The 55647-nt window shown below is 35.0% G+C and overlaps 1 protein-coding gene across 4 annotated transcripts; it reads left to right on the forward strand.

Annotated features, from left to right (window-relative positions):
- The first annotated feature begins 405 nt into the window (after nt 1-405).
- On the forward strand, nt 406-55072 carry sbm (L-type amino acid transporter sobremesa). 4 transcript variants are annotated; one of them, XM_076465246.1, is made up of 14 exons: nt 408-601; nt 4681-4768; nt 20380-20553; nt 21478-21579; nt 21673-21915; nt 25948-26073; nt 26805-26904; nt 38748-38792; nt 44429-44552; nt 45188-45291; nt 46376-46472; nt 47268-47417; nt 51599-51767; nt 54714-55072. In XM_076465246.1, exons 2-14 carry the CDS (start codon nt 4735-4737, stop codon nt 54776-54778), a joined length of 1533 nt encoding a protein of 510 aa, XP_076321361.1. In that variant the 5' UTR covers nt 408-601; nt 4681-4734; the 3' UTR covers nt 54779-55072. The 4 variants fall into 4 exon arrangements, 3 of the variants coding, with proteins under 3 accessions (XP_076321363.1, XP_076321362.1, XP_076321361.1); XM_076465248.1 differs by lacking the exon at nt 20380-20553 and having other exon boundaries at nt 406-601; XM_076465247.1 differs by lacking the exon at nt 4681-4768 and having other exon boundaries at nt 407-601.
- The last annotated feature ends 575 nt before the right edge of the window (nt 55073-55647 follow it).

Here is a 55647-nt window from a genome sequence, read left to right on the forward strand (position 1 = left end):
GAGCATGTTTGGTGTGACGGGGATTCGATCTCGCGACCCTAAGATTACGACTCGAGTGTCTTAACCACCTGGCCATGCCGGGACCCGTCAAATTAGTTTCAGGTGCTTAATGAAAAACATTTTATAACCATTTGAACCTATTTTAAAAATGTCTTCAATATTCTTCCTCTCCTTTCATGAATTATGTTGTGTGTCAAATGTTGAACCCCTTTTGTGCTCCAATTAATAAGCGCCTAACACAAAGGGTAAAAGTGACAGTTACACCCTAAATATTCCAGGTAATGGACATGCATTATTATTAAGAACTTAGATCGGTCGACTTAGCTACACCCACTTTCCAACAAAGTTAGGCAGTCATGCTCAATTGAATAAAAAACATTACGTCAAATTGCGCAGATAGTGAGCGAGTCACGTGATTGGGACAGTAAGTTATCGATACGTTATCTTTCAGACAAAGTAGCTGTGTAGGGGGTAAGGTTTGTTCCTTGACGGAAATTGTGTTTGTGTGGTTACTTGGATCCGCCGTACGTGATTTAGTCTTACCAAGATCAAACAAGAGTAGTAAAAGTTATAATATTTTAAAAAGAAGGCGAGTATTGACGTGAGTACTACTTAATGTACTTTGTTTTTTAATATTTTGAAATCATGTACCGTACATTTCTACTCTGTTGTTAGAAATGTGACACACAATAGTTATCTATCTCTTTAGCAATACCATACAATATCGATGTGTGTAAGGCGAAACATAGGGGTGACCTATTGCATATGATACTTTTTGATTAATATAATAGATACAGTACAGTGAAAAACATACCGAGAAAGAAAGTATTAGCTCACTTTTTGAATAAGGAGGTAATATTAGTCACAATAAGATAAAATGTAGAATAAGACGTGGGTATGAACGATTATATGAAGTATTTCATTGTTCCTAGGTTTGTCTCTTTGTTTTACTTTAAGTAGGTACAACTTAGCATCTGTATGTTAAACGTTTTATTTCTCCCACTAAACTGTTATAAAGATTGTTTAAAATTCACTGTTTAATTTTAAAACGTTTAAATGTTGAAATACTCGATATATTTAGTTTTAGATCCTATTATCTTAACCGTTTTTATTTTTAACCGTATACACTTTTTAACCCTAATGTTCGAGGGTGAACTTTGGTTTAGCGAGAGTTTCTCATTTACTACCTATTGGTGTAGACGTGCTGTAAAAGTGACTCTTGAAGGTTCCTATTTAGTTATACAAGAGTAGACAAAGAGTTGACGGTGAGAATTGTCGACAAGTTGTCTTCCCTTCAGTCCGTCATATCGGAATGAGGGATAGTTATGTGCAAATGACTTGTCATGTATCTTTGCATGAAAATACTAAAACAAACGATAGTCCAAACACCTAATATAATGTTGCAAGTTTCAAGGGTTCCTAAAAGTTGATCAAACTACGGGACAGTTATTCAACTTTAAGGTGTGAAAATATTTGCTAGTTTATTCATATCATTCGAAAGTCTACAATTAATTATTGTATTAAAAACTGACTATAATTTAACGGGATATATTTTACACTGAAGGTACACTTAATTTTGAAATCGTAAGGTTAACAGACGAAACGAATGACCCTTACACATATTTGAGGTACCTGTGGAAGTAAGACCTAAAACTGTTGTGGGTGCTCTGTCTGTTCAGTTTAACCTCAACTTCTCCAGCCTCGCATGATTAATTAAAAACAACAACTGCGTTGGTTGTTCTAGCCCACAATACCCCACATATTTACCATCTTTCGCTGTGCGCAGCCAGATGTGGGAAGGTGGGTTGCTCACAAGATAAAAAAATCAGCAACAAGTAGTGTCATACATTATATCAATGTGGGAGACAGCAGTACCCTTCATTAAGCTAGCATTCCAGCTCCCAATATGGTGTTTGGGCGACGTAAATAAAATAATAAGGTATTAATACACGAAACGCAAACCACTATCCCACAACATTTACCCCCTATTTTATCATGTGATGTTGGCGAAGTTGAGGTTAAACTGGATAGACGCTTCTTAATGTTTGTTTCAGTTTAGTATGTAATTAGAAATGCATGTAACTTGTATTGTTAAATGTGTATTGTAGAATTCCCGCCAACTTTTTAAATTTGTAGAAGATTATAGATTTCAAACATTACAAATCGTTTAGTTTCGGTGAATTAACTTCAGGCGTTAATACTTGCACGAGGACATTGAAGGAACGTCAGCATGTAAAGACGAGAGGCAAGCCCTATTCTTTACTATATATACTTGTAATAATCGTTATTATAAATTATGTTGTTGTTTTGTATACCAAAATATATTTGTGACAAGAAAAAAAATCGTGTGCATCAATCTCGTTGGCAAATATCAATTTAATACATACAGACTATTAATTAACTTCTAAATTAAAATTAAAGTTTCCAACTATTTGAAGTCGTAACACGTGACATTAATAAATTGGGGGATCGTTCGGGGTAAATTTTAATACGTGGCACGGTGCACCAACTACGTAATTAGGGACTTACTTCCACCACTGCCTCTAAAAAGCAGGCCGCATTGGATAATCCACTTCATGATTTGTGCCATGTTGTTTAACGTTTGTATTGTGGCTGATTTTTATTTCCTGTCTCGTGAACTGACGTTTATTTTTCTAAAGTTCGGATTTGCTGCGTAAGATTCATTCTGTCCTCCATCTTGTTGTATTCTCTTTTTAGTATTTTTAGCTCTTCTAAATATAAATATATAGACTTACGAAATATTTTACCAAGGAATACGAATTTGCAGTGTTTAAAAATGACGTTCGTCTTATGTAAATAGTTAATTAGCGCACGTAGCATGTCGTCTGTAAAACAGTGTTTTCCTTTATGCTACCAAATATACCAAGGAAAGAAACTTCTTCTGTCACTAGCACAATGCTTTTTTTGATATGTTAAGCTCACGAAAATAACTCGTTCGTCATGATTTATTTTACAGTATACAGTTTTTTACTGTCACAGAATCCCAATGGTAATAATAATTCGTTTAATAGCTCTTTGTGGGACATTTTAGTGTGTTAGCTTAAACGTAGTATGTTATTTTTCTTTTCGTTGCGAAAGGACGATTGAGATTTAATACACGTTTGTAATTACTTTATTTTGATTTTTATAAGAAATTACAAGGCATTCTGTTAGTAATATAAACTTAATATACTCCATTTGTTATTTCAAAATGAAAATTTTAACACAAGGATAACACACGGTGTTAATTAATTGCATCTTTTATGTTTAAGCCCCGGCATGGCCAGATAGTTAGGGTGCTTGATTAGTAATGTCACAGATTCGAATCCCCCTCACACCAAACATTCTCGCCCTTTCAGCTATGGGGGCGTTATAATGTGACGGTCAATCCCAGTATTCGTTGGTAAAAGAGTAGCCCAAGAGTTGGCGGTGGGTGGTAATGACTGCCTTCCCTCTAGTTTTGCACTGCTAAATTAGGGATGGCTAGCACAGATAGCTCTTTTAGCTTTGCACGAAATTCAAAACGTACAAACTTCTTGTGTGTAATATAAGAAAATTCGCTTAGGTGAACTACAATTTCTTTTGTTTAGGTTATTTCAAAGAATAAATGTTTCACGTTTTGGGAAGAGAACGGGAAGTTTGTCGTGAAAGTTAATGTAATTTTGTGCACTGAATACTGTAACTCGAACTCTTACAATTTTCATAATTTAAATTATATTTTAGTGCTGTTTAAATGGATTTGTGAGTGGAAAACTAGCATATCTGTTTCGTATTTCTGGGGTAATCAATTATTAGATTGAGACGAAAATAAAAAAAAGTGGTTACATATACAAATAGTATTAAAATTTCTCTTATTTTCCAGTGCTCACTTAAATAATAATCATATAAATTACTCCAGAATATGTAAATAATAAAGTATGATGTTAATTGGAAACAGTCAATGGAATACGAACAAATTAGTTTCAAATAAGTTCATACAAGTTTTAAATACTGTAGTGAATGGGCGTTAATGTTTTTCCATGAACTCTATGAAACCAGTAGAAACAATATATTGGAAATATTGGGGAAGACCTTAACTGAGTACTCTAATAAAACAATGGGTTACGATAATCATTCTTGAGTGGATGTAATTATTAGGTATTTGAATCTTTTACCCTGATAATTCAACATCAGTACATTAACCAGGAGCATTTATTAACTAAGCTAAGGTTATTCCAACATAAACTATGAGGTGAGTTAGAAGTTATATAATTCTTTTACTGAAGTGTTTGTTTTAAGAAAATTGTTTACTTCTTTTGGGTTAAATGTTTCAGTTATGGGAAGTTATAGTTCCCAAATAGAAACGGAGTAGATTATATGCGCTTCATAAATTAAATCTTGGAAAATGTCCTTTCTCCGAATGACATACTATGTAATATTAGAACCTAAATATAACTATTTAAACGTTTTTATTTCCATTCTGAAATTTTTATGTACAGCCTACTTTATTCAAAAATGTTTGTTATAATTACAATTAAGTGTATTTCGTATAATGATTAAGAGTTTAAGCGCGTTATGATTGATTTGATTGGTCTATCATGTTATTTTGAGTTATCGAATATTATGGAACACAAGTTTGCCAGATTTAGTGCGTAGATTTGTAATCCTCTTCTCAAGTTTGTGAATTTTTATTTTTCTTAGGTTTTTTAAAGAAGAATTCAAACTTTAAATGCGATTGTCTTTCGACCAATCACCATGGCCGATGGAAGAACTGGTTATTTAAGTGAAGGTAGGAGGAAGAATTTAAAATACAGTTGAAATTAGCAGTCGGGTTAGAACTGTACAGCATGTGTAAATACGGGGTTAATGTGTATAAACAGGGATAAATAACCATCAGTATTAATATTGTGAAAGGTTTTGAAAAGGATATCTTGTCGTGACACAAAATACACGAGAAATAACTTAACCTTTGGTACACTTATAATCGTAAAACATTCCGTAATATCCTGCATATAAGTATTAATAAGCGTTTAATACTACGAATACAAAATTATTAGTAACGTACAATAATCAGAGGTTTGTAATCAAATTTCTCCCAAGTATAAAAACACTTTTGGATACGTACTAAATTCTATGAATACGTACTAAACTTCAAAACAATTAACTATTTATTTGCTTTGTTGTATTCGGTATTTTCTTTCTATTCTACTGTCATACAGTATAGCTCTGATTTAACGTCAATATAAAGATCTTTGATAAAGATATGTACAAAACGAAAGCAGCAAAAACAATTTGTACTCAAACCATAGTGTTTATCCTGTAAAATGTAATAGTAATTAAGGATAAGTTTGTCTAACAAACTGTTTTCACTACTCATCAAGCGCTTCCCTTCAGAACCAATGACAATAACTTTCTATGTTCCAACCGTATTCATCATGCTACAGTTGCATAAATACTAAAAATTATTTAAAAAAAATCGAAAGTTTTACCGCGGAAATGTATATAGAAAACTCAAATTACGTACACGCTGAAGTAAACACCCTAAGGTTTAGTAAACTCGCATTACTAAGTTACCATTTTCAGGCTAGTTAAAAGTTGTTACCTGCAGATTAGAAGTTAGCACCATGAAACGCCTGTCTACTGACATTAATTAATTTTGAAAAGTAAATTGTGTTAAATATATTAATGGAAAACGTTCGTAGACAAGTGTAAATGGACTATAATATAAACACTAGGTAGGTCGTATTATAGTATTATAACACGAAACCATATATTGCATTCATATTTAATTTTGGAGATTTTGTAAAGCGTTAAATAATGGGGTTAAATGTTAAAATCCGTAACGGAAAGTATAGAGCCAAATCCTGTGGCACACGATGCGGTCATTCGATAAAAAGAAAACACTGCAGCAATTACTAACTTCTTTAGGTCGACTTTTATGGTTCAGCATCGTCTTTTATATGAAGAAGCGTCAATAAAAGTCAATTATTAACTCATGTCTGATCAATTGAAAGAAGTAAATTATAGATTATATGGAAATTTGGTTACAGTGAAAGTCCTGGGAAGAGTCCAAAGATACTTGGCAGTTTGCCAAGATGCGGTTTTGTGAGTTATTAAAAAAAATTGTGATCTGAAAAATCAATACGTTTTGTGTAACATGGCTAGTTTCTCAGGGAATTGATAGTTTATTTTCACTGTTTATTTTCCTTAAATCACGTTTTAAGTTTTTTCTTTAGTAAAGCTGTTAAAATTAACATTCCAAATTATTTTTTTTCAGATTTTAAAATAATCCTTCTGCAAAGTTGTTTAGCCAGTAATACGATATGATTTACATGTTAACTACAGAAATGCAAGTTTAACACTTAATGAATCATACGAAGAAAAAATGTGAGGATTATGCAAACAAGTTAGATCAAGGCTCTGGTCACCATCAGAATATTCTAGCAGGTTCCAAGGGGGCGAAGACCCCTGAAGTCTGCAGGTTTTCATTGTTTAGAAAGTAAAGGATTTTTCTTTTACTAGTGTACAAAAATATTGTGTGAAACAGACGAGAACTAAATTGCATTTTGCTGTTATTATGACTTAAGTTATTTTTATGTTGCTAATAATTTATTTTAATATAACTTTCAACAATCAGTGTTATGAGTGACAACAACAAAAGAAAATTAAATACTGAAACTTAGCATGAAACATTTCCCTTCAGATAAAGCCAGTACTAACGATACTAGAAAATCAGTTTCAATTTTAAAAGAAACATTTCCCTACACATTTCAACTTCTCTATCACTTTTTCTTCAGTGAGTTTATGATAGTCATTAGTAATTTGGAAGTTATCTTTCATTTTTAATCTCTCCGAGCATCTTAACAAATATGTCTATTTCCACACCTTTTCGTACTTCTACTCGATTGTCGTCTGCCAGCAAATCAAGGATAATTAACGCTAAGAATAAAAACTAAATAAAAGCCCAATATCACAGGTTAGTACCAAAACGAAAACATCGGACAGATTTGTTTCGAACGTTTAACAAGTTTGTGTATTTTTGTGTTCTAACTTTGCACTTCTAACTTAAATGCCAAAAACGCAAAAACACTTCAAGCATATATTAAAATTAAGAAATTCTGCGATTGCATTGTGCTTAAACGAACGCTAAAAATAAATAACTCGGTGTCTGAAATAAACGTTTGTAATGAAATTGCATAAACTTCAGCATTAATGATTCTACTTCATAATTTAATTGCGACGCTAGGCCTACATTTAACTCATCATAATAAATCTTTGAAAGGAAATAGTCACAGAAAAAAGTCAATTTTTGAGTAGGAAAAAGTCGCATTTTATTTATATATCATAAAGTAATCAAATAAATATTTTAAATCTGTTATTAACTGAAAATACATGACTTCTACAAATTGGCAACGCAAATTGTGTGATGGTATCACACACACATTACTCTGCAAAGAAATGGAACATTTAAAAAAACGTATGTGTAATAATAAATAACGGTTTCTTTGAATAATATTAAAATTATTTTATCACAATTACATCAGACCCGACCTAGCCAGGTTGTTAAAGCAATCGATTCGTAATCTGAGGGTCGCGGGTTCGAATCCCCGTCGCACCAAACATGCTCTCCCTTTCATCCGTGGGAGCATTATAATGTTGCGATCAATCCCACTATTCGTTGGTAAGAGTAGCCCAAGAGTTGACGGTGGGTGTTAATGATTAGCTACTTTCCCTCTAGTCTTACACTGCTGAATCAGGGACGACTAGCGCAGGTAACCCTCGTTTAGCTGCGCGAAATTCAAAACAAACCGCACCATAACTTCAACATTGTTCGTTTTTAATACATCATTAGTTAGCAATCATTGTAGATCTAATTTATAAATTCTAGGTTTGCAAAAAATAGGAACAAAAATTAATTATAATCATGTCTCCACGAAATTTCCCGCCGTTTTTAAAAATATACCAGTGATTTTATTTTTTGTGACTTTTACTGGATTCAACTCCTCAACGACCGAGGTGAAATAAACCAGCTGAATTGTATCCAATCAACTTTATAATTGAACAATAACTGTTAAAACACTGGACTTTATTACTATATCTGCATAATTCGACTTTAATGTTTTTCATTATTGAAAAATAGCTTCTGAGCAATTTTGTTTTTTGATCCGAAGAAGTGGTTATTAGATAAATTAGTTTACGGAAATACTACCTCAACTAATTAGTTTTTATGTTCGTTTATTTCTACAAAATTTAAAATGTTTTGATAAATGTACTCCAGAATTAGTGTACATGCTTATTGTGAATCAGTAACTAAATTAACTGAAAATTACAATAATGTGGGTTAGTCGATTTCGTTAAAATTATGAATTTTAAAAGAACGAACGCCAAACTGGGAAACTGTATTTTAAAACTGTTTAGTTGTCTTGGATAACAAATCCCAAAATATAACATTTAAAAAGGAACGGTCTGTGGTAGATAATAAATTTTAAATCTGATATGCATCAAATATATTAACTGAAAAAACACATGATAATAACGGAGCTTTCATGGAGGCCCTTATTTTAATAGTACAAGCGGCCTTATTTTCAAATATTTTATACACAAATTATAACACCACACACGCTTGTACAACACTTTTCGAAGTTCCCTACTTACTCATCGGTGTATGAATGTACATGTTCGCCATCTTTCACAACGACTCTAAGCTAGCTGGATAAAGTATTGTGTAACATGCCTTGCTAAAAGTACACATTAAACTTAATGAATAAATATTCAGAAACTAAAAATAACAAACGAATTCTGAAGACTAAAAATAAATCAGTGTTAAGGCCGCTATTAAAACCGACATTTGAGAGAACTTTGATACTAAAATTTTAAATTCGAAAAACACCAGAAAATATGATGTCTAACTGCCCAAAACTATCATGACAATGACTCCTATCGGCGGAAATTGATAATACAAAAACATTTAACTAATTTTATTCCAAAAAATTCATTATTTTAACATTGTTTCATCGAAATAACATAATTATAATTTGATATGCTGCACAACACGAAGCCTACCGGATCGGGCACAAGAAGTTTAAAGTAATTATTTGCTAACCTGTGTAGAAAACCAGAAGCGGAATATGTTAATACGCAGCAAAACGTTTCGACAATTCGAAGATAACGTCGTTTAGTTGACGAAACGTTCTGGAACGGTTTTTGTTCTGTTAAACAAAAAAATCTTAATTGATGAAGAGACTTGAATTTTGTCAACCATTATTTTGAAAGTCATTTTACAAATGCATTTGCTGTAATTAAGTTGAACACCCTATATCTCACTGATATAAAAATTGAGCATGTGACTTAAATTATTGAAATCGAAATTAACAGCAAATTTACCAGTAACATTGATAATAATTTTACAGCAAATATTTATTCATTACATAGCCAGGCTACGTTTGTTTAATTTGAGGAATGATGGATAAAACAAAATACGCAGCATGACTAACTAAAATATTCGCCATAAAAATTCTTATCAACGCTCTGAGTGTAGCTACCAGTTTGATCGCCAACTTTAAGTTCCCTCAAATTGCGCGTTCAATCCCTTTTCGGCCGCACTTTTTTTTTTTTTTACACTTAAGGTTTTTATTAGAAGTTATCACTTTGTCAATAAACACCAAGTAAAAGTGGCACTTTGCTGGTAACCAATATTAGCTTCAGGATTGCAACCCTATGATTCGAAACAAACTTGTACTTTACAGAAACAGCTATATTATTTAAGATATATACTGGTAGCCTTGCATGTTTAAAACAATGTTAATAATTTTATAGGAATTCTGTATAATCTATATTAACAGTTTATCATCATCATCCGCAGGCACTTAGTACAACGATATCAAGCATAATTATTTACGCAAATTGCTCAAGTTTCATGTGATGTTAAACGCTCTTTAAATAGGGGAATTTCATAAAATTTATTAAATTTATGCTTAATAAATGTTCAATGATTTTGCACATGTGGCTTGTTTTGAGCAAATTTGACACCTAATTGTAGGTTGTAAAGATATATCAGTGTACCATATTTGAAGAAAAATCCATGAAAGTTAAGTATGTTTTTCTATCACTAGATTTTCATATTTTCAGAACAAAAAAAGCAAACAGAATTTGAAAATTTGTCCTATGTTCCTTAAAGGGTTGCCTTGAAATTATGTGAAGTAAGGGTCTAGTATAACACATTCACTGAAACTATGGTACTGTAAATTAACAAAGTCTGCACTACAGAAGGTGGAAAATCGCTAAACTATTATTCCTGTTAACAACGCAGTGTGTCCTGCGAGTTGTTTTGGCTGCACGATTCACTGTCATGTCTATATTCTCTAAAGAACATTAAATATCACGTTTCTAGACCTTTGTTTTATGTATACGAATGACTGATATATGACATCATTATTGCAAATATAGAAATATATGGTATAACACTCATTAGATTTATAATAATTTTGAATTTCCTTGTTCTTCGAGTGATATTTCTAGAGCTTTCAACGGTTTTAAAAATCGTAACTTCACGCAAGCGTGAAATTTTCTATTAAACATGTCTCCCGTTGAAACAAGCTGAGCCAATGCAAGAAACAGGAAGTTATTATTCGATTAAGGTAAACGATTAATACTTGTTCTAAAGTTTTTAAAAATTAATAAATATTTTATTCGCTGCAGTAAAAAATACTGTCCTGATCTACAGATCCCTTGGTGGCTATTATTGCTGTTCATGATTTCACTTGATTGTTTTTAATTACTTATTTTTTGGTATGTTCTTTAGCACCATTTTCAAAGATTTGAATACAAGTGAACTGCTATCACTACTCTTTTGTACCCTGCTGGTACATCGGTAAGTCTACGGATTTACAACGCTAAAATCAGGGGTTCGATTCTCCTCGGGGGACACAGCAGATACACTGGTGTGACTTTGCTATAAAAAAAACAACATATACTTTGTTATAATTCGTTATCAGATTATTGTATCATCTTGGAAATTTAAATGTATTGGACATAGAACTATTTCTTGGTATGTTTTTATAGAAAGTAGTTTATTGGACGTTTTGACGTTCAGTTGGTCATTTAACGTTATGTAGGTTAGGGAATCTAAACTTAATATTGACAGTTAACACATTCATAGCGTTCCCATTTTTTTTTTCCCCGTGCGAGTTATAAATGGTTCTCATACTTGAACGTTTGCTCTTTAGCTCAATTCGGACTAATTCTAGAACTAGCCTTCACTTTTTATTTCTTTCATTGAACGAAGATAGAACAGTGTTACTCTTTTGTCCTTGTTTCTTATTTGAGTTCATGTGTGTTCGACTGTAAGGTCACATAAACTAGCAAAACAAAACCACCTAAAATTAATCAAGTATTACCGGCCATCCATTACTCAAACTCATTTACTTAGCTATCTTTTAACTTGCAGAAACTACAGGTCACATTGTTTCGTATAATAATAATAATAATAATAACTGTTAACAATTTTAAGTATGTTAGCAAAATACGCTCTCTATATAAACACTGATAATAGCTTTCTCTGGAAGAATGTCGTTACTTATTGCAAAGTAAATGGTGGCCAGATTTCCAAGGCGAAAAAGCGGGGCAGCACAATCCCTAATTTTGAAATGGATGTTACAAATTTGAAGTAACTTGTCGTTTATTTGTTTTAAATTATTTAACTATTTCACAATATTTCCAAATATATATTAACATTGGCAATGTTTTGAACTTTCATCTACTTTAATTATTCACTTTATCCAATTAGTCTTAAAATAGGTTACTTCATAACGGATTTATTTAAAAATTCAAAACATTTTCAAACTTACTAACTTTATCTTTTAACCTTACTTTGAAACTGTTTCGACGTATGTTTGCTAAGGATGAATGAGAGGTAAAAATTCTTTCATTTATAAAATTCCGTAATGATTGTGTAAAGTGTGTTCTGACCATTCGTACTACCTAGACTTTTTCCATATTCAGACCTATATTTCCCACCCAGCACGTACGGAGCTTTCGAGAGTTTGTCGGTAGGAGAGTACTTGTTAGAACACCAAGTAAGGCAATCAGACCTACTACATTCGTAACCCCCCCCCTCGGTGTGGATTCCTGTACGTAGTGAGGGGACCTCCCAGGAAAGGTTCTGTTCTTTCAGTTCACCTTTGGGATCTAAACATCCACCCACGTGTTTGCTATGCGTGGCGACCCGTAAAGGGGAGGAGAGGATCCTGGTGGTTTAGGGGTCCAACCCTAACACACCACTTTGGCATTGAATTCCTGTAGACGGGCGGCCTTTGGGTGGCCCCTTGGGTCAATCGGCTTGTCCACTTGGGCTCGGGTCAACCAAGTACTAGTGTTGGAAGTTCTCAACGGGTATTGTAGAAATTTTCTGCAGTTGTTTGGGTATAGTGCTCACGAAACCCTGGCGTTGCTGCAGTGTCCTTGCTTGACATTGTAGTGTGTCCCCTCGTAGGACTCCATGGGGGAGGGGTAAGTGGGCACCGAAATTTTCTTTTTTCTTATGGATCCTCCAAATACAAATTTAATTAAATAAGTAAAAAAAAAAGTCAATAGGTAAACGACCACTTCTTGAAGATTTTGATCAGCAATCTTCAACATCTGTACCACCAGCTGTACCACATTTTCTTATCCTACATTCTCTGTCAGAGAAACCTTTAGGGCACATGTCTCCCGTTTTTATTCAGAAGGGACTGGAGGGACTTGCTGGCTCTCCAAAGTCAGTAAAGAAGCTTTGATCTGGAGATATATTGGTGGAAACATCCCCATCTGAGCACAGTGAACTCCTATTGAAATCAAAGGCAATTGGGGATATACCTATTGAGGTTACACCTCATGCTACTTTGAATTCATCGCTAGGAGGTATTGTTGAGAGGGGATTTGAAGAACATCCCCGAGTCAGAGATTCTCACTGGTTTCTCCACTCAAGGAGTTTCTGCAGTGAGGCGTATTTCCACTCGCAAAGATGGAATTACATTGCCTACCGCATCCTCGTTTTGACATTTACATCACCACGTGCACCTGCCACCATCAAGGCAGGTTATCTTAATTGCAGGGTACGGCCGTACATTCCAAACCCTTTCCGATGTTTCCAGTGTCAGAGGTTTGGTCACTCAAAGACGTCATATCGTGGTTCCCTGACATGTGCTCGTTGTGGTGACAAGGACCACGATGCCTATGAGTGTGAAGCGGACCCACATTGTGTCAACTGCAATGGCTCTCACCCGTCCTACTTTCGTTCTTGCCCTCAATGGTTGGAGGAAAAAGAGATGCAACGTTTGAAAACGATTCACAATATTACTTATCCTGAGGCTCGAAAATTGCTGTCCACCACTTCATTTCGGACATATGCTGCTGCACTTCATTCCACAACCACAGTGGGAGTGTAGACAGATCTCTGTGCCTCCAAAAGAATCGTTCTCAAAACAAATAAAAAAGCCTTTTGACCTCCATGGTTAAAAACGTTGAATCAACTTCTCTGTCTCTTCCATACTTTCTCATAAACCCAAAGATCCACACCATTTGGTTTCAGGTACGGGCATTTCTTCGGATACATCTTCTCCTACTCTAAGATGCAAAACAATCATTCGTTCACGTCCTCAGTCACTGGATTTCCATTCTAACAACAAAGACCTGCCCAATCGACCCAGGGCAGGATCCACGGAGGTCGATAAACCTCCCCTGCATAAGGACAGTGAGGAAAAAAACGTGGTCGTAAACAGAAGGGTTTTCCAGCTAATTCGCCTACACGTCATTAAAAATGGCCACCTTGATACAATGGAACTGTCGAGGTTTACGTTCTAATCTGGATGACATCAAAACACTGATTGCTTCCTACCATCCTGTATGCCTTTTCTTACAGGAAACACTTCTGAAACCTTCCGATACAGTCACCTTTCGGCAGTTTTCTCTGTACAGAAATGACAGACTGTGTGATGGAGGGGTGGCACTGTTGGTTGATCAGCATGTGGCCACCCTGTCTTTGTCACTCAACACACCCTTGGAGGCTGTATCCATCCATGTTTCTTTGGGTCATAATATAACTGTTTGTTCTTTACCTGTCACCTGGAGAGACATGATCAATCAGACCTTGATGCTCTCATTGAACAGTTGCCATCTCCCTTTCTCCTGGGGGACTTTAATGGACATCACCTTTGGGGAAGTGTTGGTATTGATAGAAGGGGTCGCTCTGTAGAGCGTATGCTTTCTGATCGCAACCTTTCTCTTTTCAATACTGGTTTTTTTACTTATTTCCATGCACCTAGTCAGTCCTTTGCTGCTATTGATCTCTGTTTGCTCCCCATCATGATCCTTCCATTTTTCATGGAAGGTTGACAATAATCCACGAGGCAGTGATCATTTTCCTCTAATTTTGAGAGAGACTGGCCATGGTCGATGCCACCCAACTCGCATGTCCCGGTGGAAGATGGATCAGGCGGATTGGGCCACTTTCACTGCACTCGCAAAACTTGATCCTGCCGTCGTTTGTCAGCCATCAATAGACGACTGTGTGACAGCTGTAACTGACTGTCTTATTCAAGCAGCTGCTCAATGTATTCCTAAAACATCGACACGCTTTCTGCTATATCCTTGTTAATGGTGAAATTCTGCCTGCCACATGGCACGTAATGCTCAAAGACGGGCCTGGGATACTTTCCGTAGGTATCCCACACTTTCAAACCGCATCGCTTTCCCGCGGGCCCGTGCACATGCTCGATGGGTACGACGTCAAAACCAGAAGGAATCTTGGATTAGGTTCACAACTGTCATATCGCCGATACTCTACAGGGTGGCCCGTAAGCTCCTACCCATCTATATGCTATTATGTTATATTCAATTACGGATGTATTATAAATTTGTTGTTTTTTAAATATGGCCGATGTAAGCCCATTTACACTTGAAGAGCGTATTGTGACAATATGTGGGTACATGAGCGCAGCGAGAATGAGGGACAGCACACAGATACACTGGATACATAAGATATATGAATGGGTAGGGACTTACGGGCCACCCTGTAGGTGACAGCTTTTGGCGGGTATCAAGCACTTCTGCTTCTTCCTCCACTTTCTTAGCCATCGAGAGTCGGGCAGAGCGATCACCTTTTTCCTTTCGAGCTGATTGTCTCTATGACTATAACCGTTCCTTTACAGTGATGGAACTGAAACTGGCCCTTCATCAGTCTGGCAGTATATTGGTTGGACCAGATAATGTATACTATGACATGCTGCGCCATCTATTTCCTGATTTTCTTGATATTCCTCTAATTGTTTTTAACCGGATCTGACAGGAGAATGTTTTTCCTGATGCCTGGCGCCAGGCTATTATTTTACCTTTCCATAAGCCTGGGAAGGATCCCAAGATTCCTTCAAACTACCCTCCAATTGCTTTGACGGGGTGTCTCTATAAGAGTTGAGAGAGGATAGTTAATGCTTGTCTTGTTTGGTTCCTCGAATCAAACAACCTCCTCTCGCCCAGCAAGTGTGGGTTCCGACGACAGCACTCTACCATGGACCTCCTGGTTCGACTTGAAACGTCAATAAGAGAAGCCTTTCTCAAACGCCAACAACTTGTATCAATATTTTTTGACATTGAGAAGGCTTATGACACAACATGGAGGTATGGTATTTTGAGAGACCTCCATACATATGGGTTACGTGGCCATTTACCCATTTTTATTAAAACTTTTCTAATGGACAGGATATTCCAAGTGGTGTGGGTTCGATACTTTCCCGTTCTTTTCTACAAGAACTTGGAGTACCTCAGACTTGTGTTTTGAGTGTCACACTTTTCAGTATAAAGATAAATGCCATCACTGTCGCAAACGGGCTTTATATCTACGACTTTCACATCTCATGTCAGTCGTCGAACATAAGGTGTATTGAGCAGTAGCTACAAACTGCCCTCAATCGTGTACTGAAGTGGACCACGGAAAACGGCTTTACTTTTTCTCTCTCTCTCTAAAACCGTTTGCATGCACTTTTGCCGCCAACGGGGTATTCATCCTGATCCTGAACTTCGTATCGGGGAAGTTGTGCTGCCTGTGATTCCCGAGACCAAGTTCTTGGGACTTATCTTTTATCGTAAGCTGACCTTTATACCACACATTAAGCAACTACGGGTCAAATGTACAAGAGCACTAAGCATCCTCCGTGTCCTCTCTACCACCACTTGGGGAGCGGATCGATGTTCTATGCTAAAGATATATCGTGCTCTTATTCGATCAAAACTCGACTATGGATCACTGGTCTATGGCTCTGCCAGACCCTCGGCCTTAAAGATGCTGGACCCCATTCATTATCACGGACTTCGGCTCTGCACTGGGGCTTTCTGCAACTCCCCAGTTCAGAGCTTATATGTAGTCTCATGAATCTTCTTTGCACCTTCGCCGTTTGCAACTATCTTTACTGTATGCTTCGAAACTTTGTTTCTTACCAAAGCATCCCACCTGGGGTTGTTTTCCTTCCTCGGTGTGCCATACTTTTTCAGAACAGACTATCTGCCATTGCTCCTTTTGGCCTTCGTATCCAGACACAGTTGGATGAATTGGGTCTGTCCTTGGATGACATTGCTGTATCCACTTGTCGGCACATTCCACCATGGCTTATTACAGTCCTCAAATGTGACCTTTCTTTAAGTCGTCTGAAAAAAGAAGATACTCCCGATTGGAAGTATTGTCTTCTATTTACTGAACATTTTTGGAACAATCTTTCCATTCCTATTTATACGGATGGTTCTAAATCAGGTAACTATGTGGGCTCTGCTATGGTTTGTTGTAGTTCGGTGGCTGTGTGCAGAATCCCCTCTACAGCTTCTGTGTTTACTGCTTAACTGTACGCCATTTCTTTTGCCCTGGATCATATAGAAGCTAAGCAGTACTCTAACTGCACTATTTATACTGACTCGCTTAGTTCTTTACTGGCCCTGGAATTGCTTCACGTTGGTTCACACCCTGTTCTTGCAGATATTCAAAAGCGACTGACCCATTTCTCTTTAACATCTACTTCTATCCAGATTTTCTGAATACCAGGCCACGTTGGTATTCGCGGGAACGAGCTTTCAGACACGGGAGCTGAAACTATTTGTTCTGGCACTGTCACTGCTGTGCCTATTCAGTACATTGACTATGGTCCTGTATTCAAGGCTCGGCTCCGTGCCAGCTGACAGTCGACTTGGAGTGAGCAACGCAAAAACAAGCTTTTCCAAATAAAACCCTATATTGGACTTTGGTCGTCTTGCTTCCGTAAGGATCAGAAAGAGAAAGTGATTCTAACTAGACCACGCATTGGTCACAGTTTTTTAATTCATCATTTTCTTTTATCTGGAACTGATGCACCAGTGTGTTGTCTGTGCAACGCTCAGATCACAATAAGCCACATTTTACTTTCTTGCCGTCGTTACGACTCTCAACTACGGCACCATTTTAAAAATGTTCGGTCCCTAGGTTTGATCGTAACGTTATACAGTGTTAATGGTGACAGTGACACTGTCCACCTTGATAAAGTTTTTAGTTTTCTAAAGGCCATTAATCTTTTTAATGCCATTTAAGTTTCTTAATTTATACATTAAACCTTTTTAATGTGGTTCCCCTTTTAAGAATCAGTCTATCTAGTTCGCTTTGAAATTAGACATTGGCCGTAACATTAAATAACTCGACACCAGGACTGGAAAGACTAACTTTAGGTGACTGACGCTGCTGTTTGAACTATCCGTTTGAACAACCCATTAGTCCTCTTGACGAGTTATTAAAATTTTACTATACGTCTTTTAAAACTTTTACTTTACTTTTTGACAATGGCCATAATGACACATAACCTGGAACCAGGACTGGAAAGGCCAACTTCAGGTGACTGACGGTGGTTCTTGTACTTACCTGTTAGTCTTCCTGGCGGGTTATGATACTTACCATTTTGTTGTAGAAAGTCCTTTGCAACCCCTATAACTGTAGTTTCTTTCTTTAACATTGTAGACTAGATGTCAACATTAGTTTTATGCTATTTGTTTTCACATGATGTTTTGTTTTACCTTCATTTCCCTTTATGAATTTTTACTACATTTACTATACTTTTACCTTTTTACCAGATGTTTGGCGCAGATAGCCTAGCTGCTTTGTGCCATAAAAACTAAACCAACCAACCAACATTCGTAACTGGATATGGCTGATAGTTTGTTGTTTTATGCGCCTCCAAAACGACCAAGGAGTGAGATTTCACCGTAACTGTTATAGCTTACCAACCACACAAATAGTTCCAGCTTGATTTTGAGGTGAAAGGATAAAAAAAATGACAAATCCTTGAATTCATACCTCGTTCATACTGGCACACTTGGTCCACCTACTTGGGAATACTCGTAATTTTTTAAGTCTTACAGTAATTATTTTATTTGTTATATTTCAACCTTTTACGATGTGTGATGCATATAATAAACAGTTATGAGAAACTATTTTCGATCATAACTGGTTTAACAGTTTGAATATTAACAGATACAAGAAAAAAATAATTTTAGTAACATTTATTCAGCAATAAGCAGAACTGAGTAATGATTGCTATGCAGCAAAAATAAAAGATTAGAATACATAAAATGTAATTAGAAGTAAGAATATTTCTGCCACTAAAGATTAATTATTTTATATATGAAGTATGGTTAGCCACACAAAGGATGTCTGTGCTAGCAGTCCCAAATATAGCAGTAAAGACTAGAGGGAAGAATGATTGTCATCACCACCCCCCGCCAATGTTTGGGTTACTTTTTTTCTCAAGAATAATGGAATTGACTTTATAACGTCTCACAGCTAAAAGCGCAAACATGTTTGGTGGGGCGAGGATTCGAACCCACGATCCGCAGATTACAAGTCACGCGTCCTCACCCCCTGATCATGCTGGGCTGCGAAATGTGAAGTATATTCAATGAAATTGATGAATTTTCCTCTGTCATATGTTATAATCGCTAAGTACAAAAGAAAATGTTACCTTCTTTTCAAAGTTGCCTATTGATTTTTTTTTTTACTTATCATTTCGCGAGGTGCTCGTATCAATCGTGAACATTGATCTTCTATATTATTTTTGCAGTGTCTGGTCTGTGTACATGTGTTAGATCTAATTATGACCTCACATCTTAACAAGTCATCCCATTAATCACGCCTGACATTAGAGTGGTACTTTAGTTTTTGTTGCTAAGGGTGGAGTTAAAGTTCATTTGATTGGTAGACCTTAGATAAGATCCAATGTTCCGAGGTACGTGTACGTAATGTATAACAGTGTAGAGCAATGTCTTGTTATGAAGACAAACTTTTAATAATTATAGTATTTAAAAAATACAACATGCAAGTATTATCAACTCGTACTACATGAATTAAATTATCAAATCCTGAATTGTTTCTGTAAAATGCAATATTGTTTTCAATTAAAGTATATTTTCATATGTTTAGGTAAAATAGTTTTCGTAGTCGCTATGTATTATTTCGCGTTTTGACCATTTTGATATGACTTGAAACTAGTTGGATCCTCCATAATGAATTTTACTTTCTCGTTGCCAGATGACTTGGTCTGTAAGTAATGTATCAGAAGAGTCACGAACCTTCTTTCATGCGATCTTTTTATGTATAATGAAGTATTTTAAAAACATCGTAAGGTATCTAGTGTTTAAACGGAGGTGATAAAGCTATGAAAGAAATGTTTTTTAAAATCATTACATCAAAAGTAAACTTAAAGAAATCGTTGTTGCACTGCTTTCTGTACGAGTCTCTACGTTCCCAAGAAGTGTGTGAAATACTGTAGTCTTTGAAAAGTGATTAAATATAATTGTTCGTAACAAGGAATATGACTTCAACTTAGCTTTGTAGTTTTGATAATACGCTATTAAAAATGTTTACTAAAATACGCAATAGTAAAACATGAACAAAAGTATTATTAAACAACTTTACTCTCATGGGTATTTCAGTTTCTTGCTTTTCAGTGTGTAGGTAGCGTTGTCCAACGGTGTGTGTGTGTTTTTTTTTTTTTCTTATAGCAAAGCCACATGGGGCTATCTGCTCAGCCCACCGAAGGAAATCGAACCCCTGATTTTAGCGTTGTAAATCCGGAGACATACCGCTGTACTAGCGGGGGGCTTGTCCAACGAACTAGTGACATGGACTACTCGCTGAATCATTTGAATAATTCATGGAGGTTATTTATAAATATTTGTATTAATGTCTATGGTTAAAAATTACTCAACATAATGCAACAAATAAACATATTTTATATTTCAGAAAAAAAAAACTTCGAGCAGATAACATTATTAAAATGCTTTATTTAATTTATTTTACAAGATTGGAAAACATAACCAAACTGATTGATCAAACTAATGAAAGATGATATATTTTGACAGTATCTCACTCCCTCAACGGCAACGTCATTTCTACATTACATGCTACTAGTGCCGCTTCTTTTAATTCAATAGTCTTTTCCAATGATCACCGTCGAACACCAGAGGGCAGTATTGGACTTAAGCGACGAGTAGGCTTGATGAGTGGAGCATCTCTTATTGTTGGAACAATGATTGGTAACTGTTTAATTTTTTATGTGCACATCATTGTGTGTTCACGTTAAAGAACAATCATGGCTCCGTTTAAAACAAATCTTAATCATTGTGCTGCAGACTTCGGCAGGTTTATTCTTACTTTCGTTGAAGCTTGTTAAACCACGAGGAGTGAAATGTGAGATATAATAATAAAAAAAGTTTACTTCGATTATGTCCCTAAAATTTTAATTCATTGTAAATATATTTACTTAAGACTTCAAAATCTCTTTCGTTGTAATCACTATTTATGCTCGGTTACATAACGGCTAACAGCAGACAACAATTTGTAAATAGATTTTACGTAAAATATTTTTAAAATTATCTGGTTTTGGACTTTTAATAACACTCAAAGTACTGATAAATATTATTAGACAATATTTATTTCTGCATTTCGCACAATTAAAAACTAGAAATTTCGGTGTTCATAATTGTGATGGACAAATAACTTAATATATAATGGTTATTTTTATTTTAAAATAATTATGAAAGCTACTTTATTATGGAAACAATGACGTAACTTGGCTTAGTATATGTAGTAAGTAGTTATTCTTGACGTGGAAGACCATTTTTCTTTCTTTTGATAAATTTGTAGTAACTACAATAATTTTTTTAATTATAAAATTCTTGATTGTTAGCTATTTATACCGTGCAGTTTTTTTTACTTTTTTTTAAACATAAATTCAGTTAAGTTACCATACTAACTTTTGGCTGAATATTTTTACTCTTTTTTTTTATAATATGCTATATTCATAGAAACATTTCCAATGACGCAGAGATGTTTTGTTAATATTTATTTGACATTATCCAAGCTTATTTTCCATTACTTTAAATATTTAGTTATTTCCAAGCGAGAAAGCACATTGCGAACAGTAAACCATTGTTTTGAATCTGGTAATTATTTTATAGGTTCTGGAATATTTGTCTCTCCGAAAGGTGTTCTACAAAGATCTGGATCGATAGCAATGAGTTTGCTTGTTTGGACTGGTTGCGGATTGTTATCACTTTTAGGTAAAGATTTCTAGTCTTTTAATTAACATCAATATTTGAAATACCTTATATTCTCGTACAAACGAAATATGTACTAATTATTTATTATTCCAGGGGCTTTATGCTATGCTGAATTAGGGACGATGATAACAAAATCTGGAGCGGAGTATTCCTACCTATTAGAAGCTTTCGGCCCTATCCCAGCTTATCTCTTTTCGTGGGTCTCGGTATTCGTGTTGAAGCCTTCTATGCTCGCTATTATTTGTCTGAGCTTCGGAGAATATGTTGTAAGCCCACTTTCTGTTGGATGCGTTCCTGATCCTCTACTGGTAAAGCTTGTAACCATATTAGCTATAGGTAAGACAGTTACCTAATGTAAATTAAAATTTTATTTCCCTGAACTACTTCATGTAAACCGGTTTTTATTTGCACTACGACTTATTAAATATATTGATTTCTCTACCATACTATTCCATCACATCCAGTTTCTCAGTAACACCTATCATATTTTTACCTTTTAGTATACTCGTTTGTTTCAGTTTTTCTGCAACCAACAATTTATCACAATTTTCTTTTTTGTATTCTGTTGGCTAGAGAGCTTAAGTATATATACACACACACACACACACACACACACGTTAATTTCTTCGCATGCATTAAAGTTTTCACATTTTTTACATCAAACACAATTTATTTATTGAAATTAACCTTTTTCCTAAAACTTATCTTGTATTTGTTTTCATTTAATTTCACTGTGCCCTTTGACTTGTCTTTTATATCCCTTTCTGTAGAGACGTATTAAAATTTAGACGGACCTGAGCCTAAATATTTCCGCCGCGTCTATAATGATCAAGACTAAAACTAAGTTAAAAACGACTAAACTTCGTAAGGAGCCGTTTTTGAGCCCAAGTTTGGGACTAAAGCCCCAGTATCCATCGTCTCAATTCACCCCTATCTTTCTGGACCATAAAATAAAATAATGTTTAGCGGTCTCTCACTTTATTAAAATAAAAATGTGCAACAAAATTGAATGGACTTGGGTTAAAATTTCTAAATAGTGTCTGGTATATGTATATTTTTTCAGAATTTTATTCTGAAATTGTTTTGTAAAAACAGTGAAATACTGTATTTTCTTTTGATTTTTAATTTGTATATTGTTTGCCAGAAAGTTTCATTTTAAATACGTAAAATCAGTTTGAACTTTTTGACATTCATTAAAGTTTGTTCTTTCGATTGAAGCAGTTAGTTGTACATCATACAAAGGTGATAGGAACGATAAAAGATTTATTCTTGACCAGTGACCTTACCTGTCAAAATAGTCTTAGTGTTACCTATACAAGTAGCAGACGTTTCACAACTTGTATTTTATGTGTGCAATTTGAATACAATAACAATATATTTAGCAGAAGGATTTAGGTTATCTGAATAACTTGCCGTTTTCACATGTATAATTTACTGTACTCGCTAGGCCTAGGTATTTCAAAATACGTTAAAACTACAAAATTCTACGGCATTCTAGTGTTATTCACAGCTGGGTTGTTGTGCCAAATCAAGGCCTCTTTATTTTTAGCAATGTCTTATTCTGTGCGTTTGCAATGATTCTAAAAATGCTTTCAGTCCCCAAAACATGGCAATTAGTTAGCATATGTTGAACAGTAATTGTGTTAAGATTTTGGACCACATCGTTTTTTTATACGTTCCCATAGTTTTCGAGTGGAACCGATATAAGCGTTTTCACGTGTTGAGCAATATTATTTATAAATCAAATAATTCTTTACGGATTTAAACCTTTTATCTCTTTCCTTAAATGAGAAATTTTCAGATTTTGAGTTAAAAATTAAAACGCACATTTTAACTCGACGTGTGAATAAACGTTTGGTTTAATATCAGTCTGGTTGACTATTGTGAATACTAGTATAATGTAGAATTGTGCTCATTGGTAATTTTGAGACATCAACATCTAATTGCTAAGGTGTAAATTGATTATCCATTTTCTCGATATTAGACCTGTAAAAGATATCAAAAAGCAACTTGTTTTCAAAACTTGGTGAAAAGCCCAAAAAGTTTGATAATATAATTACACTGCAAGATATTTTATAAGAGTTTCTTTATAATAATTTGGTATAAAGCTATCTAATTATGAATGAACTCCATTTATGTGGTGTGCGATATACTGCAATATGCAAATTTCGATATGTACTGTACGTTCATTGGTAGTTTATGTTGACCGTTCATAGAGCCGACAGACTCAACTGGTCTTCATTTATAGTGGTTTAAGTTTGAAACAAAGTAACTCGCCTATTATAACACGTGAGGCATGATAGGAAATGATGTTCGTGAATGAAGACTTAATATATAAACTAGCTATAAACATGCACCTACAGAAATATCTTCCGGGAGGAGGGTAACACGTGCATGTGGAGGATCAGCTTTTACTGTGCAAGTCAACAGATCAAAAGAATGTTGTGTATGCTTAAACACAAACTTGCAGGTTTAATAAAAATCACTAAAAATATTTAGTTTAAGTATTATGTTACGTTTACATCATAATCCTGCCATTTTTTTTTTTGTGAAATGCTCCCTTATTGCTCCTTCCTGTGAGCGTCCATGGTTGTAAATGCCCATCATCAACCCTCATATTAACTACTTCATTTGAGCATTCGGTACTATCCTGTAGGGTGAAAATGTTAAGTTAACAGTATTGAATAAAATAATTTAATCGTTTATCTATGTTATGGTAGAAACAACTTGCATTAAATACTATATAGGTCGATTAGGACAACCAGGTTTGTGAATCTAAGTCTTATAAAAGGCCTGCATGAAATTCCACTAGTCTAATATTGTTTGTCCTGTTATTAAGGGCGTTTCGTTTATCTAAATCTAACAATTATCTAATTTTATTTTGTGACTATGTAATCTTTGATCATCTAGATAACTTTATAGTGAAACTCGAATCGAAACGTTTCATTTATCTCATTTAGTAACAAAAATTTGATTAGAAAGTTTCATTTATCGTAATTATATTTCCCTTTTTCCTGTTTAAAGGTATTCTTCTAAACTTATACGGATGCACAACTCTGTGGTCAATGCTGCTTCTACGAGTTCTTAAATTACTAAGTTTTATAGCTTGCTAAATAAATTTCAGTTCTTAAGTTGTCTTAATAATACTTTACATGGACTGAGGTAACCATGAAATTCATTCTTATTTGGAGCTAAAATTAACCTACTTGATATTTTTCCCTGTTAACGTTCAGCTAAACTGATAAGTAATAATTACTTTGTTAGAGTATCTAAACATATTTTCTTTTCTGTTGTATTTTAATGTTATTTTTAACGGTTAAGACTATTTTCCGTTATTTACTATGGTTGCACTTAATAAACCAAACGTGCAAAATTCACCTAACTGAAAATCACTAGTAAAATATCGTAAAATTGTTATTTAAATGTTTCTAAGCTCTTTAATATTTTGGGGAAGAGATTGCATTGAGTTTTACGTTAGTGCGTATCGTTTATAAGTAAAATATTGATTTGTTTGAAGTTTAGAAATGTCAAGTAACAAGTTTTTGCAATACTTAAAAAATAATTCTTTACTACTCAGCAAACATTTTCTCTACTTACGTAAAACTTAAATAACGCTACCCGATATATTTTCATAAAATAACATTTCTGTAGCTTTTCAACTGTCATAAAACAAACAATAACAGCAATAAAAGAAAGATCAGAAACTACAATAAAGTATCTCGTTTGTAAGTTTTAAGAAAGTATTTTTAAATTTTGTTTTAACGCGGAATCTTTACTGTTGACTAAACCAAATTTAGAAGTTTTAAACACTTGACAACTTTGACACAGAATTCTTGTTCATATCAAAGCATTAAATATCGGAATATTTTTGTTCTAGGAAGTATTTGCTTAAAGCAGTAACCTTTTTGTCTTAAGTTTTCAAGAAATTTGGTGGTTTTAAAAATGTATTTGGAGTTGTATAAATAAAACTAGCTGCAAAACGTTAGTTTGCCTGGGAGGAATAAATCTAAGCCATCAGATAAAATTTTATATGCATGTTGTTTATAGTAAAGAAACTCGGATGTATTGGATTAAACATGTTTCAGTTATTTAATACAAACTAAACCAAATAAGTAACAATGTAAAAGTACCAACTTCACATAGTACAAAATTACTGAAATAGTTAGAATTATTTTGCCTACTTAAATTTTGAGTTCTCTGAGCGGGTGCTCTGACTCATAAATTCGAATAGAGAGATCATCACGTTTTTCATCGCACTCAGTATGAAACATCGTGTTGAAATTGCTCTAGTTGATATAACCCTAGTTACTATGTATCATCACTTTTTTATTACACACAATGTTTTAAAATGTTTTTCATATTCTTTAGGTATTATAACATTTATCAACTGCTTCAGTGTTCAGTTGGCTACTCATATCCAAAACATTTGTACCTTAGCTAAACTTTCAGCTGTGGCAATTATTGTCATTGGAGGAGCTGTTAAACTATCTCAAGGTAAGGAAATAAGACAAAAAACGATATGTTATAATTATCAGTAATAAAGTAAGTAAAGGATATTTAAATACGTTTATATTCAGTACTAGGGTGAATTTTAGTTTCGCTCTAAGTCGGTAGCTTGTTCTAATTTGAAGTTAATATTCATTATAAACCTTCATTCTTTTTCTCAGCATCAACGCAAAATATACGAAATTCATCTTTTCCTTGTACTTTGATATTATTTACCTGTCTTGTACTAAAATAATTATTTTTGTATCTAGAAAATTAATCTTATTTTTTATAATCACCTATTTTTCCATTTCCAAAATTCCTACCTGTCAGTTTTATTATTCTCTAATTTTCGAACTAACCTGAGTTATTTTATTCACAAACGCCACATACATCTTGACAAAAGATGTGTATATTTCTACAGATAGCTAAGTATCGCTGTACTATTTTTTCTGATTACCTTGTTTATCCATTACATGTATAAAGATCAAGCCATTTTTTTCTAAACAGGGTTGAAAATGATAAACGCACAAATGTCTTCCTGCCTGTAGAGTTAGTCACTGATTCCATAGATAAGCCTAGTGATAAAAGTTGGGTTAATATTTGAGATTACAACCAAATACGGTGAAACGAAATGAAGACACGTATGAGAATATTAGGAACATTATTATTACTTAACTTAGAATCCACGTAATAAAAAACCAAACTCTTCTAAGTGAGCCATTTGTTTTTAATTTCAGGGCATACCCAGCATTTAAATAAAGGCTTTGAAGGAACCACAAACTCGATTTCTGATATAGCTACTGCGTTTTACAGCGGATTATGGGCTTACGATGGCTGGTTAGTTACTTATGTCAAGTCTTATGATGCAAGTAGCGCTTTCCTTTCCTTGTTGTTGTTTTGCATGTTTAAGTAACTTATTCCAAATGTTTATCTTCCACATTGACGTATTCAGAACATTAGATTTTGTGCAGTAAAAAAGATTTAAAATGTTATTTCTTATGAATTTACGCAATATTTATTAGTTCTATATAATGCCTCTATTGTATCACTGCCACAGGCACGTGTCCCTTTCTAGGGATAAGTCTTCTTCCCCTTAGACACTACCATGCGATCAAACTTCCCAAAGTTTACCAGTTTAAAATTCAGACAAATAATAAAATATGAAACGTTTGTGTTTTCTAAAAACAAAACAGATTTGACAATGAGAATTTGTTGCACACGTTATAGTGAGAGTTGAAACAATAGTCAGAACAGAAGGAGTTCCAAACTATGATCTTTGTTATTTGATATTTTTAACCTAAACATCAAGTTATTTAACAAAAGGCTAAGTGTCAGATCAAATACCAAAGATTTATTTTGATTTCAAGTTGCTGATTTACAGGTAGAACAAACAGTCATAAGAGATCACTGCCTATAAAACTATTCTTAACCAAATAGTGGCATTAATGTTAGTTATAAAATCCCTATAACTGAAGCTGTACAAAGAGTGTGTGAAGTTTTATATCGCTGTTCGAACTTAGAACTTTCGGTCCACGTCCTGGTACTTCTGTCTCTAGCTTATGCTCTGTTTTAAATATTTATTCGTCATTAATGGGAAAGAAGCACAAAGATTTGATCTTTGTGCCGAGTCATTCTGGAGTTTAAGTTATTAGTCGAATTTCAAACGCTAACAACTTTTATACTCAAACTTCAAAACAATCTTCGATGAATTAGTTACGTACAATGCATTATTTTAGCACTATTTGGTAACATAAGTCCTCACAGAATGTAACATTTTAAACATAATGTTCCGAACATGAAACGCTCCTCAATTAATACTACTTTTATTTTCACGAAAAAAATATTCGTATTTATATTATCACTAAATCATACGCACCTAGATTTTTCCAATACTATGGTTAAAATTATCTTTGGTCAAAAATGGTAGTCGGTGTACTCTAATTCGCATACGTAGTAATACTTGCTATCTTTGCAAACGCAGCCTGGAAATAAACATTGTCCAAATGTTAGTAGGCCTAAAATCGCCAAAAGTTCATAGCCCTTTCTATGTTTGCAAATATATGGTGTCAATACCCATTTAGAGTTGTTATTTATTAATCATTGTCCACTGCAACAGATTTACCACAATGGGGTTAAGTACAATTTGTTGTGAATCATTTCCTCCTTGCCCATTTATAAAGATGGCAGTTTTAGTTTTATAAAACTGATTTCAGATAACCATTAAATACAAGTATATCACAACTCTTGCTGTTTACAATCAAATACTAACATTGAGTTCAGTGCATAAAGAGGACAGAGTTGTGTTGATTTCGTGTAATCTATTTAAAATTACACCTCGCAACTTGGGACAAATATTTTTAAATAATTCAATATATTTTAGTGATTGAACAAATCCTGATTGCTAGCCATTGCTCAGATGCGTCAAAAAATACCTTAATAGCGCAAAGAAGTTGGGAAAAAATCACTCTTGATGTTCGACAAATTTTTCTTAGCCGTACCGTTATATCAAGACACTGTTTTTTGGTAGGGTCATCCAGCTATTAGTTAATGGCATCTCATAAACAGATTTCTGTAGACAATGATTATCAAAGTTGAATAAGAAAAACTCGCCACAAATTAGTGTTTACAAAATGTTTAACTCCTCGTTGGTCACTAGACTACGCCCACTCTTAAATAATTCATGTCATTATAAGTAGACAGCCTGAAGACTAGGCCCCTCGAGGTGGAATCTTGTACGTAGCGTGGTGACCTACTAGGTATGGTTTTGTATTTTCAATTTACCTCTTTGGGATTTAAACTTCCACCCACGTGTTTGCCATGCGAGGTGACTGTGAAAGGGAAGAGAAGATCCTGGTGATCCATGGGTCTAAATCCAACACACCACTTTGGCCTTGAATTCCTGTAGACGGGAGGCCTTATGGTGTCCTATTCTAGGGTCAATCAGTTGCTCCTGTTGGGCAAGGGTGAACCAAGTACCAGTGTTGGGTGTTCTCAAATGGTGTTGTAGATATTCTGATGTTGATGTTTGAGTATAATGCTTACAAGACCCTGGCGTTGTTGTAGTGTCCTTGTTTAGCATTGTAGTGCACCCATCTCGTAGGACTCCATTGTGGGTGTGGACTTTATGGATACTTCAATCCTTGAATAATATAATAGTAAAACAACAGTTTATAGATAAATTAGCATGCATAGACAAACCTGTTACAGTCACCACCACCATCAGATCTGTACCTTTATTTTTAATCCTTCATTCTTTATCTGACAAATCCTTAGGGTAAATGTCTGCATTTTTATTAAGAAGGGATAAAAAGGTTTTGCTAGCTCTACTAGTTCAGGTTAATAGTTCAGGTTTCTCCAATCAAGGAGTTTCTACAGTATGCCATAGCTCTACTGACAAGGACGGAATTATACTGACAACCACTATATTAATTTTGACGTTTAAGTTGCCACTTTCACCTGCCTTTGTCAAGGCAGGTTGTCTGAACTTTAACACATGTTCATATATTCTTAACCCTCTTTAGATGTTTCCACTGTTAACACTTTGGACGGTTAACAGCATCTTGTTGTTTCAACTGGACCCTCACTCTGTCAGTTGTGGTGACTCACATTCCTCTTTCTTTCGTTCTTGTCCAAAGTGGGTGGAGGAGAATGTAACATTTGAAAATGGTTAACAACATTTCTCACCCAAAGCAAAGTAGTTATTGTCCCCAAATCCATCTCAGACATATGCTGGTGCGCTTTATTCCACTGCTACAGTATGAATGCAGACAAATTTTTCCATGCCTCCGACAGAGTCGTTCTCAAATCATGTTAAGATTATTTTGCCTTATATTAATTAGCAAGTTGACAAGCCAATGTATAGTCTTGCCTCTGATTCCACCATTATTTTCAATGACTGCTCTGCTCTGGTCTACTTTCTTTGGCCCCGACTTCTGGCGTCTACTTAGGTCCACCTTCTTCAGCGCCAAGGTGCTAGAATCTATATTTGCTGACAGAAATCTGCCAACATGACCCAGGATAAGATCTGTGGAAGTTGGCAGACCTTTTCTAATAATAATAATAAAATTGATTTTAAACTAAAAAGGTTTTTCATCTATTTCTCCTTCACCTAAGGAAAAATAGTCACTTTCATACAGTGGAACTTTCGATATCTCTTCTGATCTGGATGACAAAGTCTTGATAGATTCTTATCATCCTGTCTGTCCGTACAGGAAACATTTCTGAAATCTGCCTATACATTCACCTTTCAGCAGTTTTTTTTATGCTGTAATGGCATTCTGTGATGGATGAGTGCATGGAAGGGTGGCATTGCTGGCACACCAGCATGTGCCCACCTTGTCTTTGCAGCTTCAATAAATTCTTGAAGGCCATAACCATCCTATTTTATTGAGTCTTACAATCACTATTTGTTCACTCTACCTATCTCCTGGAGAGACGTGTGGTCAACCAAACCTTGATGCTCTCGTTGAACATTTGCTATGTTCCTTTTTAATCCTAGAAATTATTTGACACACCCCTCGAGGTAGGCTCCTGTAAGTGGTGAGGAGACCTCCCAGAGAAGGTTCTGTATTTTCAGTTCACTTACTTTATGATCTAAACTTCCATCTACTTTTTTGCCTTGTGTTTGAGGGGATCATCTCCAATACACCAATTTTGGCTTTGAATTTCTATAGACGTGCGGTTTTGGTGTTTAATTGGTTGGTTTACTTTAATTAGGGTCAACAGAGTACCAGTGTTAGACGTTCTGAACGTCTGTTGTGGACATTGTGTCTGATACAGGTGTTCGAGTATAGTGCATACGAAACTGATTTTGCTTTAGTGTCCTTGTTTGGCATTGCAATGCGTCCCCTCGCAGTGATCCATGGTGGGGTGAGGTCAGAAAGTACTGAAATATACTGTCTTTACTATAGGTACCCCCATTTATGAAAAAAATAAATAAATGAAAAATTGAAAAATAAAATACCGTATTTTCCGCCTAATAAGCCGAATTTCTGGCCCTAAATTTTGGACCTGATTTTTGGGGGGTCGGCTTATTGGCCGATCACTCCTTTCGGAAATTTCTTCTTAGGAAATGTTTTTATTTTGAAAATTACCATAGGCGGTAATTTTGTCCCATCAGCAAAGCACGTTAAGACTACAGTGAAACGTTGTTTCTGGAATTTCATTGGTTACCTAATTACAGTGAGTGGAGCCAATAACGAATGACATATTGATTCCATCTGTCTCAATACGACACGTTTTGCTTTACTACAGAACGCCAATGATCACACACAACATGCATGCTGACGCTGAAACGAGACTAAGAAATCATTTTGAAGAAACTTGTCACTTCTTAAAAATGGCTTCGGCTTATTGGGCGGTAACAAGCAAAAACCCTCATTTTCAGAGCTGAAAATTGGCCTCGGCTTATTCGGCGATTCGGCTTATTAACCGGAAAATACGGTATTTTATCATAAAACAACCACGCGTGGACGACTCTACAATTCAATATTGCAGTCAGATTCTCTACCTCGATTTGTAATTATCCATTCTTTATCCGAGAAATCCTTATTACAGATGTCCTCCTTTTTATTCAAAAGGGATTAGAAGAGCCTGCTGGCTCCCCTAAGTCAGTAAAGAAGTTTGGTGGAAACATCTTCACAACATACCCAATTCCTCCAAAACTCGAAGGGCATTGGAAATGTACCCATCGAGGTTACTCCCCATGCATCTTTGAATTAATCCATAGGAGTCATAGTTGAGAGGGATTTAAAGAACATTCCCGAGCCGGAGATCCTTGCTGGTTTCTTCAGCCAAGGTGTTTCTGCAGTGTGTCAAATCTCCACTTGCATTCATATTGACGTTTACATCACCACGTCCTCCTGCCACAGTCAAAGCATGTTATATGAACTATAAAGTATGGCTATACATTCTTAACCCTCAGATGTTTCCAGTGTCAATGGTGTGTGGTCATTCAAAACATTATATCGTGGTTCTTTAACGTGTACTTGTTGCAGTGGCAAAGACCATAACATTTACGAGTGTAAACTAGAACCACACTGGGTTAACTGTGGTGGTCCACACCCCTCTTACTCTATTTCTAGCCCTAAATGGGTGGAGGAGAAAGAGGTGCAATGATCGAAGACTAAATAATGTATCCTACCAAGAGGCTCAGAAATTGTCCCAACTCCATCTCGCACGTATGCTGCTGCAGTCCATTACACTGCCACAGTTGGAGTGTAGACGTATCTCTCTGTGCCTCCATTAGAGTTGTTTGCAAAACACCTGAAGAATTTTATGCTTTCCATAATTAAGAGTTGACGAATCTACGTCTACTTTCATCTCTGCCCTGCCACTTCTTCCAGTAACTGTCAGGTTTCACTTCATTTGGCTTTGGGTTCGAGTTTCTTTACGTCTATCCTTTTCTGCAGCCCCAAGAAGTAAAACGACCATTCGTTCTCATCTTTAGTCGCTGAAATTTTTGTTGACAGATAGACCTGCCTACTCGACCCACGACATGATCCACAGAAGTCGTGGACTGACTTGCAGACAGACTGAGTGGATTCTCTCGGTGTAGCAGTTGGAGTTCGATTAACGCTACCTGCTGTTACGTGAAATATTTATTTAAAGTGAAGATGCAATGGGCGAATGGGACACACGGGTACTAACTCGAGGGTTTATAGTTAAAACAAAGAGGACTCGAGACTAAGACTTCCAATAACACTTTATTAAGCCTTCAGACACTTAGTATTTACACACACAATTGTCTTTATTAATGTTTATCATAGATAATCCTTTTAATTCTATTAATATGATGATTGATGTTTAAGAAGTAAAATACTTGCAAAGAGCTTGGGCGAGAAATGGCGTTTCTATTAACGGTAAGAGACATCTTCTCTCCTTTTATGAGATGAGCTGAGATATGAATGATCAGACCAGATCAGAGATTTTGAACATTCTAGCGTCTGTTCTAGTTGAGGAGGGGATTGTCGGCCTGTTCACGATACCATGGTATCAGCAGGCTTTGTTTGTGACTTCTTAAGCTTATTTCGTAATGATAGCTTTACTAACGCATCGTTAAGCAGTCAGGGTTTCTTCTTGTTTATAAACTCCAAATATTGAGAGTTAATATTGGTTAATCAATCACCATAACTCTTATTGCCCCGTTGTCCTGTTAAACAAGATTTGCTTGGTATCAACATCGAAGTTTGCTTAACCCCTTTTAACCTCGATAGCATCAATTTACTTCAACTCAAATATGCAACAGACAGTTTCTCATCTTTAGTTTATAGCTTTAATAACCCCTTTTAACCTTGATAGTGTCCATCTGTTACAGTTTAAACAAATAGTGGATGTTTCTCAGCGGCTTTCGCTTGAATCTCTGTTTTAAATAACTAGTCTGTTGTCCTTGCTATCATCAGTTTTTATAAACTAGCTATAAATTAATCAATGGCAACAAATTTTCGGTATGTCTTTTTGAACTGCTGTTATTCTATAAACATTATTGCCTTGGACACGCTTTCTTATACTTTTATTTTTTATTTATTATTATAATTACTTGTACGAGGCATTAAAATACCTAACGATGCCTCTGTCGACAGACCTTTTGTCCAATAAAGCAAAAAGTGGTCGAAAACGGAAGGATTCCCTGCCACGTTCTCCTCCACGTCAATAAAAGTGGCCACTCTGATCCAGTGGAACTGTCGGGGTTTTCATTCAGATAAAGATGACATTAAGGATTTGAATGTTTTTACCATCCTGTGTGTGTCTCCCTACAGGAAATGTTGCTGAAACTTGCCAGTACAGTCACCCTACTTTAATTTTCTTTGGGTCGTACCATCACTATTTGTTCTCTCTATTTGGCTTCTGAAGAAACCTATCAGTCAGACCTTGATGCTCTCATTGAGCAGTTACTGTTTCTGTTTTTAATCCTGAGGTATTTTTATGGACACAATCGCATCTGGGGTGGTGCTGATATTGATGGGAGGGGCCATTCTATACAGAATATGCTCTTGGATCGCAACCTATCTCTCTTTAATACTAGTTCTTATACTTATTTTCATGTGCCTAGTCAGTCTTCTATTGCTATTGATCTTTCTATCTGCTCACCTTCACTTTTTTTCTTACTTTTCTTGAAGAGTTCATTTCCCTATCAATTTGAGAGAGACTAGCCGGGGTCGATGCCACCCGACCAGCATACCTCGATAGAAGTTAAACCAGGCCACTGGCCCTATTTCACTAGTCTCTCAGAACTTTATCCTGCTATCATCTGTAAGCTTATCGACAGACGACTGTGTGGCAGCAGTGGCTGACTGTTTTGTCCAGGCAGCTGCTTAGTATGTTCCTGAAACCTCGACACGTTTCCCACAGTATCCTCGTCCTTGGTAAAATTCTGCCTGCCATATGGTAAAAGCAGATCGAACATGGGCTTGCGATACCTTTCATATTTACCCACACTTTTAAACTGCATTGTATTTTAGTGGGCCCACGCTCATACTAGACACGTCAGATGTCAAAGCCAGAATAAATTTGGGGTTAAATACACTTCTAGCATCTCTTCTACCACCAGTTCCAAAGTCGTATGGGACAAGATTCGAAAGGTTAGTGGACGGTATACGTCTTACCCTCTTTCAATCTTGCTCTCTGATGGCCAGGAAGTTGATGAAGTCCGGAGAATCGCCATTACTCTCGGCGAAAGCTTTCATCGTGCATCTAGCACTTCATCTTTCACCTTATTAGCGATCAAGACATTGGCAGAGATCGCCTCTCCTTTTGGGCTGATTGTCACTTAGACAGTCTGGCAATACATCAGTCAGACCTGATGACATTCATCACGAAATGCTGTACCATCTCTCTCCTGTCTTTCTTGCTATTCTTCTGATTGTTTTTAACTGAATCTGGCTGGAGAATGTTTTTCCTGATGTCTGGTGCCATGCTATTGTACTTCCTTTTCCTGAGCCTTGGAAGGATCCCCAAATTCTTTTGAACTGTCATCCAATTGTGTTGTCGAGCTGTTTTTATAAAATTTTAGAGAGGATGGTTAATGATCGTCTTTTTTGGTTCCTCAAATTAAACAACATACTCTCAGCCACTGTGGGTTCCGATGACAGCACTCCACCATGGACTACCTAATTCGACTTGTTACATCAATCAGGGAAGCCTTTCTCAATCGAAACATTTCTATATCTTTGACCTTGAGAAAGCTTGTGATACAACATGGAGGTATGGATTTTTCGAGACGTCCATTTGTAAGGGTTGCATGGCCATTTACCCATTTTTTTTTAAAAAACATTTTTTAATGAACTGGCGATTTCAAATCTATGTAGGTTCAACACTTTCCTGTTCTTCACACCAGAACTTGGAGTTTTCAGGGCTGTCTTGAGTGTTGCACTTTTCATTATAAAGATCAGTGGACAATTCTCCTATAGTTGCAAATGGTCTCTGTCGACGACTTCTATATTTTGTGACAGTTAACGAGCATGAGGTTTATTGAATGGCAGCAGCAGACTGTCCTCAATCGCTCACTGAAGTGGACAACAATCAAAGGTTTTACCTTTCCTTGCTCCAAAACAGTTTGCATGCACTTCTGCTGCCAGTGGAGGTAATTCACCCAGACCCCAAGCCCCGTTTTGGAGAAGTTGTGCTTCCTGTGGTCCCTCAAGCAAAGTTCTTGGAGCTTATCTTTGACTCTAAGCTGACCTTTATTCCACATATCAAGCAGCTACGTGTCAAGTGTATAATTGTACTGAATATTGTGCAGATCAGTTTTCTATGCTAAAAATCTATCATGCCCTTATTTGATCAAACTGAACTCTGGTCTATGGCTCTGCCAGGACTTCGGCCTTGAAGATGTTGGACTATGTACAGGGGCCTTCTGCTCTTCTCCAGTCCAGAGTTTATACACTGAGCCTCATGAATCTCCTCTACACTTTTGCCATTTGCAACTGTTTTACTGTATGCTTCGAAACTTCGATCCTTACCACAGTATTCTACCTGGGATTGTTTTCCTTCCTCAGTGGGCCTTTTAGCGTTCATATCCAGGTGCAGTTGGATGAATTGTATCTGTTCTTGGATAACATAGCTGTATTCACTGATCAGCCCTTTTCACCATGGTTAATTACCATCCTCAAACGTGACCTTTCTTTGAGTCATCTGAAGAAGGTGGAACTCCCAACTGGAAGTATCGCCTTCTATCTGCCGTATATCTTTCGAACCATCCTTCAATTTCCATTTATATAGATTATTTGAAATCAGGCGACTCAGTGGGTTTTGCCATGGTTTCATACAATTCATTTATTGCACACAGAACCCCTCTACAGTTTCTCTGTTCACTGCCGAATTGTATGTCATTTCTCTTGCCCTAGATCACATAGAAGTTTTGTAGTACAAGAAATGTACCATTTGTACGGACTCGCTTAGCTCTCTATTGGCCCTGGAATCACTTCACGTTAGTTCTCATTCTATTTTCGTTGATATTCAAAAACGACTGGCCCATTTCTCTTTATTTTTATCCATTATTTCTGGACCACATCGGTACTCGCGGGGACGAGCTCGCTGACATTGCAGCTGAGTCTGTCTGCTGTGCCTGTCCCACACATGGACTATGGTCATGTATTCAAGGCTCGGCTCGGCACCAGTTGGCAATCGACTTGGAGTGAAAACATAGCTTTTCCAGATCAAACTTTCCATTGTTCTTTGGCCATCTTGCTTCAGTAAGGATCAGAAGAAGAAAGTTGTTTTGGCTAGACTATGCATTGGTCAGTTTTGAACTCATCACTTTCTTTTATTTGGAACTGATGCACTAATGTGTGGCCTGTGTGACACTCCACTTCACACCATTCCAGTTTATACAGATGGTTCAAAATTGGATGACTCTAAGGAATATACCATGGTTTGTTGCGACTCAGCAGTTGTTCACATGATCCCTTCTGTAGTTTCTGCATTTAGTGTCGAGTTGTATGCCATTTCTTTTGCTCTAAATCTCGTCGAATCTATGTAGTATAGCAGTTGTACTATACACACCGACTCTGGCCCATTTTTTTATCTTCTGTTTCTTTCCGGTTTTTTTTTTTCGATAATTGGCCGCATCGGTATTTGTGGGAACGAGCTTGTTGACAGTGCAGTTAAGTCTGTCTGCTCTGGTGCCATCAAAGCTGTGCCTATCCCGTATATAAACTACGGTTATGTATTGAGTGCTCAGCTTCGTGCCACATGGCAGTTACCTTGGAGTGAGCAACATTGTTATAAGTTTTTCAGATCAAACCTTCCACTATTCTCTGACCGTCTTGTTTCTACAAGAATTGGAATAAGGACGTTGTTCTAGCTATGCTACACAATGGTCAGTTTTTTTATCCTACTATTTTCTTTTATCTGGGACTGATCCAGGCTTATTTTTCCCATCTATTTACTTCAACTAATCGTTTATACAATTTATATTTGAGGAATTACTGATTTAATACGAATGTATTGCTCATGAATTACTATGTTTTAATATTATTCTTATTGCAAAATAAATTCACTTGGGAGTTGCAAAGGGTTGAGTATATAAGATAACTGAGAAGTTATTGAGCCATTTTTTAACTTTTAACGAGCATTATTAATTACTTATCAAGCACGTGAATAAAATCAACTTTCTAAAGTTCAATCAAATCATATTCATCAGTTGCTGATCAGTTGTTCCTGGTCATTGTTAGTCACAAATTACTTTAATGCATGACTTTACCTAAGAATAATTAATAAGTATTATAGGGAATATTCACTAGTAAAAAATCCTTGAGAAATACATGAGGTTCACCCTAAAATCTATTCAAAGCCAAAAAACGCTTTACTTTTATCACCAATTCAAAATTATCGCATCTTGATTAACAAGAAGCAATAATTCTTTAAATTAATACATGTTTATACATTTACATATAACACGTCAAATTATCTATTCTTTCTCTACTGTGTGGCCCAGTAGTTAAGATAGCCGGGCTTTGGTTCTGCTGGTTCTTGTTACGTGACCCATTATCGTGGTTGCCTTAAAAGGGTAGCGGTTTATGCCAATCAGACAAGAGTAGCCCAAAAATTAGCGGTAGTTGCTGCTGACTGACTGCCTTCCCTGTGAGCGATAAATTTCAAAATTAGTGACGGCTAATGCAAATAGTCCCTGGGTAGCTTTGTACGAATATCCTAAAACAAACACTAAAGCTATACGCAGAACGTTATAGTAAATTGGTTGAAACACAAATAAAAGTTTTGAAATGTGAAATCAAAACAATCTATAATTCGTTTAACTTAATCTGTCTTCACTGTCTATTAGAATAAAATATATTAGTATTGGATCATAGTCATTTACACTGATCTCTGATTGTATTGTCTTTATAACTAACAGGATAAATTAAAAATCATAAACCAGAAGAACATTATTCACTTATAGGAAGGGTTTTACTGTTTTAACATCACTGTTTCGCTAGATAAACTAATGACAAATATGGAAAGAATTTCTGAAGCGATACCTTATTCAATGCTGTGGTTGTTTTAGTTACCTCAGTGATGTATAAATACTTGTAATTTTATTGTTTAATACATTGGGATTATTGGCAAATAATACACCAATAACATTATCGCTATTAAGAAGTTTTCGATAGTCGCTGATTTTATTTGTACTTTAATATTTAATATATTTAGTTTTATTTACTTATTTCGATTATATGTTTTAGGAACAACCTGAACTACGTCACAGAAGAATTGGTAAATCCTTTTGTGTAAGTGTTTGTTTTTTTTTCCTTTAGGTTAATATTTTCATAGTTCACCCTCGTTGTATATAATTATCCCAGATGCACATCGTGGACGTATTAACAATGGACCCAATACATTGTTCTGAAGAGTTTGAAATTTATCATCTTACCTAAGAATCCATGTTTACTTCAAAAAAATAGTTTGGATTTCCAGTCAAATGAATTAACTACATTTACAAACAAATCTGTTGCCAGCCAAGGTCTAAGAGAAATTAATGGCGAGTAATTTGTATTTTTGTTTACGTAGTTGGCCACAGTTAATGTCACAAATAAAAACACCAACTTTTAAAACTATTTGCAGGGGGTCAGACACTTTCTCAAATTGGGGATGGGGCAAATACTGAATAATATAGTTGTGTACCAATATCAAAAATAAATGTGAAATTCTTTCATAGGTTATCTATAGTTAAATACACAACAGTTTCGTGATTTTTCACGAAGTAACAGGACGTACAATAAAATCGGGTATTGGTCTGTAACATAAGTGTCTCAAAATGCATATGCCGAAAAAGAAAGTTGACTAGCATTGGTATTTGAGATAACAATGAAGTTGAAAACAGTTTCTTCTAAAGACTCAAGTTTAATTTTATTTAATTAATAAACTTTTGTATGTCTTTCATTGTTAGTTACAATCAATCTAATTCTGTGTTCACTTTTTAAGGACGTTTTCCAACAGTTATAGAGATGGATACGACAACATAACAGATACGAAGTTCCAGTTCCTCAAGATTCTTTGGTTTGTTATAGTAGACTTTTTGTTCCCAGAGGGGTGAAAAAGTTGTAGTTTTCACTCGGAAACAATCAGTTCTCAAATCTGTAATAAAATCTGTTTTGAATATTGTTATCTCAAATAATTAGAAAGTTATTCAACTTCCTATTTTTTCGGTATATTCATTTTACGACATCGTGTATTCCGTACGTATACGTGTGTGTGTGAAATATCTTGCATAAAGCAACATGTATAGTAATAACATCAGCCTGTGAACACTACGGTAGAACATCATACAAAAGGCAAATTAACAATTATACTTTTACTAACATTCAACAGTAAAGTGATTCCTGAAATTTCCTGAATAATATCCATCTTGATCAACTTCTTTCGTTTCTGATTCAGTTGACAACGCAAAACCCTGCTCTGGCATTGTGCTACGGATATTAATCTTAAAATCCTGCTCTGGCATTGTGCTACGGATATTAATCTTAAAATCCTGCTCTGGCATTGTGCTACGGATATTAATCTTAAAATCCTGCTCTGGCATTGTGCTACGGATATTAATCTTAAAACCCTGCTCTGGCAATGTGCTACGGATATTAATCTTAAAACCCTGCTCTGGCAATGTGCTACGGATATTAATCTTAAAACCCTGCTCTGGCATTGTGCTACGGATATTAATCTTAAAACCCTGCTCTGGCATTGTGCTACGGATATTAATCTTAAAACCCTGCTCTGGCATTGTGCTACGGATATTAATCTTAAAACCCTGCTCTGGCATTGTGCTACGGATATTAATCTTAAAACCCTGCTCTGGCATTGTGCTACGGATATTAATCTTAAAACCCTGCTCTGGCAGTGTGCTACGGATATTAATCTTAAAACCCTGCTCTGGCAGTGTGCTACGGATATTAATCTTAAAACCCTGCTCTGGCAGTGTGCTACGGATATTAATCTTAAAACCCTGCTCTGGCAGTGTGCTACGGATATTAATCTTAAAACCCTGCTCTGGCAGTGTGCTACGGATATTAATCTTAAAACCCTGCTCTGGCAGTGTGCTACGGATATTAATCTTAAAACCCTGCTCTGGCAGTGTGCTACGGATATTAATCTTAAAACCCTGCTCTGGCAGTGTGCTACGGATATTAATCTTAAAACCCTGCTCTGGCAGTGTGCTACGGATATTAATCTTAAAACCCTGCTCTGGCAGTGTGCTGCGGATATTAATCTTAAAACCCTGCTCTGGCAGTGTGCTACGGATATTAATCTTAAAACCCTGCTCTGGCAGTGTGCTGCGGATATTAATCTTAAAACCCTGCTCTGGCGGTGTGCTACGGATATTAATCTTAAAACCCTGCTCTGGCAGTGTGCTACGGATATTAATCTTAAAACCCTGCTCTGGCAGTGTGCTACGGATATTAATCTTAAAACCCTGCTCTGGCAGTGTGCTACGGATATTAATCTTAAAACCCTGCTCTGGCAGTGTGCTACGGATATTAATCTTAAAACCCTGCTCTGGCAGTGTGCTACGGATATTAATCTTAAAACCCTGCTCTGGCAGTGTGCTACGGATATTAATCTTAAAACCCTGCTCTGGCAGTGTGCTACGGATATTAATCTTAAAACCCTGCTCTGGCAGTGTGCTACGGATATTAATCTTAAAACCCTGCTCTGGCAGTGTGCTACGGATATTAATCTTGACAAACTTCAACACTCAGAATGAGCACCTGCACAAGGTGTGACTTAGAATCAGGCGATATGAGAGCCAATATTTGGATACATCTGAAACTCTGACCCTTTTCCATTACGACGTTTGCAATTTATCGAACAAATATGTATTCAGAAACCACAAGTTTACACTTGACGTCACCTACATAGAAGGCGACCGATGATTGAAACAAGTTTCTCTGCATTGTAACAATTTACTGCAAAATCCGATATTTCATAAAAGATGCAACTCGGTAACGATCTTTGTCAATTAATATGTAGATCCAATGTTCAGGAAATCTTCCAAATGCAAGGGTTTTACTAGGTAACAAAGATCTGTTGCTTTGTGATGCTTTCAGTAAATGAAAGTTTCGGATTACTTCAAATAAATTTACTGTCATTTTATTCCTCACGTGTTCACAACCGATATATTTAAACGCCGTACGAACCAGTGCCCATTACTTATCTTTGGAGAAACACATTAATGTAATTCGGTTTTGTTTCTTTGCAGTTAAGCACAAAGCTACAAAATGGCTGGCTGTTTTGCCCACTTAAGGTATCGAAACTGTTTTAATCGATTTAAATCCGTAGATCCACTGGAAGTAGTGAGGGACTTGTAATCAGATGTAATGGTCAGATACAGGAAAAACAGCCATCATATCTTCGGTCACGCAGATTATCAAATGCCTTCCAAAACAATTCCGCAGTTTACTAAACGTCCTTTTTGGTTTCGTATCAGTTTGCTACCGTAGGTAGTAAATGTTCAATTATTTATTCGCTTCAGTGAGTTAACTAACAAAAGCAACTTCTTTGCTACAGTCGTATATTGTCCAGACAGATGTAGCATTTTTAATATCCTTCACAACATCGACATCACAGTGTCGCATCTTTGAATTTATTATACTCTAACTTGTAAGAAAGAGATGTTTTTCACCTAAATGGTTGAATTTCAGTCCCTATAATAGTCTAGTTTCGATTGGATAGATCCACGTCTAATATATGTATCTCACGAAATGGTGTCGGTTGGAAACGCGAAATAATCACGTTTTTCTCATTGTGTTGTACGTGACGTTTCCAGAACTGCAGCAACTGTTTATTAGATCGAGTTAACAGAATTGAACCACCTGAAGGGACACGTTTATTAGATAAATTATCATCAGAACTTCGAGAAAAATATGAAATATTATGGAACATAAATATTGCAAAGACTAACCAAATAAACGTTTAAAAGAGTAGATGAAAAAGAAAGGACAATTGAAAACTTGTCTATTACCGGTGATCTAATCAAACACTATCCGAGGAATTTTTTTTTTTTATTACTGGTTATAAACTGTTTTAAATTAACAAACATCATTTTAGGAGTTTGAAATTGTGGTATCAGTTAAATAATTATAGGCATAAACATGAATAATTATAATGAAAACGTTTCACTTTGTTATATTTATTGAAACTTTCGTATTAAAATTTCCTCACTCAACGAATAAATCATAAATGAACTTAAGTTTAAATTAAACCCAAATTTTAGCAAAATAAATTCGTAAATATCCCTCTGAGACAATTGGAAGTTTAGATGTCTGTTTTACTATATCTGGCCATTACACCAGACTACGACCATCTTTGGCCACATTGTGCAATTCGGTCCAAACTTTATTTCGTTTTTTTCTTTAACTTCGTACAGTTAGAGTTTCTATAACACATTATTTTAAGTCCGTTTAAGCTGCTTTAAAATATTCCTGTGGTTGCCCATTGGCACAGCGATGTCTGCGGATTTAACAATGCTAAATGACCCGACTTCTCTGCGTAGTTGTGAAGCAAAAATATATAGACATTAAAAAAAAAAATTCATGAGGATAGGAATTATATAGAAATTGCTCAAAAAAATTGAAGGAATAATCAGTAAACCTCTTGAGGCGAAAGAGTTTGTCCACATTCTCTTTCAACAGCATCAGTACACAAATCCAGCTCCATTTTAGAATTCACTGACAGTTTTACACCTAACCGTTTCGTGCGGCCGTATGTTTTGACATTTTTGAGAGGCCCGGCATGGCCAAATGGGTTAAGGCGTTCGACTCGTAATCTGAAAGTCACGGGTTCGAATCCCCGTCTAACCAAACATGCTCGCCCTTTCAGCCGTGGAGGCATTATAATATAACTTATCCCACTATACATTAGTAAAAGAGTAGCTCAAGAGTTGGCAGTGGGTAGTGATGACTAGCTGCCTTCCCTCTAGTCTTATACTGCTAAATTAGGGACGACTAGCGCAAATAGCCCTTGAGTAGCTTTGCGCGAAATTCAAAAACAAATTTTTGAAAGCAAGTAAATGTTAGCAAAAACAAATTTTTGAAAGCAAGTAAATGTTAGCGAAGACGGAATATAACAATAAATCAACTTAAGTTGGTTTCACTAACGATGTCTTGTGTACGTGGTACAGAGATAAATGCAATACATTAAAAAAATCGTCAAATCCTCGACCAATATGTGTTATGGTACTACCAGTTGCTGATGCATAAGCCATAATAACACAGGGTGTTCGGAAAGTCACTGTGCAGCTTTGTAATCATATTTTATTCAGTCTATTTCAAGCCAGCAATTGATAGTGGTGTTTAGAAACAAAAAAGAAGGATCCAAGCCTGTATTGATGCAAATGGGGGTCACTTTCAACATTGTTTATAATTGTCATTCATATTTACCTCCGTATTCTATATTGAAACATCTGTTATAAGTATATAAGTGCACAGTGACTTTCCGAACACCCTGTAGTTGACATTTGTTTAATGATATACGATGTATGTGTTTACATAACTCCAAATCATCCTCTCGGATTGTAAATATTAGAAGCGAAAAACTGTCCACGTTTAGTTACTTCCAACAGTTTTTATAGCTTTTTACACTCTTGTATATCTTAAATGACAAGGCGAGTTGCCAGAAAAGTCGCACAAGATAAGTAATGGAAATTGATATCCTTCAGACATAACTTATTTTACCGTACATATATATGTCTCTCTAATTATACTGATCGCACTACAAATCTGTATGACTTTTCTACGATGTTTGCCTATCAATTAATTTCCTATCCTGAAACTATTATGTTTCTAGTGTTTTCTACCAGTGAATGCGACATTGTTGTTATTTGTGAACACCAGCTTGTATTTCTTTGATCGTGATAACTTCCTTTTCTACCTAGAAACCTGCCAAGAGCAATCTCTTTCGGGATCCCCTTGGTTACTGTATGCTACGTCCTTATCAACATATCTTACTTAACTGTAATGTCAACAACAGAGGTCCTTGCTTCAGAAGCCGTAGCAGTGGTAATGACAAATTCGTTATGTTTGTGTTGTGTTTAAGAAATAGATTGATATGTAACCATATTAATATGTAATACCGAAAAAGTTGATTTACTTACACTCTACGTATTTTTTTCTGTAATATACACTACATGCGTTTGAAACAATACTTGAATGATATGACATATGCTCAACTGATAGTGATTATATAGATATAATAAAATCAGTTAGCGGTTACAACGTTTCAAATATGCATAATAAGTTATTATATAATGTAAAACAAAAAGGCTTAAAAACTCAACATGTTTTACCGAAAGTTAAATGGTTTATATACTTGCTTCTTTTAGCTCATACTAAATTAAATGATTATAGCAACACTTTATTAATGTTTGTAGCCTAGTTTTCTGCACACAAATATATTTGTTGTTGTTTTTTAAAATGGTAAATATATGTTAAACTAAGTCGACACGCACCAAGCTATGGGAATGTGACGTCTATCGATAAACAAAGATAATTTTAATATGCACTTTAATAGTTTTAATACGAAATACATAAACAAATATTTACACTATGAAGTTGCTCTAGTGTTATGGAGAAAGCCCAAAATAGTATTAGACTTATCAATATTTAGTTACATATTGTGTTCTAATTACTGTTAGACTTGGGCATCTCGTGTATTGGGAGTCATGGCATTTCTTATGCCACTAACGATAGCTATATCCACTTTTGGAGCTGGAAATGGAACAGATTTTACGACAGGCAGGTAGGTGTTTCAACCTATGTTGAAAACTGAAAAATTAGTATAAAATAGGCTAAAATACAAACATTTAGTAAAGTTAAACCGACTTCTGATAAGTGCGAGATATATATAGCATGAATTAGTAAACGTACAAATTAATCACTCCACTTTTTTCCATTTGATTAAAATTTATATATTTGAAAATTTCCAAACTACACAACATAAGTATCAATTCTGGAATGTAATTTTGTTTGCTCACAAGATGCTGTAATTAAACAAACTTGCCTCTTTTTCCGCACTCGTGTAGTTACGTATTCCTGTTTGAGTACATTTTTTTTTTCAAATATCCAATCGTATACTTGAATAACTTGAGGAATATTTTGTTGGCGATGAAATTACTATAAACACCTTATAATAGAATTACAGCATATTAAAGTGTGGTATGTCTACGGTCTTTATACTAGAAACCGGGTTTCGGTGCCCGTGGTGGGAAGAGCACAGATAGCTATTTGTGAAACTTTGTGCTTAAAAACAATCATCAAAGTGTGCGCTAAGTGATTCTGTCTGAACTTAACTGTGTAGGAAAAACATTACGGTGATGAGAATAGGGTAAAGAAAGGGGAAAATATAGGAATAAAAAATCAATATATATACAAAAATTCAAAAGGAATCTTGTACTGTATAAGCAAAAAAAATTAAATTAATTAGGAACAGCATTTCAAATTAATTATCGCATATTTAAAAACGTGAAAATTGCACATCGGCAACTCGATTTTTTAAAAATTTAAGTATTTTATTATAAACATAAAGAAGGTAACAAAACTTAATATTTGAAGAATTGCCTAGTACGTAAACTGTCTAATAATGTAATTGCCTCAAAAGTATTTTGTTCAGTGATCAATAAAATATATTTACTCTTATTTTCACTTTAAGCATTTATGCTACGAAAAGATTTGGTGCTTTATCTGAAGAACTATATTTTTTATCGTTTTTTATTTAAATTAGTTTAAAATATTTTATTAACAAAACTATAAAGACGTGTTTGGGGAATGTTTTTAAAAGAAACTTTGATAATCAAAATCTCAATAATCACGCCATTAAATTTCAGGTTAACATTTGTTGCTGCAAGGGAAGGCCATCTAGTGGGAATTTTATCATACGTGCACATTCGTCGTTTTACACCATCACCAGCTTTAATAACAAATGTAAGTTTTAGAATTACTGATAATCAGAGTTTTCTAAACAAAGCTTGTTCACTTCTGATCAGAATTACCCGCTTTGTGCTAATTGTTCTGATAAATAGTCACTATGATGAATGTACATTTTTGAAGCTGTACGACAAGAACATCTTTCAAGCAAATTTAACAAACTCGATAATTTTAATAACACTTACAAATTTCAGTTGATAAAAAACCCGTTTTCATTTGACACTGAAAATTAAGACAGATTGTTTGTATTTAAATAGCTGAATATGTTTAAAAAAGAAACATTTAAATTGTGTTTTTATACGTACAATTAGAATCGCATTTCTTGGTGACCTAATAATAAAGACAGTTACTACTAAATTGTAAAATCGAAACATTTCTGTTTTGGATAGTGCCACAGGACTTGTTACTATTGTTAATTTTGTTTTAAGAGTTCTAATATTGACGAGAATACATGAATAAATCGGTGAAAAATAGTCGAACTTTCTGGTGTGTTTCAGATAACAGGACTTATTGACTTATGAAAAACGAACTGTAAGTTTTTATTAAATAATTTCAGCTGACACACACACACACACACACACACACACACACACAAAAGTTACAAAGCTCGATACTAATAACGAGAAAGGTAACTTCCTACATTGACCCTGCATCATACTGTAGTTTGTCTAGTGTGCTAAGATGCTTTATAATTTTTACATCAGAAATTTGATGAATTTATTACGTAAGGCTTAAGATAATCGTGTTGTATGTCAGTTGTAAGAACTAACAGAAGACTATTCCTATCTACAGGCTATCTTGGCGATGTGTATGGTAATACCAGGCAATATTGGAAGTTTAATAGATTTCTTTAGCTTTACAGCGTGGTTGTTTTACGGAGTAACCATGGCAGCGCTAGTAGTTTTACGTTGGAAGAAGAAAAACATAGCTAGGCCTTATAAGGTATATATTTTAACTGTTACACTAAATTAGTACTAATTTATATGGAACTTGTAGCTTAACAGTTTTTTAAGTTAAAGCCCGTTTTTATTTTTCACATATATGTATAGTACTCCCATTAATGAACTGTTTGTTTAATTCACACCTAGATTTGTGAATTAATAATGTATCATTAATATATAACTTCTTATCGTTGCAATTTAATAGTATTTTGAAAACAAATGTGTGTTACTGTGTTATAAGTTCGAATAAAGTAATGTTTTGTATTAGATATTTGTGTCGTTTAGCGAATTTGAATGTTCTTGTACACCTGTGTTTTAATCATCTAGTGGTAAGTAAGTGTATCGAAAGCAGCATATACGAGATTTAAATGCATAATATTTGATATTATCAGCGACGGTATTCTGTTCCTAAAATAAAACTAGTTTACATTTTGATCTGAAAATCGTGCGTCGGTTTAACTGAGATAAGTTCTAAAGAAATGAAAAAAAAAAATCCTGAATAATTATTTCTTTATGAACATCGCATGCCGGATAGCAATGATTGACACCTCTAGCTTCCTTTAGATATTTTAGAATGATGTTATTAACAATGTTCATTGGAAACTATTTTACTTTACAAGTTCTAACTTAAAAACATTTTAATAGAATGATTTAGGAGGTTTTAATCTATTTTCTGTGACTTGCATGGTGTGCTAAGTTATTAGTTATATTTATTTTTTTTAGTATGCATTATGGTCTATTTGAATTCCAATTGTTTTGATTAAATGTGATTAACTGAATTTTTTATAAAATAGCCATCTGTTTAGTTTATTTTTTTCCAGCTGGTTTCAATGTTATTAGAGAATAGAAACGTATTATTTGGTGTTCTTCCTTTTCCGCAAACGTTTAATCGTCAAAACTGTGTTTGGGAGGGAGCGTAATTATACTAATTTATCATTTGGGTGGAGGACTACATACTTGTAAAAACTGAACCTGTTTGATTGCAAAAAGTACTTTTCACAATATGATTTTCTTTTTTAAATTTTCGTAAGTATGTATTGCTCTTATTACAAAACATCGATATTGGTAATAAGGAACACAGAAACTTTATCTAATGTTGTAATGGTCAACTGCATTATGATTTTCTGATTAAATGTAAAATTCAAATGTTGTTCTGAAATATGTTAAAGATTCAATTGATAAGTTTTATCAATATTAAAAACTAAAAAAAAACAAAGGTTAAATTTAGAAATAAGACAAAACACGAAGGTTTAGAAGACTACTAAACTTTAATATGAGAAGGTTCTCTTAAAAACAAACATAATTGGTAATATCGTTTACTGCTATTCGGTCAGGATCTTGGAGAGCTGAACGGTGCAATTCTGTCACAAACCTGCTCCTGATTTCTACATCTTGGTGAGCAGTTTGAGGTGATTTTGTATTTTGGTGAACAAGCCTATCTCTTTATTGCTCTCTTTCTGTAGGCCCGTCATGGCCAGGTGGTTAAGACACTCGTTATCGGAGGATCGCGGATTCAAATCTGTTACAACAAACATACTCACCCTTTCACCTGTGGGGGCGTTATAATTTGGTAGTCAATCCCACTTTTCGTTGGTAAGAGTAGCCCAAGAGTTGACGGTGGGTGGTGATGACTAGCTTCCTTCCCTCTAGTCTAGGAACGGCAATCGCTGATAGCCCTTGTGTAGGTTTGTGTGAAATTCAAACCAAATTTTTTTCTGTAAATTGCATCCTGTTGTTTTTTCCTTTTCAAAGTTATCAGACTTTTTCCGTCATAAGTTACTTTCCCCGTTGGGTTATTATTGAATCATGATTTTCGATGTTTTTCATCACTTTATACTCGTACTGAGTGGGGGAAAAAAAATTCTTTTGTAGCTTGCAAAAAGAAATGACATTTTTTTGAGTTACTACAAAATATCTGTAAATTTGTATGCAATGAATGCCATACGGAGGACTTGTGATTTTTTCAGTTACAGAACAGTTGAATACATAGTTAATGCACACTTAAATTCTCCAGCAAGTAACAGTCACTCTTCTTTTGAAATATCATAATAATTCTCCACTAGGAAAATTTGCTTTGCAATTCTGCATTAAACTTACTTTACCCACAAAAATTAATCTCGTTGATAATAATAAATATACAAAATTAGAATACATTGGGCCTGGCATGGCCAAGCGCGTAAGGCGTGCGACTCGTAATCCGAGGGTCGCGGGTTCGCGCCCGCGTCGCGCTAAACATACTCGCCCTCCCAGCCGTGGGGGCGTTATAATGATACGGTCAATCCCACCATTCGTTGGTACAAGAGTAGCTCAAGAGTTGGCGGTGGGTGATGATGACTAGCTGCCTTCCCTCTAGTCTTACACTGCTAAATTAGGGACGGCTCGGTGCAGTGGGCTAACAACCTACTCATTTAAATACTTGTTGAAGAATCCACAAGCGATGCGGCCCTATATTCCTAGATGGAATCTAATGGTGATAACTAATTAAGAGTACATTATTCAAAAAGAAAACATTTCTCCATTAAAGAAGCAATTTTAAAAAAGTTTTTATAAGGTCCTATTTTTTTAATCTTAGCGAGGATCTATTTTATAAACTTTTTCATCTTAGTGTGTGTGTGTGTGAGACACACACACACACACACACACACACACACCTCTCACTAACTAACTTCTTAACGTGAACGTATACAGTAAGCAAACTGTTTATTTTTTAACAAGAAATCCAATTGTAATGAAAATTTGTTAAGAACTTCTCTTTATTATATTAAAACATTATGCGAAGTTTCATCTAAAGCGAACTTGAGCTATCGGAGGACTTCTGCAAACAGGCGAACATTATGCTCTTGTGTATATAAAGGTATTCACTTAAGCAACTGGATTCTAATACAAAGTATAAAGCGAGTTAAATGTGGGCAGAAACAAGTGGCAAAATTAAGTCAATTGAGAAGACAACAAATTTGAATTATTTTTATAAATAATTCAGATAGTTAATTTGCTTTAAATATTTAAACAACTATTATTATTATTATTACTTTATTGTAAAATTAGTAGATAAAACACACAGCTTTAAATTTTTTCGATAAACATAGCAGTATTATTACAATGAAACTAGATAACAAGCTATATAAGAGATTGCATTCTCTTGCCACAGCGATCATTTTCTAGGTGCTCCTTAGTGGCACAGCGGGATGTCTATGGTCTTGTAATGCTAAAGACCAGATTTTGATACCCGTGGTGGGCAAAGCACTGATATCCCATTATATAGATTTGCGCTTAGCTACGAAAAAAGCAAACCTTTTCGAGATGGCACGAGTTGATATCGAATATCGTCAAACTTTACCTTCGTAAACTCTGAAAATCCTGTTCTTATCTAGAAATGATTAACAATCCCGGATCACTTTTATGGAGCGCGAAGAGGAGCCTCAACCGTAATGTACCCATGAAATTTGGTACAAATCCGATCACACTATACAGAGTTATTAATCCAAAACCGCGAAACTGCCTTATCTCTCAATTGTACATGCGTGTGTGCGTGTAAACGCTTTAATCCGGATCCGAACAACATTTGAGAATGACTGTTCAATAATGACTTTCATCTTGTGTGAATCTTTTGTATACATTGGTCTGTTAGTTTTCGAGATACATGCGTGGAAAAACACATAGCTCTAGTTGCAATACCCTCGTCCTTTCCCTCTGGGGTCGAGTGTAATTAATGTCAGTAGTATTGTGGGTCGTGCTGTGTTAGTGAAGAAACAACTATATAAGTTTTTGCGTAGAAGTTGTTCACAAATAAATGTACGTGAGTTTAGGAACAGAAACTAAATTGCAAGTTTTAAAGTCAGAATATCATATTTACATTTTTATGAATGTAGATGGGGGTACGTCACCAGATGGGTGAAAGCAACTCTAAGAGAATGACAAAAATGTTATTGTAGATCACGCTACACGAGATGACATAGCAATAAACTCAATAACATTCAAGAATCTATCCAGAAAGTGATTGTAAGTCTACGTATCAAAAAAACGTTCCTGATACGTATACTAAGTGACTAAACTAAACGGACTTTATTGTTGAGAATTTGATCACTTGTCTTTTGTCATGAGTTTTCAAAATAATTTTCATAGTTATAAACATATATAGTCACATTCTTGTACATGTAATTATTTGTTGTTTTACTCTTCAAGGTACCGTTAGCTGTTCCCTTTGTTGTTATGGTAATATCGGCCTATCTGGTGTTAGCTCCTATTATTCAACAACCCCAAATTGAATATATGTATGCACTTTTGTTCATTGTGTCAGGACTGATTTTCTACGTTCCCTTTGTCCACTATAAACTGGAGTTGCGTATCATGGGTATGTATAATTTAACAATTATTTAGTGATAATGGCGTTATAATATTTAAAGCACAAAATTAAAAGATGGTTATTGAGCCGTCGCCGTTAAACAGATTACATTTGGTAATTTCCTGTAACTATTCCGTGATTGGTTGATAAATGACGTTTCTAGTTTGGTAAATGGTTAGCCCCATCTAGATGTGTACAACACTTGGTACGTATATATATAATGAATTTTTTTTTTCTTCAGAAGTTGAATAAACGATCCGTACATAAGTTATAAGGAGATAAAAAAGGGTCAAAACTACTTCATAGCCATAAAAGTCAAAGTTTACTTATACGGAAGAAACCAACATTCGCGGGACACGCAACGTGTCTGTCACGTAATCATAACATGGTCAATTTTGACACCAAAAAAATTACTGTCTATATCTCTGCTTTGGATCTACAAGAAAGTATCTTTTAACTGAATTCTATTTAAGATGGAGGAAGCAAAGCCAAATAATTGACCAAAAGTACTAGAATTATGGACTTAGTCGAACTTTTGACTCTTATAAAATGAAAAAAATGGTCATATCCCACATTTATGTAGGTATATGCACGGGACATGTATAAAGTGCCATTGTACCACACATGGCCCGGCATGGCCAGGTGGGTTAAGGCATTCGACTCGTAGTTTAAGGGTCGCGGGTTCGAATCCCAGTCGTATCAAACATGCTCGCCCTTTCAGCCGTGGGGGCGTTATGATGTTTCAGTCAATCCCACTATTCGTTGGTAAAAGTAGCTCAATAGTTGGCAATGGGTGGTGATGACTAGCTTCCTTCCCTCTAGTCTTGTATTGCTAAATTAGGGATGGCTAGTGCAGATAATCTTCGTGTATCTTTGTATGTACTTTGTGGTAAACTGCCCCTACATACAGAGGGCAGCTCTGAATTTTCATTAAAGTTAAATAGCAATGTTCTGCTGCTAAATATGTGGTTCTTTCTTTTTATTAACATGTTTCAGTTTTATGGATAGTTTTATTAGACTTCCCACTGTTATAGTGTACACGGTATCTCTAATGTTCATGTTTTGATGGAATATAAGTATGAATTTACAGTGATACAATCATGGTTCAGTTTTTCTCAATGGACACAGCAGATAGCAATGGTTTTGCTAGGAGAAAACACCCACACCCACTGTTTATTTCCTTTTTATTTTCTCTTAGTTTATGTATGTGGTTGCACATTTTGTTGAAGGTTATTTAAAAAACTTCATTGCATAAAGGGGTGATTTTTTGCATTATATTCTTATTATCTAGTATTCTTCATTTAAAGGTAGTTTTCTCTAGATTTTGATACTGTTGCTATTTAAAAAGATTTTATTTTTTGGGACTTTCTTTTTGTATTAAAAGCAAAGTCATTTTTTAAATTTAATCTGTCTAGTTTATTTTTTATGAAAAGTCAAATTACAGGGTTGTTCTGTTTTACTGCCATTATTATAAATCATTGATAAAGGTTTTTATTCTGTTAATTAGTGTAATGACATCCTGTGGATGGTGCATGTGGCCCGGCATGGCCAAGCGTGTTAAGGCATGTGACTCGTAATCTGAGGGTCGCGGGTTCGAATCCCCGTCTAACCAAACATGCTTGCCCTTTCAGCCGTGGGGGCATTATAATGTGACGGTCAATCACACTATTCGATGGTAAAAGAGTAGCCCAAGAGTTGGCAGTGAGTGGTGATGACTAGCTGCCTTCCATCTAGTCTTACACTGCTAAATTAGGGACGGCTAGCACAGATAGCCCTCAAGTAGCTTTGTGTGAAATTCAAAAACAAACAAACAAACATGGTGCATGATTTAGGAATAAAGTTAACATGCTCCTTCACCTTATTTTGAGTTTAAAGGTTATAATTTCTAAAGTTATATTCAGTTATCAGTTTGAGGAAAAGAGTGGAGAAGTGTAATATTCAGGTGTATCATGTTTGATCATTTCTTTTTAGTTTATTTACAGTTTTAGTATAAACATGTGGTCCAAAGTTGTTGAGATTACCTTTTCTAGATCCTTTGTTTGCTCTCTATAGTTGCTAATGTCTAAGCTGCTTGAGGGGATATTGCAGTAACACGCAGCATTTAACTACATGCATTAGAGTATTCTAACAGTTAACAGTGGGTGCCATCTTTCCATTGTATCACTTTAAAATTAGTGATGGTTTGCACAAACAACTTTGTGCAATTTTGCATGACACTTGTAGTCAATAATTAAATACAGATACTGTGTTATTGATCTGTTTTTTTTTAATATTTAAATATTCATCCATAGAGTTCCCTACAGAAATTAAAAAGATGTAATATTTTCAGTATTTTAGATCATAACTGTTTAGGTTTTACAAATTCAAATACTTACAACAAACTGAGCTCAGGAAAAGATGAGCAGTATTTTATGGTTTGTTAGTTTTATAAAAGACTTGGTCATATCCCAACCCTTTTCTGTTTGTGTGTTTGCACCAAAAGGTATTTCATCAATATTCAGTTAACAGATAATTTTCACCTGCAAGAAATAGTTCATCACAACAATGTTATTAGAAACATATCTTTTAAAGGTATTATGCATTAAGTTGGTAGTTGTTTATAATTTCTTATAGGTCATTACAGCATCAAGATTTCAGTCTTTTATGTAACAATCTAAAAAATATTCAATTTCCTGGAATTTTGGATATTGTATAATAAAGCTGTATCTTTGTAATTTGTTTCCATTTTCTTACTGCATTTTATTTATATTGATGAACTACAAATGTTTTAGTGATAATCTACACCGATATTAAAGATAAATAAAAATAAAAGGTATAACTTATCCAAAGCTGTGTGAACCATGTTGAAAAACTGATACTTCTGGCATATAATTTTAATTTGTTACACTGAAACAATTTTTGAAATGTAACTACATATATTATTCTCTCAAGTTTTATTTTAATTTTTCTTTACAGATAAAATTACAGTTTTCCTTCAGCTGTTGTTAGAGGTTACTCCAACAAGCCCAGTAACAAGTTGAGCTTGTATGATTTTGTCATAGAATGTATTTTATATTTCAAAAATTTGACAATGTGAAAGAAAGAGCAGACTATACACATTATCAAAGCAGATAATTTCATATCCGAGTTATCTGAAGGAACGTGATCTGTCCACACGTTTAAATTTGTTTTTATTCTTCAATGAAATCTACAAGTACACCAATTTCCAGTGATCCCATCTGAAGTTTTATAATACAGCAATTATTTGACATAGAATATGGAAATAATTTAATTTACTTTTAACAAACAAAAATAAATTACTGAAAAATAGCTAATTTTGGTATTTGTCTTAAAACTTTTGGTCAGCTTTCATCATATCTTTAAGATTATCACTATGTATGTATTATTCACTCACTTTTATAAAATATAATTAACTTTTACTAAAACAGAATTTATTTAGAAAAATACTGACATCAGAAACATTGTGTATAACTGACTTAGCAACTAAAACAACACCAAATGTGAAAATAATATTAATAAAAGTAAGTCTGAAGCAGTGTTTTCCAAAGAATTGTAATTTAATAAAACTTGTAGTTTATCATACCTAATGGTAGTAAATCATAAACATGTCCAGCAGTGGTTTAAATAAAAACAAATTCCAGAATCTGACTTGGGCAGACCAAACCTCTGACTGGAATATAACTGGAACTGAATCTCCTTTGTAAGGTTAATGGAAATTTATGTTACTAATTCATTAATAGAATCCAGCTGTGAATAATTTAGATGGGTTTTCAGTGCAAAATAGGACTTGTTCATAATTGTTGCCCTAAACCTTTGGTAATATAGTGCATAATCATAACAAAGCATAACTCATAAAATACGTTTAAATTGATGGTTATTGAATATTGTA

This window comes from Tachypleus tridentatus, chromosome 10 (assembly GCF_004210375.1).
Source record: "Tachypleus tridentatus isolate NWPU-2018 chromosome 10, ASM421037v1, whole genome shotgun sequence".
NCBI classification, from domain to species: Eukaryota; Metazoa; Arthropoda; class Merostomata; order Xiphosura; family Limulidae; genus Tachypleus; species Tachypleus tridentatus.

What these genes read in the sequence shown, in the direction of transcription:
- sbm (XM_076465246.1), top strand. Translation starts at nt 4,735, where the DNA reads ATGGCCGATGGAAGAACTGGTTATTTAAGTGAAG. An exon ending in AGCTGTTAAACTATCTCAAG is followed by an intron (nt 26,074 to 26,804) that starts GTAAGGAAATAA and finishes TTTTAATTTCAG; the next exon opens with GGCATACCCAGCATTTAAAT. An exon ending in CTTCAGAAGCCGTAGCAGTG is followed by an intron (nt 44,553 to 45,187) that starts GTAATGACAAAT and finishes AATTACTGTTAG; the next exon opens with ACTTGGGCATCTCGTGTATT.